We start from the raw sequence: 72089 nt of genomic DNA, 5'->3' as shown, positions 1-72089 counted from the left end.
AACTCCTCTTTCCCATTATTATAACTATCAAATTATTATTTAAAAAAGCTTGGGATGTAGAACCATTTTCCAATGCTTAAGTTTCGAATGTGACTAAAAACAAGTATTTTGTGATTGGAAAATATAGTAATCTTAAATTATAATTAATGCAAATTATTAAATTTTAACCAAAAAATAGAAGAGCCACTGAGCACGGGCGTGAGCGCATGCTCAAAGGCTAGTAGTTGCTTTAAAGAAGTGGATTAGTGGAAGAGTGATCCTATTATGCAGGAAATGTTTTAGGTGAGAGTTAGAGATATATTTTTACAGTATTATTCTCAAGTTTTGCCCCTACTTAAACGTAGGCTATAGGGGTATTTTAGAACAAAAAAAATCTAGTCCAAACAGGGGAAACTCCTTAAATAGTAGTATCTATACTACTATTTAAGGGGCTTCCCCTGTTTGAACCGAATTTTTTTGTTCCAAAATACCCCTACATTGTTATGTTTAAGTAGAGACAAAACTAAATGACAATTTGATAAAAATACAACTCTAACTTTCACTAAAACATTGCCTAAAAAATATGGTCACTCTCCTATTGATTTTCAAATTTATTATCCACTTATAAATTAGATTCACAAAATAAAAATTATATATATAATAAAAAATATAGAATTTTTTTTTTGCTACTACCACTAAAAAAAAAAAAAAAAGTCTCATCGCATGCACGAAGCGCGTGTGATGAGGCTAGTAGATTATTTAAGAGACTTCCTCCATTTGGACCGATTTTTTTTTTTTTCAAAATACCCCTAGGTATAAGTAGAGACAAAACTAAATGATAGTCTAGTAAAAATATATGTCTAATTTGCACTAAAACATTACCTACAAAATATAAATATTTTTTTACTAACCCACTTCTTCAAAGTAGCTACACGTTTATTTTTTTTAAATAGAAAAATAAGTTAAACAATCCACGTTGCTGCTTTTTTTTTTCTTAAAACAAAATACCCCATGTTTATCCACAACAAAAAAAAAAAAAACTAAATATAAAAAAAATATTAAAAAAAAAAAAACTAAACTAAATAGATATATACACTTTTTTTTTGATAAGTAGATACATTTTTAACTCCTACTAAAATATTACCTACAAAATAGGACTACTCTTCTGATGGTTTTGAAATTGCACTTCTATTTTTCTTTTTTTTCTTTTTTTTGTAAAGGTTAAAAATTTTCATCCATTATAATTTGCATCACACCCCCACGATTTTTTTGTGATTGAAAAATGTAATAATCTCAAATTATAATGAATTCAAATTATTAACTTTTACAAAAATAAAAATAAAAATAGAAGAGCCTCTAAGCACGCACATGAACGCATACTCAAGGACTAGTTTATTATTATTATTATTATTATTATTATTATTTAGAATAGCTAATTTATCTGTATATATTAAGCGGATTCAGAAAGTTAGTTATTTTCTTTTATCCTATCAAAAATACCCCTAAATTAATTAATCAACAATTTAAAAATGTGGTTAAAATAGTAAATTGGCAAAAGAAAGTTAGTCATTACTTTTTTTATTGTCAAAAATACCCCTACCTAAAACTTAAAAATGAGGTTAAAATAGTAAATTGACAAAAATAATAAATTCTTACATCTACGTTGAAATGCATTCCTGCTTCTAATAAACTCTTACTTTTACGTTGATTTAAATTTCCACATCTACTCACTAACTCCTTAAAAAATAGAATCACTCTTTTGTTAGTTTTAAAACTCCTTCATCCTACAAAACTCATCTCACGTATTCATCACACCCTTAGTTTTTTTTGTGATTGGAAAAAGTAGAAATTCCAAATTATAATAAATGCAAATTATTAATCTTTACCCAAAAAATAGAAGAGCCTTTGAGCATGCGCGTGAGTGCGTGCTCAAAGACTAATCTATTTTAATACATTACTTTACAATATATCATACATTACATGTTTTGCTTTAGTACATCACCCATTTAAATAACTTTAAAAAATTTCTACCTTCTATTAAGTAAAAAAAAAAAAGAGAAATGATATGTCCACAACATTTTTACAACAAATCTTAAGTGGCAGGTTGTTACTGGTTGTTATTGTTGGGGCAAAAAAGTAATCTTAGTGTTAAGTCCAAATTTGAACCAATAATAACTGACCACCTATGATTTGTTGTGAAAATGTTGTAAAAATGTTGTGGACGTAGCACCTCTCAAAAAAAAATCACACCCTTCATCCAAGCAGTAGCTAGCTAGCCACCACAGTCCACCCAAAACTAATTAGAACCCACCCAATCACCGCAACTCGCATCCAAAACCAACCAAACCACAGAGATTGGAACCCACCCAATCACCCACTGACGATGACCCAAGAACTACTGCCGCCAAACCAACCCAAACCACATAGATAGGCTATTGCCGATGATCCACTGCAACCCATCCCTACCCCTCCCATGGCAACCAAAAAAAAAAAAACCCACACATCCAAAACCAACCAAACCATAGAGAATGGAACCCGGCCAAGAAAAAAAAAACCACCCAAAAAAGAAAACCTCCACAACCAGAGAGAGTCAAGACTTTTTATATTGTAATCATAAGCCTCTCTCTCTCTCTCTCTCTCTCTCTCTTCCAATAAGGCTAGAGGTCCTAACAACATCCACAGTAGTAAAGTTATTTTTTTAGTTATTTGGCATCATAAAAAACTACTTTATCTATTTTACCTACATATTTTACAAAACACCCAACAACAATGGATCTATTTTAGCTTTCAACACAATAAAATAATATAAATATTATAATAAAATAATATATCTACTAAAATAAAATAATACATCCCACCACCGCCACCACCACTTCATACAGCCCACCACCACCACCACCCTGCCCATAATCTACTCCTACCACCACCACAACCACCAAAATTAGCCCACAACTATCCAAGAAAATCAACCCACAACCACAAAAATAAAACCCACAGAGCTTCATTCACAAACCCAACAATCTGAAACCAAAAAAATTCCATGAACCCAAAAAAATTCTTGCAGAAAGGAGTGAACGAAAACCTCAAAAAATCTCCTTTTCCTTCAATCTCAATGGCATCCTCAGAATCCATAGATGATAGCTTCTGAGCCCGAGTCGAAAAGGTGTTCGGATACCTCGCATCCTCGAAATCATCGCCGTGGTCCCTCACCGACGACAAGGTCAAGCAACGAGAGTGGAGGCATGTCGTGCTTATCGGCGTTCAACAAGTGCTTTAAGAAAGGCCAAAGAGCTTTGCGAAGAAAACTTTGTAGAGAGCTCCATGACCAAACCCATAACCAAACACCTAATCTGTGAGATAACAGAGAGGAGCTTTGGTCTGAGAGAGTAGAGAGGGAAGTAACGTGAGAGAGAGAGAGATGAGCTATGAAACGGGAAGAGAAAAGAAATATTATTTTAATGAGAAGTGTAATGAAATTTTTTTTTTTTAGCTTCTACATAGATGTGCACTGTAGTAAGAAGCTAAAAATATTTAGGTATGGCTCCACTGCTGCAACATTTATTTTAGTGTTTTGGTGAAGCTAAAATAGCTATATAGCTATTTAGCTTCACTACTGCAAATGCTTTAAGTCTGTTTGGTCTATCCTATGTATGACTAGACAGTTTAGCGACTACAACTAACGATTTCAATGGCGTGGCGACTAGAGAGATCGGTGGTACGATGAGGTTGGGGGATAAGAGTGAGAGAGGAAGAGAGGTGAGGTTGAGTTTGGCATCTAAGAGAGGAAGATAGACTGAGAGAAAAAGCATACGAAGAGAGAGAGATACTCAAATGCATATGTGAGAGGAGAGAGAAAAGTTGAATTAAAAAACAATTAAAATTTTTTACAATTCCTAAATGTACGGTTCTTTATTTATAATTGTACAATTTATTAATGCCAAACAACTATGCCAAAAGCTATTTAGCATTTAGAACATTTGATGTAGGAGGTTTTTTGGTGTTTGGTATGCCAAATGCTAAAAATTTAACATTTGGCACACTTGATGTGCTCTAAAGTTTTTATTTCTTTTTAAAAGCAGAGTGTATGAGGAGTCTTTTACTAAATATTGTAAAAATGATAGTTTATAGGTTTTATGTGTATTGTGCCAAGTTTTTTTTAGTTAAATCAGAAGGGATGTAAAATTCGGTGTTGGTTGGGCTGAAATACAAGAAAAGGAAGAGAGAGAGAATTTGACAAAATCTTATATCAATTTTGGTAATTTGGAATTGGCTTTGCTAAAATAGAAGAAAAATGAATAAAGAGAAACTGATAAGTTTAACAATTTCGTTAATGAGAGATGTTACGTCTACAACATTTTCACAACAAATCACAGGTGGTTAATTGTTATTGGTTCAAATTTGAACCTAATACGAAAATTACTTTTTTGCCTAACAATAATAACCAGTAATAACCTACCACTTAGTATTACACTATTAACAAAATTCTTTCTCCATGGCCCATAAAAATTGCTGCCCCTTAGAATTTTTTTTTAATTTCTTTTCAAAAAATTAAAAAAAACAAATGTGTTGCCATTAGAGATCAAACCCTTAGGGTCCATTTAGTTGAAAGGGTAGAAAAGTGGGAGGATAAAAAATAGGAAAGGAATAGAAAAGTGAGAGGATGGAAGAGTTTTGGTTTTCTCTTATAGATGTTTAGTTGGGAGGATGAAAAACTAATTTGTTTGGTTGAGGAAAAAAGTGAGAGAATGGAAAAATATAATTTGTATGAATTTACTCTTGTACCCCAATTACATAGTATATAAGAAATAATTGGACAAATTATGAAAGTGACACATATACTTATTTCTTTATTTTAACTTATTTGCTTCTATTTATTTTTATATATAAAAAATGTGATTAATTAAATTAGTTAAAATAAAATATTCAAAATAAAGAAAAAAAAACCCCAAATGAGTTGGTAGTTTGCTCGCAAAGTAGATTTTGGATAGAGATTAAAAAAAAAGATTAAAGTTAATTAAAATAGGATAAGAGCAAAGGCCGGAAAAAAAGGGAAAAAAAAAGAAAAAAAGAAAAATGAGATAAAGGTTGGCTGGAAGATTAATGTCAACTTGAAATGGGAGGCAAAATTGTCCTGAGGTTGATCTCCCTATTCAACTCCTGGTTCTAGCGTGTTAGTTCTGCCATAGCGGCAGCCATAGATTGTATGTGCTGAATAGAAGGCGGTTGCATTACAGGTGCTGATCGGCGATCGCGAAGGGGATTACTAGATGCATCCCTACTCTCCTGGTGGCCTGGGCTGGTAGCCCTTGATCTTGTTCGAACCATTCAGCCTTTTGTCTAGGACAGAGTAACCTTTGACAACAAAAACACGATCGAACCAAAAAGGACAGTGGATAGTGTTTGTGTGCTCTACTCTCGTTAGTCTTATTTTCCACAGACGGCGCCAACTGATGATACAAAGAAGATCAGTAGGTTGGATGCTTCGGACTTGAAAGTACCACTTGCTCTCTCAACGGCCTGAAGAAAGAAAGAAAAGCGAATCAAAGGTGACCGGGGCTGCTGGCCAAAAACCCTCCGATGGCAAAGTTAGTTTTTCTCTCTATATTTTTGAAGTTCCAACTTTTTTGGGAGTAAAATCACAACGTACCTTTGCTTTGTCTGAATCAGTCTTTATATAGTGTTCTCATAGACGGTTATCGAACTTGGAACCTCCCCTAGATTCAAGGAGGTGCAGGGATTAAATGTAACTTCCATAACCGTTTAGGAGTTATGCTTTTATTTCACAACGGATACCTAGCAGTTATGCGTGGGATAAGGAATTATCACATTATATTCGGAGATTTACCTAAGTATGATACCCTCGTCCTGGAATTCTTTAGTTGAGTGTACTTTGGCACATGCGCAGGGGTTGTCTCGTCTAACAGACAAATTCCTTCAAGACGAGGTTGTCAGCACTCTGGACGAGCATCTCATTCTTTGGTGGTGCTTATCTCGTCCAGAGCTCTTCTTCCTTGGACGAGGTAGTTATAGGTAGGTTTCCGAGGGTGTTTACAATTCCAGCCGGGTTACGGACGACCTGTATGGACGACTTGGAGATAGGCAAAATCAGTACCCTATTAGTTGCCCCCTGTCCAAGGGTCGTCCAAAGCTCTTTGGTTTTTGGACACATTTCAACATGTCATCCCACGTGTCTCAAGGTAGAGGGTGGGGCTCTAACGGCCCCAAATTGTGCCATGTGTCATCACTTATTTGGGTTAACCGTTGTGTCGATTTGAGTTTTTGAGGAAGTTGCCACGTGGTTCTTCCTGATTAAACATTTCGTTTCGGATTTCACTTTTCAACGCCTATAAATAGTGGATTTCCTCCAATACCCTCTCCATTTTTCAAATTTCCTCGTTTGACATCTCTCGTCCATCGCCTCGTCTAGGAGTATTCCAGTGTCCCTAATTTCCTTCGTCTAGAGCCAGGTATTTTCTTTAGCTCGTCTTTAGGCTTCCCTTACATTTCCACAATGTCCGAAGTTTTTTCTTCGTCTAGCAATAGTGTTGACAGGGAGATAGATGAATATCGCAACACAACTAGTTATAGTGGTTCTAGTAGTGATAGCAGTAGTAGCGGTGGTAATACCACAGACGAGTATGTTTCTGGGGTTCCTGGGGTTCCCTTAGAAGTCTTCCAGGAGGAATTTAGGACGAGAGTGACATCTTGGTCTAGGGCTGGTCCCTCTAGTGCGCCCTCGTCCACTCAAAAGGACGAGGTTGAGACTGTATACAGCTGTGCTGTAGGGGTTCCAGCCAAGACAGACGAGAGAAAATTAGCGTCCCTTAGAAGCTGGTACCAAATTCCAGATGAGCTAAATCCTAGATTGGCCGTTCGTGATGAGTGGTGTTGCCAACCTCACTTTGGCATTGGGGTTTATGAAGCCTATCTTCTAGGGGGTCTTAGGCTGCCTCTTAATGCTTTTGCTAGGGAGTTGCTTACTAGATTAGGTTTAGGTTTGTGTCAGCTAAATCCCAATGCATGGAGACTAGTTGTTTCTATGCAAATTTTGTGGAGAGAGGTTTTTGAAGGGGATTGTCCTCTTATCGTGGACGAATTCCTTTTTTGCTATAAAACCTCTAAAATTAGTCAATCTCGTGGCTTCTATCAGTTCACGGCCAGGAGAAAAGATTGTAGGATTATAAAATCTTTGGTTACCTCAGATAGGAGTTGGAAGACGGAGTTCTTCTTCGTCTCCGTTTTTTGGGCAGGACGCCCTGTTGAGTTGAGCAGGGATTCGTTTCCCCCATATACAGGAGAGTTAGGGAACCTTCGTCCTGAAGGTATGCTTACCACTACCGTAACATTACTTTTATTACATATCTTTCTATGCTAAGCTCCTCGTCCTTATTGCAGGTGTTAGAAGGCCATCGTTGAACAAGTTTTATCTGGGACGCGTTCAGAAGGCTCGTCTTCACCTAGAGAGGGACTTCCATTCTTTGGTCACCCTTCAACGTCTTTCGACTTAGGGACTTGGCCCAGAGCCCTCTCCAGAAGCCTTAGCCCACGAGATTATAGTTCGTCGACGTAAGTTCTCATCTTGCATTTCCCTTTTTTTTTTTTTTTTTTAAATCACATCATCTTAGACACATTTGTTGATTTATTCATCTATATTTATTTATTTTTATTTTTTATTTTAGGGATGGCTACCATGAAGGAGAACAAAGGCAAGGGAGTCGCGGATGAGCATGCTAGGCAAGACGCCGAGACTAGGGCTCGTCCTGCTGCTGGCGACAAGAGAAGCCTGTCAAAGGCCATCAATCTTGAAAACCTCCCTAGCCGGAGAGCGAAGCACAGGAGGTCGTCCAAGCCTAGGGTCGTCTCTCCCGCTGTCCCTGTTCCTCCTCAATCGCCGTCCGTCCAGATCCTCGACGTGGAGTCTTCTGAGCCTACTCACCCTCCTCCGTCCAAAACCAGTGTTCCTACCTCGTCCCAGCCTCCTGTTGACATTGCGCCTAACCTTCTTGAGAGTGAGGGCTTGGCCTGGGAGAGGTTTCAAAAAGTAATGTCTGACGAGGACGTGGCTGCATGCTATAACATGTCCTTGAAAGATTTTGAACACTCAGGTGTCCACGATCTTTTCAAGGTAATTGATATGAACTTATTCTCGTCATTTAGTTTTATTTTTTATTTTTTATTTTTTTTATTTTAACGCTTGTTTACTTTGTTTAATACGAAAATTCGTAATTGCTTGTGTAGGCCATGTCCAAGTTCATAGTTGCGTCCAGGCAAGCTACTGAGCTGGATAGGACGAGGCTGTTATTGGAGAGGAGGATCTAGGAAGTCAGGGACGACTGCAAAGGCTGGGCTGAGACGGCGGCTAAGGCTAAAGACGAGGCCAAGGGTTTGTTGAACCTCGTCGAGGAGCTAAAGGCTGACATAGTGGAAAAAGATTCTCGTCTTGACCACTTTCAGAGGAAGATCGACGAGCTAAGCAACTCCCTTGTGAAGGCTAAGGACGATGCTGTGGAGGAATTCAAGGCCTCGAAGCAATTAACTGACCTTCTGGACGTTAACTATGCGGCTGGATTTGAAGACTTTCGCACGGAGGCGAAAGAAAAGTTTCCAGAGGTTGATTTCAGCCCTATCGTCCTTCAATTAGGGGGTGCTGCTAGTTCTTTTCTTCAGACTAGCTCTGAAGATGTCAATATTGAAGACGATGCCTCGACCAAGCCTGCTCAAGACGACCCTGATGCCTGATGCCTGATGCCCTTGTTATCTGAAGATTTTATCATTTTCTTTGTTCAAGTGTTTCCTTCTCTTCTTTGTTTCTTTTCTTTCTTTTAAAATGTATAAGAGTACACTTACCTCGTCTGGAGTACTTTCGACGAGTTTATGAACAAATGCCTTTCAAGGCTTATTTCTTAAGGGTTTTTGGACGGTGGTCGTCCACCCTTTAATGCCTAATGAATGTTTATTTTCACTTATCATTGTTGTTCCATGGACGAGTTTACGCATTTTTATTTTTTATTCAACTGCATTTTAAGCAATGTTCCAAGTGTTGGATGATCGTTTACACGATTCCCTTATGGACGACTCGTTTAGGACGATGATGATCATTTTGCTTGCCCTTTAGGCAATTATTACTCGTATTTTCACAAGGAGTTCACAACGTCTTGACTATATGCTCGTCTTTGGAATGCCACGCCTTAATGCCTACTTTCTTTCTTAGACAAGTGGGCCTCGGCTTTTTTTTTTTTAAATTCATTTAAAGGAAATCTTGGACGAGCATGCCTTAGCATTTTTCTCTTTGCTTTATCCTCATTTAAAGGAAAGCTAGGACGAGCATGCCTTAGCATTTTTCTCTTTGCTTTATCCTCATTTAAAGGAAAGCCTTGGACGAGTTTTCCTGCGTCCAAAGATTTTACTTGTCTTAGGCTTTTGCCTCGTCTGTGGGTATTATTATGGAAACTGGATTTATGCTTCAAATACATAAGAAATTCAAACCATATTATTACATGAACATTGTTCACAAACGTGGCACATGCTTATAAGCTAGTGCCTTATTAAGATACTTTAAGTACATAGTCTCGTCTTTCATAAGCTGGTCTGTAAGTAGTGCAAAAGTTTAAGAACTAGTGCACTTTTATTCATAACACACCATAATAGTAGTAAAAACACAACAGTAAATATAAGAAAACACGCAAACCATAGCTGTAATTTTGCCACTGACTTCCCTCGTCTCTGTTCATCACTGATAGTACCTCCTCAGATGTTCCACGTTCCAGGGATGCTCTAACTTCCGCCCGTCTAGGGCTTCCAGGTAGTAGGACCCCTGTCTCTTGCAGTTGATTACCCTGTAGGGTCCTTCCCAATTGGGTCCCAGTTTTCCATGAGCTGGGTTCCTGGTCGCCAAGGAGACCCTTTTGAGGACAAGGTCCCCCACACCGAACCGTCTGGGTATTACCATGGCATTATGCTGTCTGGCCATAAGATTTTTGTACCTTGCCGTCCTTTGCTCCGCATCCATTCTTACCTCGTCAATAAGATCGAGGTCAAGGCGAAGTTGTTCCCCATTGTCTTTCTCCTGGTACTCCATCACTCGGTGACTTACCAAATAAACCTCCGCTGGTATGACAGCTTCACTCCCATAGGCTAGTTTAAAAGGGGTCTCTCCTGTCGGAGTTCGTGCAATCGTCCTATAGGCCCAAAGAAAACCTGGTAGTTCGTCTAGCCATATCCCTTTTGCCACCTTGAGCCGAGTCTTGATGATTTTCAGTAGGGATCGGTTTGCTACTTCTGCTTGTCCATTTGCCTGTGGATGGGAGGGTGAAGAATAGTGATTCTTGATCCCAAAATGATTGCAAAAGTCCCTGAAGGGTGCGTTGTCAAATTGACGTCCGTTGTCAGATACTAATACCCTGGGTACTCCGAACCTACATAGAATATTCTTCCATACAAAATTTTTCACGTTCTGCTGAGTGATTGCTGCAAGAGGTTCGGCTTTTACCCACTTGGTAAAGTAATCGATTCCTACCACCAAAAACTTCATTTGCCGGATTCCCATGGGGAAAGGGCCTAGGATATCTAGTCTCCACTGTGCGAAGGGCCATGGGGCCATCATTGGGGTTTGGTACTTTGACGGCTGTCTAGGCACATTGCTATAACGTTGGCATTGGTCACATACCTTGACATAGGCTTCAGCATCTGCCTGCATTGTAGGCCAATAGTAGCCGGCACGGACGATCTTATGGACTAGCGACCTTCCTCCTGAATGATTTCCACACGATCCTTCATGAACTTCCCTTAGAACATAGTTTGACTCGTCAGGAGCCAAGCACCTTAAGTAAGGTTGGGAAAAACCTCGCTTGTACAACACTTCATTTATGAGGACGTACTTGGTTGACCTGACCCTTAACTTTCTCGCTTCATCCTTGTCTTCTGGAAGCCTTCCATCTCTGAGATAAATTATTATCGGACTCATCCAATTTTCCCCTCCTCCTATCTGCTGTATGTCAAGGATATCTATGCTCGGCATATATTGGATGTTGTCGCACTCGTCTGTGACCCCTGCCGAAGCGGCTTTTGCCAAGGCGTCTGCTTCCGCATTTTCCTCCCTGGGAAGTTGAACAAAACTTATGACTGAAAATTTTCGTGCAAGGCGCTTCACTTTGCTGAGGTATTTTTTCATTCGTTCTTCCTTAGTATCACACATCCCATTTACTTGGTTAATGACCAGTTGAGAATCTCCTCTGATTGTTAATGATTCTGCCCCTAAGGACTTGGCTAATTCCAATCCTTTGAGTAGAGCCTGGTATTCGGCCTCGTTGTTGGTAGTTTGATACTGCAGACAGGCCGCATACTCCAGCCTGTCACCCTCAGGGGACTTCAGTACAATTCCAATTCCTCCTGCATACAGTGTGGATGATCCGTCTACATTAATCACCCACATTTCACTTCCTTCGTCCTTGTCTAGGTCGTCCTGGCTGGGGGTGAATTCTGCGATGAAATCTACCAACGCCTGCGCCTTTATCGTACTCCTTGGGAGGTATTTGACATCGAATTCGCTGTGCTTAACGGCCCACTGTACTAGCCGTCCAGCGGCTTCCAACTTGCTCATTGCCTTTTTTATGGGATGGTCTGTTAGGACGTTGATGACGTGTGCCTGGAAATAATGTCTCAACTCCTGGAAGCCGTGATCAATGCGAAGGCTAGTTTCTCCATCATCGGGTATCGTCCTTCTGCCCCCCTCATCGCGTGGCTTGTGTAATAGACCAGTTTCTGGACTCTCCCATCTTCTCTGACCAACGCTGAGCTTACTGCGTGCGGGGACACTGCCAAATACAAATAAAACTCTTTTCCAGGCACAGATGGACTCAACAGCGGTGCTGTCATGAGATGTGTCTTCAAATCTTGGAAGGCCCTTTGACACTCGTCCGTCCATTCAAATGCCTTCCTCAGAACTTTAAAGAAAGGCAAACACTTATCAGTAGCTTTAGAGACGAACCTGTTTAGGGCGGCGACCCGTCCAGTAAGAGACTGGACTTCCTTGATATTTTTCGGTGGCTCCATGTTCAGTATTGCCTGGATCTTATCTGGATTCGCCTCAATTCCCCTGTGCGACACCATAAACCCCAAGAATTTTCCCGATAAAACTCCGAAAGCACACTTGCTTGGATTTAATTTCATGTTGTACCGCCGCAACGTATCAAAAGTCTCTTGAAGGTAGTCGTCCAGATGTCTATCCTCGTCTTGGCTCTTCACCAGCATGTCGTCTACATAAACCTCCACATTTCGCCCGATTTGAGGATGGAACATATGGTTAACCAGCCTTTGGTAGGTCGCCCCCGCGTTCTTCAAACCAAAGGGCATTACCTTGTAGCAGTACAACCCTTGGCTCGTGATGAATGAGGTCTTCTCCTGATCCGCTTCATCCATCTGTATTTGGTTATAACCTGAGAAAGTGTCCATGAAGCTAAGTATCTTGTGACCTGCCGTCGAGTCCACTAACTGGTCAATGCGTGGCAATGGGTAGCTATCCTTGGGGCAAGCTTTGTTTAGATCAGTGAAGTCCACGCACATTCGCCACTTGCCATTAGCTTTCTTGACCATGACCACGTTCGCCAACCAATCTGGGTAATGAACTTCTCGGATGAATTTCGCGGCGACCAACTTCTGCACCTCTTCCTTAATGGCATTGTCTCGCTCGGGAGCGAAAACTCTTTTCTTCTGACGCACTGGTTTCGAATAGGAACACACGCTCAAGCTATGGGTAATGACACTTGGATCAATGCCAGGCATGTCCTCATGACTCCATGCAAAAACATCGAGGTTTTTCTTCAGAAACCGGACCAAAGCGCGCTTTGCCCCCTCTTCCATGCTCACCCCAACTCTAGTATACTTCTCAGGTTAGTTATCGTCCAAAGGGACGTCCTCTAGTACTTCAGTGGGTTCCGCCGCAATTCTTCGCCCGTCTATACTCATTGCTTGCATGTGCTCGTCCATTGATAGCATAGCTAAATAGCATTCTTTGGCAGCCAATTGATCTCCTTGTACTTGGCCTATCCCGTGCTCGGTTGGAAATTTGATGGATAAGTGGTAAGTAGAGGTTACCGCCTTCCAGCTATTCAAAGTTGGTCTTCCAATAATTGCATTATATGACGACGCACAATCAACAACAAGAAAATTTACCTCTTTGGTTATCTGCTGTGGATATGTTCCAACGACCACTGGTAATGTGATGGTGCCCACCGGTTGCACCTTCATTCCTCCGAACCCTACCAATGGCGAGTTCACTGGTCGAAGTTGATCTCGTCGTAGCCTCATTTGTTGGAATGCGGGGTAGTAGAGAATGTCCGCAGAGCTGCCATTGTCTATCAACACCCTCCTGGTCATGTAGTCAGAGATGAGTAGGGTGATGACTATCGCGTCATCGTGTGGGTGATGAAGTCATCCTGCTTCCTCGTTCGTGAACGTAACGGCCTGCTGGTCTACTTCCCTCGTCCTAGAAGGTCGTCCGGACAGCTGGATGTTCTGCACCACCTTCAGGTATGTCTTCTTTGACTTGGACGACTGCGCCGTCGAGTTTCCTCCTATAATTACCCTTATTTCTCCTAGTGGGGGACGTGATGATTCTTCCACCTTGGCTTTCATTTTCTCATCTCTTTGGTCTCGTCCAAGGAAATTCCTCAGTTTTTCTTGTCTAATGAGATTTTCTATCTACTGCTTCAAGTCAAAGCACTCGTCCGTGTCATGCCTGTGGTCTCTGTGAAAGCGGCAGTACTTGCTCCTATTACGTTTATTGGGGTCTCCCTTCATTTTATCCGGCCACTTCAAGGACGGATCGTCCTTGATCTGTATAAGAACCTGCTTTAGCGGCATAGTCAGGGGCGTATATTGCTGATTCCTCACGGAGGAACTCACCTTCTTACTGTCCTTATCTTTCCTCTCGTCTACCCGAGCTTTCTTTGGACAAGGTCCCTGATCCGGATAACGATGGTGACCCAATTCTGAGCGTTCTGCCCTTTTTCTTTTCTTGGCTATGATAGCGTCTTCAGCATTCATAAAATTCTGGGCCGAATGGACGAGCTCGGCCATAGTCTGTGGTTCCTGCTCGTAGAGCTTATGAATGAACAAGTCAAAATTGACCCCAATGTGGAAAGCGGCTAGCAATAACTTGTCATCCATCTCGTCCATCGTCAAGGCTTCTCTATTAAACCGGGTGATAAAGGATCGCAAACTCTCATTTTCCCCTTGCTCTATAGTCAGTAGACTAGAGGAGGAAAGTTTGTGATGCTGTCCTCCAATGAAATTGTTGACAAACAGCTTACTCAACTCTTCAAATGATCCCACCGAGTTTGGGGGAATCTTACTGAACCACACTCGCGCTGGTCCCTTGAGTGTGGTGGGAAAAGCTCTGCACATGATCTTGTCCGGGACCCCCTGCAGGTGCATGGTCGTCTTGAAAGTTGCAATGTGATCGCAAGGGTTGCGATTTCTATCGTACGAGTCTAAAGAAGGCATTTTGAATTTCGGGGGTAGAGGATGACTGTTGATGGAAGCTGTGAAAGGGGAGTCCGTTCGGTGGACCATATCGTCTATTGAGTTTACCCTCCTCATATTCTCCCTCATCTCATCCATGGCTTTCCTCATCTAGTCCATCTCTCTCTCCAAGTGCGGCATCCTTCTTGAAGTGGTACCCCTTGTCTGATTCTCGGACTCGACATTTTCCCCTCCTCCTTCCTGACTTGGGGCCCGTCCCTCCATGTGCCCTTCTTGGCGTTGCCTCCTAAGGTTGATCTCCCTATTCAACTCCTAGTTCTGGCGTGTCAGTTCTGCCATAGCGGCAGCCATAGATTGTATGTGCTGAATAGAAGGCGGTTGCATTACAGGTGCTGATCGGCGATCGCGAAGGGGATTACTAGATGCATCCCTACTCTCTTGGTGGCCTGGGTTGGTAGCCCTTGATCTTGTTCGAACCATTCAGCCTTTTGTCTAGGACAGAGTAACCTTTGACAACAAAAACACGATCGAACCAAAAAGGACAGTGGATAGTGTTTGTGTGCTCTACTCTCATTAGTCTTATTTCCCACAGACGGCGCCAACTGATGATGCAAAGAAGATCAGTAGGCTGGATGCTTCGGACTTGAAAGTACCACTTACTCTCTCAACGGCCTGAAGAAAGAAAGAAAAGCGAATCAAAGGTGACTGGGGCTGCCGGTCAAAAACCCTCCGATGGCAAAGTTAGTTTTTCTCTCTATATTTTTGAAGTTCCAACTTTTTTGGGAGTAAAATCACAACGTACCTTTGCTTTGTCTGAATCAGTCTTTATATAGTGTTCTCATAGACGGTTATCGAAATTGGAACCTCCCCTGGATTCAAGGAGCCGCAGGGATTAAACGTAACTTCCATAACCGTTTAGGAGTTATGTTTCTATTTCACAACGGATACCTAGCAACTATGCGTGGGATAAGGAATTATCACATTATATTCGAAGATTTACCTAAGTATGATACCCTCGTCCTGGAATTCTTTAGTTGAGTGTACTTTGGCACATGCGCAGGGGTTGTCTCGTCTAACAGACAAATTCCTTCAAGACGAGGTTGTCAGCACTCTGGACGAGCGTCTCATTCTCTGGTGGTGCTTATCTCGTCCAGAGCTCTTCTTCCTTGGACGAGGTAGTTACAGGTAGGTTTCCAAGGGTTTTTACAATTCCAGCCAGGTTACGGACGACCTGTATGGACGACTTGGAGAAAGACAAAATTAGTACCCTATCAGTTTTAAACAAACTTTTTTAAACCCAATTTTTCCTACCATAAAATCAAAAACATGCACCAAGAAGTGTATCTAAAAAAAAAAAAAAACTCAACAAAACTACAATTCAAAATAAATAAATAAAAAAGAAAGGGAAAAATAAAAGATTATAACTCTTTTTCCTTTTAAAAAAACCAAGGCTACAATTCCAAAGAGGAAAAAAGTAGAGAATTTTTTTTTTTTTGAAAAAGAAGAAGTATTGTGTTAATATTGTCATAATCTAATGTTACATCTAATCCAACATGTGAAAAATGAATAGATAAATAAATAATTTTAAGCACAAAATTGAATTTGTATTCTTAAAAATTTCAAAGAATAAACTAATAAAATAAGGAAGATGAAGAACGATATAAAATATTCGTAAACGCTTAAAGCAATTACTTAAACATCTGAGAACATCATATAACAAAGACATAACAATCCACTACTAATTTGTTAAACAAAATATTTACAAACAGTGAAAACAAACTTCACAAAGACAATTGTCTTCAACTGCACTAACTGTTTTTCATTAGCTTGTCCATACCATTTTGTTGTTTTTCAAATAGATAAAAACCTGAAAACAACACAAAATTTGGCATATTATAATATGATTTTCCTTAAATAAGATCAACAACAAACATCATTTATTAAAAGTATTTAGTGTTGTAACGAAACTGAACATATATGAATTAGTCAATAATATTCATCAATCTAAATGAAAAATATATATATATATATATATATATATATATATATATATATATATATAAAATGAAAAAAAAAATTTGAGAGAAAGAGAGAGAAATGACCTTTTTTGTACGAGAAAAATATGCAAAAAATGAGAGAGTATTAAATTTATAGTACGAGATTGGAAATAAAAAGAGTCAAAATAAAGGAAGATAAATGAGAAAAATAATATTTAAAGTTAAAACTGCCCAAGAGGAATATATATAGACAACATTTTTGTTTTGATTTTCCATTGATTTATTCTTTTGTTATAACATTTTTTTTATACAAGATAAATTTTTTACTCTAGCCTTATTTAAGTGTATATGTGTGTGAAGCTTCCTTTTAGAGACTTGAACCCCCGACCCTTAACCCCTACACCCCACAAACACTTATATTTGTAGAATGACCAACGCACCAAGGCTGTAGAGTGGTTTTAGTTATAACATCAAAATTAAAGTAGGTAAATATGTAAAGTTAAAACCCTCTAAAATGAATTTGTAAAGATAATATTATTTTATATTTAATATTGTAAAAAAAATTTAGAGGTGGAAATAAATATGAAAAAGACTATTGGTGTGGTCAATGGCATGGTGAATGAGGTGACTTAATAGGGACATAACAACGACAAATGTTACAATTTAGTTTTTAGATATATATATATATATATATATATATATATATATATGTATATGTATATATATATATATATATGTATATGTACGTACGTATAAGATGATTAGTATTCTTTTTCTTTTTTCTCTTTGTTTGCTACAATAAACAAAGAGTTACTTGTGATGACAAAAATTAGTATTAAAAAGTCAGTAGCCTTAATTTTTTTTTAAAAGAAGATAATATAGTTAATCTTTTATTTACATGGCATGACTACATAAACAATGGATTTAGTTTCTATTAACTTTCGACATTTCATTTAGCAATCTAATGGTTAAGCTGAATAGCCCTTCTAACAGGAAGGGTTGGTCCGTTTGGACCACAGTTTTTGTGGGCAGGGGAAAAGGATTTTGGCAATATTATAGCCGAAATTCAGTTTTTCTCTCTTCCTTTTTATTTCACTTCCTCTTTCTTCCATTTTCTTGTATTTCCGCAACACCTTGTGCTTCTGGGCCCCATAGTGACGACAAAGAGTGTGTTAAACTATTAGCAGGAGTAGAAACTGCCGTGGTTAAGAAGTTGCAGCCGGAAATTGATGTCACTTGTCAATTTCTCTCTCTTCTTTTTTTTTTTTTATAAATTTTATTTTGGTAACACCAATGTTAAATTATACATCTCTTTTCATTTAACTAAAAAAAACTTTGCACAGTATACATAAAGCCTATAAACTCTAATTTTAACAATATTTAACCAAAAGACCTGTGTGAGAGTATTTTGGTGGTGTAGAAAGACATGACAACCCTGAGAATTTTGGTAACAAAGTCTTTCTCACAGGGGCATTTTTGTAACACAAACCATATTCTGGTTGGAAAGAGCAAAAAAAAAAAAGCTTGGTTGGTTTTGGCTGTGTGCATATCAAAAAAGAAAAAGAAAAGAAAAAGAAAAACGATATGTTATGTTTTATTTTTAGAATAACTCTGTTAACACTCAATCAATTAAGTTGAGTGGCTTTCAATTAACCTCTTAAGAAACAAATATTGGCATTTAGGGCCCGTTTGGATGGAGGGGGGAAGGAGGGGGAGTGGAGGGGAGTAGAGTAGAGTTGGCTAAAAATAGGCTAATTTTGGGCCAAATCTACTCTACTCTACTCTACTCCCCCTCCTTCTCCCTCAATCCAAACGGACCATTAATATGAGTGAGGGACTGAGAAATGCCAGCTATTGAATTTGAACCCACTGCACCAAAGGAATATCTTTTTTTTTTTTTTTTTTCTATGTATAATTTTTTTAGGAAGGATATTTATATATATTTTAAAATTCTGAGAGGTCAGGTCATAGGATAACCGTACAACTGAAATAGATATGAAAAAAGCTGCTCATAAGGAGCAAGGTATTTTAATGTAGCTTCTGTGATTCAAAGCATCATTTCCTATTTGATGCTTTGAATTTCTATTTGATGCTTTGAATTCCATAAGAGTATGAGAGGAAGACAAAGAGTGGTTGCCCTATCTTTTTGATATTTTGATATAATAAGTACAAGAATTGCCATAACAACAAGAATTTAAGGTACCAATCACCAATAAGATATCATTAAGAGTTGATATAAACTATCAAGAATCTTTTGGTTTAACTAGCACTTTCTAGTGTCTTCAATAAAGAAGTTCAAGGTTCGAGTCCCCTTCTGTTCTATTTATTGAAATATCAAAACAACTCAATTTAAAACCATTTCAAAAAAAAAGAAAAAAAGATCAATATAAACCTAATTCTATACCATGATCAAGGTGACAGATTAATAAATTAATGCACTGTCCTTATGGCCAACACCAAATCAGTGTGACAGTTTCTTTCCAACAGTGACAGAAGTTTGGCAATGGTTCATTTGATTTCCAGGATTTTGCTAGAGAATATCTTAAAATTTTAAAGATAACCAGACTGATCCCAACTCCTTATTACTAAATTAAATGTTAAGAATGCACTTCTCATAGTGCATATGGTGCAAGAGGAAGTTAAAAAAAAAAAAAAAGTATGAAAGGGGAAAAGAACTAGTCACCAAATATTCATTACTAGTTGAGGAAGAACTGTATGAAGTAAATTAAAGAATGAAAGGCAAGCATTAACTAGCATACACAAAAACCTTAAAAGTTGTTTGCGCTCTGTTCTTGTAAGATTGAGGTGCACCACCCTTCAGTTATTTATTGTTAGGCACTATGACAAGCATGGAACCAATATTTAGGCCATTTCTTGGCATTAGTGAGAAAATCTCATGGTGCTAATCAGGACTTTAATCAGGATTGAATTACTCAAATAGACTAGACGAACCATAATTCTCCTCAAAAGGAGTCAAATAATATATGGAACTTAGTAGTTATTACTGCAGGGATACTTATGGAGGTAGAGGCCTTTCAATACTTGCAAACTATTTATTTGAAAACAATGAATAATTTAGAAGTTAAAGCAATCAAATTTTTGAGTGACAAAACAGATCTAAGACGAGTAAAATAACAGTAAATTAGTTAACCATTTTCACCAAGGTTGTTCCAACTTTCAGCCAGAATTAGGCACCACTATGAGCCTGCATGCATTCATGGAACAACAAGAAAGCAAAACCAAATAGGTTATTCAAAATTTAAATGCTTAAATGGTGACCATTGCAACATATAACAAATTAACAATACCACAGCAAGACATAACAACAATGGGAATGAGTCAATCATTTTTACAGAAAATGAAAAATCTAAATTTCAATTTTTAATTACTCTGCACACCCAAAGACTTTAGGTTTCAGCATATTTAGAAGGAATATCTATCAACCAGAGAAAAATTATTCCTATCTTAGTCTTTATACCTGCAAATTCTATGTTGCTTCCGAGATAGGAAACGGTACCAAAGTGTCATCAATGGATGCAACCTTATAAATCTCATGTGCTTATGATTCACAATCACAGATTCAGTTCTATAATAGCAGAAGAAAAGAAACCCACACTTACAAAGTAGAAATCAGAATAGAAGTAGATAAATGCTATAAAATTTCAAATATAAATGCAAATTACTAATCGCCAATCACAATAAAACTTAAAACTAGATATTTTGAACACAATCTCTCAATTTAACTATGAATTTTATAGCTACTGCTAGCTTGTAGCAGAGAAGGTCCAACACTAGTGTCTCAGATATATGTTCTAAGCAGAGCTGCACAGTTCATGTAACATTGCTAGAATGACCACACCATCATTGTCTCACAGTATTGAACATGAATTTTCGTAGCGCAAATACATAGAAAAAAAGAGCTTGATGAAATCATGCCTAACAGATCTTAGTAAATGTCAATTAACCTAAGACCATCTCCATAATGAAGGCATGAAAATTAGCTAGAAGCAATTGGTAAACAATTGTAAGCAATACATGGAATGTGTGTTATAGCATCATTGAGATTAGTTGAAACCAATTGGCTGCAGCCTGCTACTATGGGACAGGTGAAGATTGCACCTTGAGTCGTTTTCCAAGCCGGTTGTTATATTCTTCTTTCAGCTCTGCGAGCTCTTTCTCCAGTTTGCTAATCCTAACTTCAAGATCTTGTTTTGACATAGAAGTGATAGAATGGCTTCTTGGTTCTTCATCATGAACCTTAATGGTCACAACACTCTTGACTGAAAACTTTGTTCCTCTATCATTTGCAACTTCAGTGGCTCTTTGTGATCCTCCCACCACCTTGCTTAAAACCGGTAGCTTCTCCTCTCTCACTATTCGACCTCTAGCATTTAAAGATGCTAGATACTGAGATTGAGCGCCTGAAGAAGGCCTTCCTTCACTGACCCTTATGAACCTTGTGCTTTTCTTCTCAAACTTTTCCAGGTGTTTAAAGTTTCTTTCCTTAACAACATCACCAGCTTCGTTGTGTCTCTTTGAGTTCTCTGGCAATGTTGTTTCAGTTCCTGAAGGAGGCTTTCCATCACTGACCCTTCTGAACCTTGCACTTCTATTCTTGTCAAACATTTCCGGGTGTTTAAAGTTTCTTTCCTTAACAACATCACCAGCTTCCTTGTGTCGTTTTGAGCTGTCTGGCAATGTTGTTTCAGTTCCTGAAGAAGGCTTTCCATCACTGACCCTTCTGAACCTTGCACTTCTATACTTATCAAACATATCCGGGTGTTTAAAGTTTCTTTCCTTAACAACATCACCTGCGTCCTTGCGTCGTTTTGAGCTCTCTGGCATTGTTGTTTGAAGTCTTGGCTGCTTCGTAGAACCCTTAACTGCATAAGTTTGAGGCAACATTGATTTCTTCCACCAATTCATGTATCGTGTGGTAACATCTGACTCGAAGAGTCTATGTGGTATGTATACCTTTTGATCTGAAATTGGCCTGCAGTAGTTTCTCCAAGCAGTTTGGTGACTCAAATTGAATCGAGGAACACAAATTGGAATGTCTTGATCCATTCCAAATTGCATGGCCACTCGATGTGGGAGGTATTGCTCTATGCACTCTAGTCCAACCAGCTCACATGCCCTCATGCATAGAGCAAATGACTCTATTTCTTTATCCATATTAGGACCGACTAATACCCACTCTTCTTTATTTCTATAAAACTTTGGAGACAACCAATTCGTCAAGACTGCAGCATAAGGCCGCCATTGAAAACTATCTCTAGCAGAGTCCATGACTAATCTCGCCTTCTCAATGTTCCCCCTTTTCACTTTGTGCCACCTAGCCACTCTTGGCTCACCGCGTTTGATTATATTTTGTATTGGACGCAATCTTGGGAATCTCTCCCAAATCCAAAGCTGCACTAACTGAAATGGTGCCCAGAGATCAAGTTCGAAACTGTCACCTTTATACTTAATTGTCCTTACTCTTATTGCATCAATTTTTTCTTTCAATAAACGTAAATCCCGGTAAATGGTAGCAAGGACAGCAGGCGCTAACGCCATCCTAGTCCCTCGTGCTAGGCATATTGCAATCGGAAAAAGATGTTTCCCAACGTTATCATACAAAGATGTAGGGAAAACATACCTTGATAGCCAAAGCGAGAGAAAGGCTTCATGCTCAAGTTTATGGCCTGACCCCATGAAAAACTCCATCCATACGTAATGCCTTGCTGGTGAAAGTCGTCTATGAATTCTAATCAGACTATCTTCGATTTCCAACATATCCTTGGTCTTAATTGGCTTTTTAACAGAGCTCCCCAATACAGAAAACCCCCCCAAAACCATCATATCCTCTAAGGTGATCGTTGCTTCAGCCCAAGGAAAGATAAAGCTATTAGTCTCAGAACACCACCTGTCAGCAATTCCAAGAACTAACTCATTGTGCCTTAGGACTTGGTATGTGGAACTCCATATAGCATCATATATACCAGCTTTCTTCCATGTAGATTGATGCTTGGATTGCATGCTATACACCCATTCTTTCCAGTTCCTTTGTGGGTTTCTCCGACCTCTGTACAGGACATTCAACGGCAAGTTCTTGACATCACGAATGGTGGGTTTGGTTGGAGTGGGAGTGGGAGTGGGAAGTGGAGGAAGTAAAAGGTCTGGGTCTTGAGTAAGGGTTAAAGAGGGTTTAAGAAAGTGGGCTATCCTGAAAGTTGGTTTACTATCACTTCTTATTGAAATCATGCTCTCTTTTCTTTCCTCAATGATGGTGTGTGATAGTTCGCACATTGGAAACATCTCAAACAGCTTTCAAAAGGGTCTCTGTTTGATTCCCAAGAAAATGAGGGGAAGAAGAGGATTCTGCTACGTACGGAATCAAAAGCTACATGCAAGACAATGGTACATTGGTATCTGGTGCTCTATAGAGAGAATTGTATTTTCATTTTTCTTTTCTTTTCTTTTTGATGAATATAGAGAGAATTTTTGAGGTTTGAGAGGAAGATGACAACATATTTCAACAATTTTTGAGGTAGCATGTGATTATTTCATACACCAATCACAACCTACCATTTGTAAAATAAATTGTGAAATTTATTCTATCATTAGACCTTTTATTCAAAGTCTATCATCTGTTTCAGGAAAATGAGGAGAGATTATAAGGAAAAGGTCAAGACAATGGTTTAATTCTGGGAAAGAAACGGTTTTTTTTACAATGTCTATCATTAGAATTCTATTTTATAGAACAGCTTAAAGTTTTAGTTTTAGTTTTTTTTTTTTTTTTTGAAAAAGAAAATTGGTTTTGGAATTTCCCTTCAGCTAATAGTTCCACACTATAGATCCCTTTGCTTAACTGAATTTAGACAGGATTCCTACTTTTCAAAATGGTATAATGGTATCATCAGCGTGATTCTCCTTACTTTGTTTATATATTACACAAACCAAGAATATGTATAATTGTTGTATAGTTGTGATATCGTAAATTAACTTTTATATCATGTATCATATTGTATGATATATTGTAAAATATATTAACACTTTATAAAATTTATATAAAAAATATTATAAATATATATATTTAAAAGGTAAATTTATTATAAAATTGAAGCGTATCCAACTAAATTATATTATAATATTTAAATAAACTAATTGAATAAATCAGAAATAAAAGTATATTTATAAATTTCAAGTTCAAATTGGTCAAACTCAATGTTAGCTTATACTTTGAAAGAAAATAGAGTTTTGTTAGAGGACTCTTCGTCTCACATCCAAAAAAAGTTTAGGGGCATAAAAAAATCTCATTACATTTCCATAGCTATCTTGTTTTGACTTGTGATGGACTTGGGTGTAATCTTTTTTATTTTATTTATTCTATTTTGACTTACAGTGAAGTGACACCTCATCTTATTATAAAAATGTTGCAAGATTGTGCTGTGGATATAAAATTTCTTTTTTTTTTCCCCCCAAAAATGGTCAAACTCAAAAGTGATAATGCATTGATCCATGTTATATAAGTCAAACATACGTTTTTTCATCATATTTATTATCTTGCCTAATCAGCTTTATCTTGATTTAATCTTGCCTAATCAGCTTTATCTTTATCTCCATAGTCCAAGAAAATATTACCTTCATCATCATCTTTCAAAATCTTCTAATCATTGAAATATTTTTCCTATCCATTTTCTTCATCAGCATCTCCAACATATACTACCTATTCTTGTTATTCTATTTCAGTAACTTTTTTATTTTTATTTTTTTTTAATAATATTTCTTTTAGAATTTAAGTTTCTTACACTTATAACATAAATATTAAATATTTGTATTTTCATTTAGTACTTCATTATATTATAGAAAAGAAATTTACTCTTTCATATAAACTATATTACTCTTTCATATAAACTATACCTCTTTTTCTTTTGTAGAGAGAGTAAGACAAAGAGAGATTAAAAACAAAAAACAAAAACTCATGGACATTTTATTTTATTGAGCTTAACTCCAACAATTTTGTGTTAAAAAATAAGGCTAACAACTGATTGAGCTCAAAGTCAAAGCATACATTTTAGAAAATAAACACAATTTAAACTCACATATCTATATATTATTTGATAAATATGATTCATATGCTACGATAACATTCATACGATATGCATCTATGTATCTTACAATTCATGAGCATAACCAATACACACTTACGCTCTGTTTGTTTCAATAATGATGTTTTCTAGAAAATGAGTTATTTTCTAAATAGCATTTTCTATAAAACTATCTCATTTTCCAATGTTTGGTAGCAACTTTAAATGAGTTGAAAAACAACCTCCTAACTTCCCTTATTTAGCTTATTGTGAGATAAAGTTGTTTTCCAAAAAAATTTAATGGAAAACAATTTCCAAAAATAAGTCATATTTTTTATGTTGACCAAAGATAATTTTCCTTTGACTCATCTTTTTTTATGCTACCAAACACTGAAAAATAAGGAAAACTATCTTTACACAATGTTTTCCATTGAAACAAACGGAGCGTTATAATATGGTACTTTTTAAAGTTCAATTCAATACGTATCATATCATATGTCATACAATACTAACAACTTTGTTTGACTAGAAGTCTAGAATAATAAGATTCCCACTAAGTGAGAATGTGTATGTGGGTTTAGGGATGGCCAATAATGGGTAATGTGTACCTGATATGTAATGGGCAATACTCGTACCCGATCCATTTATTAAAAAAAAAAAAAAACATTTTCAACTCTTTTCAAGAACACATATGCACTTGGGTACAACTTAAACAATATACAATTCTTTCCGGTTAGAAAGTTCCCTAAACCAGTCTAACTAAATCACACTCACCAAATACGTTTAGCACAGAGTTTGAAACATACGAGAGAAAATTGGATTTTATAATGAAGTTCTCTTAATGCTTAGAGCAAACGCAGAATGTAGAATGTAATTAATAAACTTTTAGTCAGGGACGGCTCTATGTGTTGGTGAGGGTGGTCACATGACCACCCTCACTTGAAAAATAAATAAATTATGGGTACGGTTAATGTGTGCCCTTATGGCACATATTAAGCCTTCTACTTTTGAAAACATTTTCTCGATAATTGAAAAAGCTGTCAATACTTTTTCAATTCCCGAAAAAATATTTTCAAAAGTGATTTATTATTGTGTGCTCTTAGGACACACATTAGTAAAATCCATAAATTATATACCTTAAAAATAATAAATCTTAAATTAATATTGATTGTTGACCACACTAAAAAAAACTTTGAACACCCAAAATAAAAATTTGAGCTCATTAAAAATAAAAATTTGACCTCTCCAAAATCTTGGTCTATTGAAGGCTAATTTTAGTAATTTGCAATTTTGCATTGAAACAACAATTTTAGATCAATAGCTCAATTGTCAAGCTGCAATTTTATCAAATGTTTAATTGTGATTACTAAATTGTGTTTTCAAAATGCATATTTTAAATCTCTATTTTTTAAAGAAAAAGAACACACCTTTTCAAATGGCTAGTCCAATAGTATTTGTTTTAGTCTTTAGCTAAATTTGTTAGATTTGTGTGATACTTTTGTATATACGCATGTGCACTAAAATAATGTTTGAATTCTTTATTGAATAAGATTAATGTAATGGTTGAATGCGTAAGTTGAGTATGTTAAATGACCTTATAGTTTATCATTTATTCTTTTGCTAGCATTATGGCCGAAATTCTTATAAGGAAATTACTTGTATTGTAAGATTCATTTTCTAAGCAAATTTGTATTAACTTGAACAATTTTCTTTAGAATCTTAGGATATGAATAAAGATCTCATATTTCCATCCTAATGATTAAGATGAAATAAGAAGAGCATAATTACAAAGAGGTTATTGTCAATCTCTTAACCATGATTTCCCTAAAAAAAAATATTGAAACGTTGTATCGATTTAATCTTGATTGGTTTAAAGAATACAAAAATTATTTAGAACATATCATAAAAAAATGATTCATTTTGTTTATATTGTTTCTTATTTAGGAAATTTTTTAAAATTTTATGTATTTGCATGTTTTCTTTTTCTTTTGTGATGTCAATATATTCAAGTTTTATTTTCATTCATTTTAAAAAAAAATTAAGTTCTTTAATTAACCACCTTAAAGAATTTTTATTTTTTTATTTTTTATGAAACCTTAAAGAAAATTTCTAGAGCTGCCACTACTTATAGTTCTTATCTAAAACGGGAAACAAATTTTGAAACTATCTAAATATGGAACATTAAGGGTCTGTTTGGATAGAGCTTATTGCTGAAAACTGAAAACTGAAAACACTGTAGCAAAAAATTTTTTAAATGTGTGAATAGTACAGTGGGACCCATTTTTAATTAAAAAAATTCTGTAAAGTGAAGTTTGTGGGTCCCATAAACAGTACACGGGACCCACAAATGTGCTGAAAGTCAACAAAATGCGGCTACTGTTCACATGAACAGTAGCCTTGTCCCCCTGACCCGTGCTGCAGCAGTAGAAGAAGAAGAAAAAAAAACAGAAAACTCAGACACAACACTCACGCAGACAAAGACGCTGTATCCAAACTCAGCCTAAGTGTGAATAACATTCATGGGAAAAAAAACACAGGTAATGAATAAGAAGGTAAATATTGAATGACAAAAAGGAGAAAAAATAATAGAGATTTAGTTATATTCTTCTATAAGAGTTGTGTGTTGTAATTTAGCTTAGATTCTGAATGTACCTCATGTGGGTGTAGCCTGTGCCTTCAATAGGTAATGGATACCTGACCCAACCTAACTTGACTCAACTCAAAACTTTTGGGTATTTACCCAATATGTCATGGGTAAAGAGAATCAGGTACTGATTTGGGTAATACATGTATCTGATCCATAAAATAAAATAAAATAAAAAATCTAAAACTTTTTTTTTTTTTCAATTAGCATTTCTCTACCTTACCCACTTTTAATAATTCTCATTATGGCATAGACTCTGAAACCATAAATTTGCACGTGTATTTGTTTTTGTTTTGTTTTAATGGGGTTTGGAACATGAATCTTCGTTAGAACCCCAACAAAGATTTCAACTTTGAAGCTAGGGGCTTGAAGAATTTGGTCTTTATTGTGTTATGGTTTTTGCATATTATTATTTTTTTTAAAGCCCAAAAATTATTATTAAAAAAAATAGAGGCTTGAGTTAGGTATGGATATCCATGAGTAAAAAATGGGTACATAATGGGTATTGGATTCCAGGTATCCATGGGTAAAAGTTTTGGGTCGAGTTTGAGTATACCTAACCCAAATTTGTTCCATGGCCATGCCGTGGGTTTTTGTGAAATGGTAAAAATACCCCTTAAATGTATGTTTTTATAGAGTTTTAATGACACATTTAGTCAATTTTTCCCCAAATTTCAAATTGGTCCTCATCTTCATTTCAATTTAATAATTAAATTTTAAATTTTTGTTAAAAGGGTCCCTAACGTTAACTCTTGCTTTGATTTTGAGTTGAGATTGTTTAGGGAAATCTCAAGAATTTTGGTAATGGTAAAAAAGGGAAATGATGGGTTATTCAAATACTTTATTTGCTTCTTTTATGTATATTTAGGGATTGAGAAAATCAAAGCAAGAGTAATGGCAGATACTCTTTGATACAAACTTATAAGGATAAGGACTAAAATAAAGTATATTAAATGATGAATACAATTTTGAAACAAGTGGCAAAAGTTGGTTACTAAAGGTGTAAGTAATCATTTTATATGATATTTTTGCACGGGTATTATTGAAAACCCAGCCTGTTATATCATAATAATTTTTAAAATAGTTGAGTTGACAGATTGTTGATTTTTATCTGAGCAAAACACTTGACATTACTTTATCATTTATCATTAACAATTTGCAAGCTTAACATTGGTAAACTTCAACTAATTCCGACTAGACAAACTTTTCCATCACCAAAGCTTCAAATGATGGCAGGGCCAGTGGGCCAACACTCACCACCAAAAAAAAAAAAATCCTTTAAAATTGACTGAATTTAGCACCTAAAAACTCTAGCAATAAATTAGGAGTAAATTTAGATTAGTTTTCTCTAACCGAAACTTTAGCTATAAAATTGGGATACATTTAGGTTATTTTGCATTTAAGGGAACTTTTAGATGAGTTTGCCTCCAAAAGATAAGTGTTATCTACCTTCCTATCAAAAGATAAATATAACCTTATAGGGACTACTAATAGAATCTCACCATACCTAATAGAGTATTAAGTATAGGTTTTACAACTTATCTTTAACGTATAAGTTACTTTTTGAGATAAGTATATCATGATAACATAAAAATTAATTGACTAATGGAGTTTGTAATTTTTTTCAATAATTGAAATTCAATATATCATATCACAACATTTTAAAGTTCAAATAAAATTCCTCTGTCATTACACATTTAAACTTCAAATCAAAGAAGTGGATCACATATTTTAAACTTAAAAAATAATTATTAAAAACAAAACACAACACTAATCCATAATTCTTTAGTCCTTCTACTAATCTTTTTCCTCCTCAATCTCTCAATCCTTGCAAAATTTCAAACTCTACGTTTTTCTCCCCATAAACTCAACTTTTAAATAATTAGTAAAAATATATGGAAAAAGTTGAATTTTATATTATTTCAAAAGCAATCAATGTAGTGAGGTGATATATAGAACTTTCAAGAGAAAAAAACCACATGACAGAATTTTAAGAGAGAAACTTAAGAAACAATACCTAAGTATTGTACCTAAGTCTTACTATTTGTTTTTAAACTTGATATAAGTGATATTTTTAGTCATTTTTATACATAAACACATTAAATTCTATATTTGAATAAATTTATGAACAATAAGAATTTATTAATGGATTGTTTTTAAACTTGATATTTCTTTAAATGAATTATTAATCATTACCCTAAGGGCATCCGTTAGCTTTTCCTGTTATTAATTTCAATCTTTGCTGGTTTTTTAAAGGGATGGTAACCTTTAGCGATGAGTTTTTTTGGATATTGCAAGTTGCAACAATCTAGTATTCTAGTTTGCTACCAAATCCGAATAATATGGCTGGCTAAACTAGTTTTGAGGAGCCTTTTTAGGAGAAACAATCCCTAAACTAGTTTTGAGGAGCCTTTTTAGGAGAAAAACAATCCCTAGAGAATCTGCTAAATTTGAGGAACCTCATCGGTTGGCATTAAAAGCCTTTTTTGGACATATGGCAGATTATTCAGGTGGCGTTTAGCTTTTTTTTTTTTTACTGTTTGTAACCTACACATGAACTTCCTCACGAGTCATGAGCTCAAAAATTTTGCAAGTATTTCAAACCCACTTGGCAAAATCTACTTCTGGGGCCCATGACTAAGCTCGAATAGGCCCTACTTTTTACCCTTTATACCACATTCTTTCGTTGAACAACCATTGAAAATACATGGGCTTGGATCATGCAGAAAAGTAAGAAAATAAAAAGAAATAAAGGGGCCTTTTGCTTTGTTTGGAGAAAAATGGGTATTAACAAATACAAAACCCATTAACATATATATATATATATATATATATATATAGAGAGAGAGAGAGAGAGAGAGAGAGAGAGAGAGAGGAAGAAGAGGAAAAAGAAGAAGAAAACCTTGCATATTACCTTAGTGGTAATTTGCCTGCTTATTTTGAAGTGAGCCTATAGAACAAACTCAAATATACATCACATAAAATATATATTCCAGCACTACAGCAGAATTGCTCACCACAAGCTACACAACCATCACTTTAGTATCATGTATCATCAAGTTTAAGCTTGCCCAATGCAGTAAATGAGTTTCTATTTTGCTCTACATACATTTAGGCAGTTAGGAAAACACTCATTAGCCAAAATTATAAAATTGCATCTACCTTGTTTGATCTGTCTTTAGAGACTAAGTAACTGTATAGTGCAACTATGGCTTAGCTAGTCCTCCATTTATTGGATTTTTCTCAAACTTATTTCCACCCCTTGCCTCTTTTAGCTTAGAAACCACTTTCTCAAGCTTGCTAATCCGAGCTTCCAGGTTTGATCCTGGTAACTCAAAAGTACAAGATCCACTGCTTTCTCCTTCATTACCATAGAAACCTTCTACATTATATTCCGGGCTCCCTTCTTTACTCTCACTCCATTCTTCCATAGCTCGTTTTGATTCTCCTACCAATGGTTCACTTTGCATATTTTTATCAAATTTGGTCAATGGCTCCGTCTTTATTACTTTTCCATCATATGCAGTTGACTGTGATGGAACATGAGATTTAGCAACTAACAAAGGCTTGCCATCCCCGACCATTCTGCTTTCATCTCTTTTACAAGATCTCAATTGTTCCTTCACTTTTCCTCTTGATTAGGGTTCATTGATTCAAACTGTCTACAATTCGGAGGAGAATGAGGAGGAATAGAATCATTGTCATCTATGATCCTCTTTGTTGAACACGATCTTTTTGAATTGTTAATGTGTACTAGGTTGTGTGGGCTTTACGCCCACCTTAGTTACTTGTATAGCACACATATTTGTACTACACATTTTGCCTCTTATATAAAGGCACTCATGTATATTCTATTACTTATGAAATACAATATACTCATTCAGTATTTCTAACATGAATCATTTGAACTTATTTAATGTTGTGCAACATCCTTAATTGCATCTTGCTCACCCAATTTTGATTGCTTCCACCACTCCAAGTATATTTGTACTACACATTTTGCCTCTTATATAAAGGCACTCATGTATATTCTATTACTTATGAAATACAATATACTCATTTAGTATTTCTAACATGAATCATTTGAACTTATTTAATGTTGTGCAACATCCTTAATTGCATCTTGCTCACCCAATTTTGATTGCTTCCACCACTCCAAGTATCGCAATGTAACACCTACCTTGAAGTGTCTGGATGGAATATGTAACATTTTGTCATTCATTGGCTTATTGTAACTTCTCCAGGCAATTTCAAGACTCTCATTGTTTTGAATAACAAAGCTTGGCACATCCTCAGGGCCGGCCCTAGGCTTAGGCCAATTAGGCCATTGCTTAGGGCCCCCTTACTAGAGAAGACCCCAAATTTGAGGGCAATTTTTTTTATTTTTTATATATGAATATTTTTGGGAGATATTAAAACATTTTAGTTTACATTTTTTTTTTTCATTATTAAGAAAGCTCAAAGAACTAAGGATTGTAAGAAATAGAGATAAGACAAAATTAAATAAATAGGTCTTACAAATAGACGTGTTACTAATCACAAGTAATTCAAATAGGAAAATGTTAAAAATGCTATAAATTTTACTTCATAAATTTTATTTATTTAATTATTTTTATACAAGATAAAAATTCTACTCTAACCTAATCTAAGTATATATATATATATGCGAAACTTTCTTCTAGAGACTTAAATCTCGACCATTGCCTACACCCCACAAGAACTTATACTTGTAGAGTGATCACTGCACCAAGAGTGCATGATAGTCTCTATAACTTTTGTAATTTGATGTGACAATGAAAAAAAAATCATATTAAAAAGTAAAAAGAATGATTTTAAAAAAAATTATTATATAAAATGTTAGTCAAATATTATTTAAGTGATAACCTAAATGCTTCATTTGAAGATTTCGCCTTAGGCGTCCAAAATGTTTGACCAGGCTCTGCACATCTTGATCCATGCCAAATTGCATTGCTACACGATGCGGTAGGTATTGTTTTATACAGTCTATTTAAACTAACTCACATGGCCTCAAGCATCGGGCAAATGACTCCAATTCTTCATCCAAGTTGTGATCAATAGGAATTTACTCTTCTTTTTCACCATAAAGCTTAGGAAATGACCCATTAAACTTTGCATAGGGTCGCCATTGAAAACTCTCTCTGGCAGAGTCTAAAGCTAACCTCACAAGTTCAAGTTTGGACAATTGTGATGTGTTCATCTGGGAACTAGGCTTCTGCCACAATGTTTCAAATCTCGCCCAAGCCCAATTTTGGACTAATTAAAATGGTGCAGAAAGAGTAATTGCTAGACCATTATCTTTTTCATTATAAGACTCCAATTCATTTAAGGCAACAATTTTTGCTTTTAACCTATGATGCATCGACGTGGCAAAATGGCCGTTGAACCCACGTTCGACGCGGGATGTGGCAGGCGACGTTGTTGCCTGCGTGTCGGTGTCGTGTCCTTTTTTTCCCGATATGTGTCGATTTGCGTTGACTTGGCGCTGAATTGGGCCGATTCACGCCAATTCGGTCTGCATCGGCCGAAACCGTAGAAACAAACCGAAGCGGCCGATTTAGGCCAAAATTCAAAAAAAAAAAAAAGCACCGTTTGGGCAAAAAAAAAGTGCAAAATGCACCCACACCGGCATTTGAGTTTTAAAAGACACTCAAATCCCTATATATGTTAGCAAGAACAGCAGGTGCCAATGTAAGTCTAGTCCCTCTAGCTAGATGAATTGCAATGGGAAGAACAAGTTTCGTAATTGTACCTTTTGAAATCCCAGGAAATACAAATCTTGACAACCATAGTGAAAGAAAAGCCTCATGCTCCAACTCACTTTCACTCTCCATGAAATGCGTCAACCATGGGTATTGACGAGTGATAGGCCAAGAATGTATTGACCCATTGTGATGAATTAATTGATTAATTAGGCAAATTTATTAATTAATCAAGTTATCATGCAATATACATGACAGAACAAACAAATCACCAACTAAAATAAAAATGCAGCGAAAAATAAAGTTAACAAGGTGATTTGTTTTCGAATGGGAAAAACCTCCAAGGCAAAAATCTCATCGGGGTGATTTTAAGGTCACCACTCCCAAGAATTCACTATTATCACAACAAACGGTTACAAATAAAGGAATCCCAGTACCTTATACCAACCTACAGTTAAACTCTTACCCTAATACCCAATTGGACTTATTCTATAGTGACAATCTCTACTTTTAATGCACGGTTCTCAGTACGTGACTAACCAATAGATGCGCGGATCCCAGTACGCGACTTAGTCACCAACTTGAGAAGGATGTTGGTTGCAAAGTTCTTCAGTTCATCACACGATGAAGATCACGAAACTTCTTAGTCACAAAATCCAACGGTGTACAAACACAACAGCTCTTTCAAGAGAAATAAAAACTATGGCAAATTAAGTTTCCGATCACAATTTGCATAAACAACACTTTGCTTCACACTTGTGCAACTGTTCTCTCTGTGACGGCCCTTAAAATAATCCTTATATATGTTTAGGGTTGTGAGAAAAGAAACCCTAAACACATACTCACGGATTGAAATGAAATTAGAGCTGAAAATCTGATTTTCATAAATCACAATAGATACCCTATCTATCGAGCAGCTGTTGAGCTTCGAGCTTAACCAGCTTTTTAAACTTTGATAGATACTAGCTATCGAGTTTTAAAAACTAGCACTTCATCACTTAATTCTTGGACAGACTTGCATGGTTTTAACACTTGAACTTGAAACTTTGTTCCTTGAAGCATTAACATATCCTAGATCTACCCAATTACAAGTAAAATACATTTTGTCAAAAAATTAGCTAATACATGGTGACATATATTCCTAACATGAATCACATATGTCCTAACAACGTATATCCTACAACGAGCACTCCTAGCTGTACTACATACAAAATCTTTTCTAGCTTGGATTAGTCTTTCTTCAATTTCCTTCAACTCCAGGGTTTCAAGAGGACTGAAAATAGTGGACCCAAGAACAGAGACACCTAGAAAGAGAAACCATTATGTCTTCTTGTTAACGTATAGTATTGTGGGCTTGGCCCAACTAGGTTACTTACTTGTATAGCACACATTGTACTACTTGTACTGCACTCATATTTACTTGTACAACACTCATATGCCTCCTATATAAAGGCACTCATGTATATTATTTCAGTAAGAAATACAATACTATTGAATTCAGTATTTCTAACATGGTATCAGAGCCACTGCTCTGACATTTTCTTAGCAGTCTTATCTTTATTGGTGTAACTCCATTCTTGATATTGCTTTCGCTGTCATAACAACTGCCACAGCCTTTCGCCGTTGAACCTTCGAGTCTTCCAGACATCGTCCTCAAGTTTCGGACCTGTAGTAGCCGCCGTTGAGGAGTTCGAACACTGCAAAGACCACTGCCTTTTTCGGCACCGCCGTGAATATTGCTCCGAAAAATTTTCCGAAGGTACCACGAAGATCGTCTTGCTCCAATCTACCTTTTCATGAAAACCTCACAGTCATCGGAGGCTCTACGCGCCCTCACGCACCGCCCAAAGCTTCTGCACTGAAGATCACGCTCCCACGCGCCGCCACACGCCGAATCCCTGCCGCCACGCGCCGCCACGAGCCGCCACGCACCAGACCAGCTCCTGCTGACGTCAGCCCTAGGTGACGTCATCATGCCACGTCATCGCTGACGTCATCCTCCAGATTCGATGCTGACGTCATCACGCCACATCATCACTGACGTCATCCTCCAGCTTCGACGTTACCGCCACCTCACTGTTGACCGTTGACCGTTGACTTTTGACCGTCGACTTTTTTCGGAGTGGACTTTTTGCAGTCCAGGTTCTCCTTACTCAGTTTTTCGCGTAGATTTTATTTTTGCAATCTTTTTTTGCATATTGTGTCTCTAAATGGATAAAAATGATGTTTTTCTTCCTCACCCCATCAATACTGTATTGGAGGGGACTAGGAATTACTTATCTTGGTCTTAAGCTATGCGCAGTTTTCTTAAGGGTCACATGCTCTGGCATTATTGCACTGGTGCAATCACTATTCCTGTAAAGGGGGCAAGTGAAGAAGATGCTGCCTTTCTTAGTCGCATGATTGAATGGGATAGTCACAATCACATGGTCCTCACATGGATTCGAAACACTTCCATTCTCTCCATCTCCAATTTGCTGGGCAACTTTGATGATGCGAAATCAGCATGGGATATGTTGGCCAAAAGATACTCTACCACTCACGGATCCATGAAATATCAGTTAGTGGTTGAATTGCATCAACTCAGGCAAGAACCGGGGCAGTCCATCAATGACTACTATGATTAGCTTCGCTTCATTTGGGACCAAATTGACCTTTCTGATCCAACTTGGGCATGCTCAAAAGATGCTCAATAATATGTTGCTATTAGAGATGGATTTCATCTCTATGAGTTCCTGATGTCACTCCATAAGGACTATGAGCCCATTCGAGGTCAGCTTCTTAATTGTAGTCCTCCTCCCTCTCTTGATACTGCTGTGAACGAGTTAGTAAGAGAAGAAGCTCGCCCCGCAACTCTTCGAGCCCAGGATAAGTTTAATGTTCTGGCACTTACTCCTTCTGCTCCATCCATAGAGCAACCTCAGCACTCAGGTGATCCTTCTGGCTCCAACAATCATCACAGACAGACCAATAAAAAGTTCTGCAACTATTGCAAGCGCCTTGGCCACACTATTGAGACTTGTTACCGTCGAAACAAATCTACTGCTGCAGTTGCTAACACTGAGTCTACTCCGCCAATGCCTCCCATTTCAGCTGAGTCCTAGTCTTCTGGATCCACTATCAACCTCTCACCCACTAAACTACAGGAGATCATAGCTCAAGCTGTTCGTATGGCTGGTAATGCATCTCTTTCCACTGCTCTCTCAGTTTTACCCGGTAAGTCTCAAACTTGGCTTTTTGATTCTGCCTATTGCAATCACATGACACCTCACTCGTCCTTATTCTCCAAACTTAACCCTGCTCCACATCTCCTAAATATTCACATAGCTGATGGTTCCTCCATGCATGGGAATAGTCTTGGTTTTGTTTCAACCTCTAACCTTTCTGTTCTTGGAGTCTACCATGTTCCTGACCTATCCTATAATTTGTGTTCTGTGGGACAATTAGCTGAACTAGGTTATCGCCTTATTTTTTACTATTCTGGGTGTATTGTGCAGGATCCGAGGACGGGGCAAGAGCTTGGGACCAGCCCTAGAGTTGGACATATGTTTCCAGTGGACAATCTTAATCTTCCACTTGTTGCTCCAGTGTCTGTTGCCGCTGCTACCGCTACGGTGTCTTCCTTACCCTTTCTCTCACTTTGGCACTCTCGTCTTGGTCATGCACCCTCTTCTCGGGTACAACAGTTAGCCTTAAAAGGTTTGTTAGGTTCTGTGTCCAAAGACAATTTTTTTGTACTTCATGCCAGTTAGGAAAACAGCCAGCTTTACCTTTTAATAATAGTGATTCTATTTCTAATAGCATTTTTGAGTTAATTCATTATGATGTTTAGGGACCTTCTCCTGTTGCTAGTATTGGTGGATCTCGATATTTTGTTGTTTTTATCGATGATTATTCTCGTTACAGTTGGATATTCCCTATGAAATCTCGTTCTAAAATTTTGCCAATATACAGTACCTTTGCAAAAATGATTGAAACCCAATTCTCCAAAAGAATCAAAATTTTTCGTTCTGATAATGCTCTTGAATACACTCAATATGCTTTTCAAGCTCTGTTACACTCCTATGGCACTATACATCATCTAACTTGTCCAGGTACCTCTTAGCAAAATGGTCGAGCTGAACGAAAATTTCGTCATATTCTTGACACTGTTCGTACTCTTCTTCTTTCTGCCAAGGTTCCTCCTTCATTCTGGGGTGAAGCTGCTCTTCATGCTGTTCACACCATCAACCACATTCCAAGCACTATCATCCATAATCAAACTCCGTATGAGCGCCTCTTTGGGTCACCTCCTGACTATCATCACCTTCGCTCTTTTAGATCTGCTTGTTTCGTTCTTCTTCAGCCTCATGAGTACAACAAACTTGAGCCTCAATCTAGACTTTGCTGTTTCCTTGGTTATGGCGAAACACAAAAAGGGTATCGATGATATGATCCTGTCTCTCATCGCCTTCGTGTTTCTTGTAATGTTGTCTTCTGGGAACACCGCTTGTTTGTTGAACTCTCTCATTTTCGTTCTTCCTTCACTACCTCATCTGTACTTGAAGTCTTTCCAGAGGAGTCTCATGTTCCTTCTCCAAATCCTCTTGATCCTTCTTTGGACTTCTCTATTCAAACACTAGATCCTTTTAATGTCTCTTCTCGACAGGTTGAAGATAAGCAGATTGATGACGAGCTACCCCATCTTGCGCTTGGGTCCCCCGCTCCTGCTCTGCCTGAAGATCCTCCACAAGATCTTCCACCTCCACAAGACATTCCACCTTGTCACTCAACCCAGGTAAGATCTATTCCTACACATTTACTTGATTATCAGTGTTACACTGCACTTGCTACACTCTATGAGCCTCAAACCTATTGTGAGGCCTCCACTGACCCTTTATGGCAGATTGCAATGAAAGAGGAACTTGATGCATTAACCAAAAACCATACTTGGGACTTAGTTACTCTCCCTCCTAGACAGTCTGTGGTTGGTTGCAAGTGGATCTACAAGATTAAGACTTGCTCAGATGGGTCCATTAAGCGCTATAAGGCTCGTCTTGTTGCAAAAGGTTTTACACAGGAGTATGGGATTGATTATGAAGAGACCTTTGCTCCAGTTGCTCGCATCTCATCTGTTCGTGCCCTCCTGGCCGTTGCAACTGCTAGAAAATGGGATCTTTTTCAGATGGATGTTAAAAATGCATTCCTTAATGGGGACTTAAGTGAAGAAGTTTACATGCAACCTCCTCCAGGTCTCTCCATTGACTCCAACAAGGTTTGCCGCCTTCGACGAGCATTATATGGTCTTAAACAAGCTCCTCAAGCCTGGTTTGCAAAATTTAGCTCTACTATCTTTCACTTGAGTTACACTGCCAATCCTTATGATGCTGCCTTATTTCTTCGTCGTACTGATAAAGGCACCATTATACTTCTCCTCTATGTGGATGATATGATCATAACTGGTGATGACCTTAGTGGCATACAAGAACTCAAGGATTTTCTCAGTCAGCAGTTTGAGATGAAAGATCTTGGCCACCTTAGCTATTTCTTGGGTCTTGAAATCACTCGTTCCTCAGGTAGTCTTTATATTACTCAAGCCAAGTATGCTTATGATCTTTTGTCTCGTGCTGGACTTACTGACAGCAAGACTGTTGACACCCCAGTTGAGTTTAATGCGCATTTGACTCCCTCGGGGGGGAAACCATTGTCTAATCCTTCTCTTTACAGACGATTGGTTGGCAGCCTAGTCTATCTCACAGTTACTCGTCCAGACATTTCCTATGTTGTTCATCAGGTCAGCCAGTATTTGTCTGCTCCACGGTCGACCCACTATGCTGCTGTTCTGTGCATTCTTCGATACTTGAAGGGCACTCTCTTCCATGGCCTTTTCTACTCAGCTCAGTCTCCTCTTGTACTCTGTGCATTCTCTGATGCTGATTGGGCAAGAGATCCCACTGATCGTAGGTCTACCATTGGCTATTGTTTTCTCCTTGGCTTTTCTTTGATTTCTTGGCGAAGTAAGAAACAAACCTTTGTGGCTCGCTCCAGTACTGAAGCAAAATATCGTGCTCTTGCTGATACCACATCTGAGCTTCTTTGGTTATGATGGCTTCTTACAGACTTAGGTATGTCTACATCCTCTGCTACTCCTCTTTATTGTGATAATCATAGTGCCATTCACATTGCTCACAACGATGTCTTCCATGAACGGACTAAACATATCGAGATTGATTGTCATTTTATCCGTTATCATCTTGTTCATGGTGTTCTTAAGCTCTTCTCCATCTCCTCCAAAGATCAACTTGCAGACATCTTCACCGAGTCTCATCCTAAGGGACGCCTTTGTGATTTGGTTGACAATCTCAAGCTGGTCTCACATCCACCTTGAGTTTGAGGGGGGCTGTTAACGTATAGTATTGTGGGCTTGGCCTAACTAGGTTACTTACTTGTATAGCACACATTGTACTACTTGTACTGCACTCATATTTACTTGTACAACACTCATATGCCTCCTATATAAAGGCACTCATGTATATTATTTAAGTAAGAAATACAATACTATTGAATTCAGTATTTCTAACACTTTTAATGTAATGGTTGCTTCTCCCCAAGAAAAACGAATGTATTAGTCTCACGACACCACTTCTCTGCAAGCACAAGAATCAAGTCTTTGTTTCTTTGGTTTTCAAAAGTGGAACCCATTATTGCTTGGTAAATTCTAGATCTTTTCCATGTGGACTCGTGCTTTGAATGTATGTGGTCAACCCAGGTATACCAGTTTTTGAGAGGGTTCAGACACCTGGTGAATTTCACATTAACTAGAGACTTTCCAGGCGCGGAACTGGTGGTGGTAGAGAAGAAGGAAGGTGAAGGAAGTTGAATGGAGGAGGAGGTTATCGAAGGTCTTAGAAAATGGCCATTTCTGAGGGTTGGGTTTCCACCAGATGGGGAAACAATGAGCTCTTTTCTGACTTCAATGATGGTCTCAGTTGGTTTCTCCATTGTTGTAGAAGTTCAAGAATGATAGCAAGTTGCATGTAGACACGTTTTTCGATAGGTAGCTAGGTAATTTACTTCTTGTGAATCTCTGCGTGTGTATTGAGAGGGATAGAATAGAAGATAAAGAAAAGTGCACTGTATTTGGGTGGGTGTGTCTACTTGGGAAGTGGGAGTTTAGAACTGTAAACTCTGGTTGTGTAATCATGGTATCATGGAGGCTGAAGACTTTTCAGAATCCATTGCATACTCTCGGGGCATGGTCCAAGAAATGACTTTTTGAGGCAAATAGACAAAACTTATAAATGGCCAATCATATTGCTTTAATGTTAGATTTTTTTACCAATTTTATAGAATATAGGAAAAATTATATCTTGTTATAACTGCATGTAGGTCCGAAACAGTTGTAGGACTTACCAGTTGTGAAAGAGATGATATTACATACCCGAAATATGGTATACTGTCTTAGAACATAGAACCAATAAAAGTAATTTTTAAAGTTTTACTTATCACTTCAGGACAGTCGTAGGACTTACATGCTGTGAGAGAGATGATATATAGACCTGAAACATGATATACTATTTCAGAATATAGAACCAATAAAACTAATTTTTAGTGGGTTCCAATTTGCTCAACTGGTAAAGTCTCTGATGGTTGTATAAGAGATCTAAGGTTCAATCCCTGCCTATACTAAAAATTGATTGGTGTCTTAGTCTAATGATAAACAGTTATCATTAAGTACAGACGTCATAGGTTGAAACTCTCTAAAAAAAAAAACTAATTTTTAAAGTTTTACTTGTCACTTCAATAATATTTTCAGTCATTTTATTAATTTATACCATTTTTTATTTAGTAAACCCATAGTAAATCATTCTTAACGAGTATCTTATCGTGCCTGTTAACATTTCCCATAATAATAAATATATATGAGTGAAGAAATCTTACTCTCACAACGTTTTGTGCTATGATTTTGTCACATTAATGTGAAGTTAATAAACAATTACTCACATCATGTTACATAAAAAAATGACAAAGTTCTAGTTAGAATTATTCCATATGAATTGTTTTGGAAAAAGTTTTTATTTTTAATCTTTTTTTTTCTTTTTCCAAGAAATTTATAATATTCATTTTACTTAAAAAATACATTTTTAACTTTTGCCCAACAAGAATACTCTTATCGTGCCTCGCAAAAAAAATAACACTAATTAATTTCCATCTACATTTTACTAAAAAAACCTATAGCGTATAATAACATTAGAATTGGGGATGTAAAACCCACCAAATTGTTATTTTAGTTGCACTATACCCAAAACCAAAAACATTCAGGTCAGTATATCTTCTTCTTCTTCTTCTTTTTTTTTTTTTTTATTTATTTATTTTTTTTTATTTTTTTTTTAACAAATAGCTATAGTAAATGGGTATCAATAGCAACAACTGTAGCCGGTTGCTAAAAAGTAAAAATAAATTTGTTTTCTCCTATAGTAATTTTCTCTCTCTCTTTAATAAAAAAAAAAAAAAATCACTCCTTTGTTTTTTCTGTCTCTCACCCAACACCTCTCTCCTCTCTCCCCTTTCTCATTACTCTTCTTTCTCTCCCATCTCAGCTCAGTCTCTCTAGGCAGCATTGGCGATGGTAGAGGATTGAAGACTAAAGGTGGCAATAGTTTTGGCTTAAAGATGGGTTGTTTTTGGGTTTTGCTTGTCGTTTTTAATGGGCCGTTTCAGTGGTTTTGTGGTGGTCATGAGTTTGCCACTGTGGGTTATGGGTTTTTTTTGGGTTGTCGGTCTTGGGTTGGTTTCAAAGTTTTGGTGGTGCTATTTCGGTGGTTGCATTGGGTTTGAATCGGAGGTTGAAGCTTGGCTTTGAATTGTTGCAATTTGTGATTTGGGTGGCTGGTTTGGTGGTTCAATGGTGGTGGTGATTCTGTAATTTATATTATTTGATTATGTAATTTATATTATTTTTGTGGGGGGTAAAAAGATCCTGATGGGAACGTGGGCCTTTTGGGCCGTGTTAAGGAAGGCCGACTTGACCCTGGGTTTGGAAGTTGTTAATACTATGGGTCGGCCCATGCGCCGAGGATCCGAGGACTCAGCCGAGGGTGAACTTATCCTCGAACTGACACCAGAGAACCCGGGACTTCATGGTACAGGTTAGGGAATGACACGGTCAAGACCAATGGTTAAAAGGGGTGAACCCTTGAATGCCCCAGAAGCACCAGTGTTGAAGAAATGACAAAGACAAAGGCTGCCACCTCCACATTAAAGACCCTGCACCTACCACCCTGGCCGCATTAATGGGGAGGTGACACTTGAACAGTGGAAGGGAAACTTCTAGTTACTGTTCAAAGGCACTAAGAAAAGAAATATCTATACTACGTGAGTAGTTGGGGTCAACACGTGTATAAAGTATTAAGAAGAAGAGTATTTAAGGGAGGACCTAGAACAGAAAGAGGGACGGAACTGTTTGTAACCTAAAAAGAAAAAAGACAAAGAGAGAGAGATAATATAAGAACAGCTCTCGGCTTACGTCCGAGGAGACCTATTTACATTACTCTTTGCTGTTTCCTAATACTGGCAATCTTTAGTTTGTCATTTAATCTTCACTCACTTCTAATCTGGGTTTCAAGCCCACTCTCTACAAATTTTCATTGTTTAAGGCTCATTGGGCCTGAGCCCACAACTGTTCTTGGGTCCAGGTGCAATTGTGCACTTACAATTTTATTGGGTTGTATGTAAGAATAAAAATGAGATGTTGAGTATATTGTTAAACAAGTTAGTAAAATAGATAAAATAACTTTTTGTATAAAATATGTATTTTTTTAGAAATTCGGATGTGAATGCTCTAAATGTGTAACTATATAAGCCTTACTTTTGCAATCAAAAATGGAAAATCACACCAAAACATACATACATACATACATACATATATATAAATATATATATATATATATATATATATATATATATATATATATATATATATCACAGTAAAGGAGGTTTATTATTTTTATTACTAAATTTTTTTAATGTTTTTTTAATCTCTATGTTAATGAAATTTCTTGCTAGAGGCAAGAAAGAGTATATGTATTATGTATTTGTTTGCCCTCTTTTTTTACCCAAAAAAAAAAAAAAAACTCCTCTTAAGGTTGGCCACGTGTAAGGCATTTAGATTATTTTTCCGTTCAATTAAGTAATTAGGGGGGGATCACCGCACACCTTTGGTGCGATGGTCACTTCACAAGTATATATAAGTACTTGTGGAGTGTGGGGAGGTAAGAGCCGGGTTCAAGTCTCTAGGAGGGAGCTTTACACACATATACACTTAGATTAGGCTAGAGTAGAATTCTATCTTATATCAAAAAATAAGAAAATGTAATTACCGGGGGGGGGGGGGGGGAAGCTCTATCTAAAAAACAAGTCTTCAATAACACTCTCATAAAGTAAATGAAAGACGGGGCCTCCAATATTGTGTAATGTAGAAGACAATATATTAACTAACAATTCATATATACAATATTGTTCAATGTTTTAATTAAACCAATTTTTCTTTAACCGTTTAATATTGAAGGCTATTTGGTCACAATTCAACATTTTAAGGTGTGTACAAGAGTATTCATCATATTCAGTGGCGAAGTCAAGATTTGAGTGGGGGGGGGGGGAATTTGTATATGATTTATGCACTTTCACAAAAGAAAAAAAAAAGTCAAATATTATAATAGCTAAGCATAGAGGAGTTTTATTAGGGTTCATGATGGATTGTGATTTTTCAAGTGGTGCACTTTGCTTTCCATGTTGGTATGCAAGACTGCATTTTTGAAAGGATTGATCAGGGTCTTTTTGCTAAAATACTGTAGGGAAAGATTAAAACTTATGTGTAAGGCATGCTAGTAAAGGACTTGTGGTTACTTATTTGTTCACTTAGAAGGTATAGTTATGCTCTATTTCAAGACTAAAGGAACATAGCGGAGTTTTAGTTGGCTAAATTATCATTAGGCGTGATTGATTAGAGCTTTTGGTTAAATGAAATTCCTCACACGATAAGGACGATCTTTGATCTAGATTGCGATTTCTATCAAAAGAAAATATAAGTTGGACTTTTTAATAAGTATTAGCTATGAAACTAAGGGTTTGTTTTTTTTTTTGGGCAGGCCAGGGGGAGCAGCTGCCCCCCTCAACCCCCTGAACATATATATATATATATATATATATATATATATATATATATATATGTGTGTGTGTGTGTGTGCGCGCGCGCGCGCGCGCACGCTTCTTATCTTCTAATTATCCTTAAGAGTGATCCCAAGATATTCAATAGGAATTTTGAACCTAATCTCATGAATCTTTCTACCCTCCCCCCCTCCCACCCCAAAAAAAAAAAAAAAAGTCATGGATCTATAATCACTATAGTTTTCGGCAATCAGAGGAAGCATGCACTGTAATTAAGCCAAAATAACTTCAAATCAAATGCATCAATGATAGTCAAACGAAGATTTGCTTGTCTTATTTAATTTTATAGAAAAGTTTCACCAGATTCAACACAACAAAGGGAAATGGACATTAATTCTCATGCAAAACTGCACTTAGAATATGATTCCGAGTATCAGGAACACGAGCAAGACACTAATGGCTACAGGCCACAGAGATGCACTGCCTCCATAACCACAGCTAGAAGGATGACCATCTTTCCTTAGTTGTGTAAGCAACATAATGTCAAGCAAATCGACAGGCTTCGCAGCAATACGCAGTACGTTTTTTTACCACAGCTTCTCCTGGAGTACTAGTACTGCTACTGGGGCCTGGAAATGTTGCTCCAAACACTTGTGTTTGTCCTTGGCAAGTTTTTGCATTCAGGTCCAATTCTTTGTCACTGAGGATAGGAAATTAAAATAGATAATGAGTATTACATTAATTGATTATTGAAAATCCGTAATGTTAGAGATACATTATTTTTCATAACTTAATGAAATGACAAGTTATTACATTTGCTCGCCTAATTTCTAAATAATTTTATTTTAAAATATCATAATTTTATTTTATTTTTTTCTTTCCCATTATGGACATATGCATCCAGGGGCGGAGGGAGGGGGTCCCGTGGGAAGTGCCCTGAACTTCCAAAAATTTCTCTAATAATAGTATAATATTACTATATAGTGTGAAAATGTCTTATTTGCCCCTACACCACAAAAGGACAAATAATTTTTTTTTTTTTTCAATTCCGATGGCAACTTCTATTAGAGCATCAGCATTGGTGCTGTAAAAAATTTCACAATTTGGCACTACAAAAAACTGTGTTATCTATTTTACCATCTCATTTTATAAAATACTTAATATCAGTAATTTTATTTTAGTTTTCAACACAATAAAATAATATTTACTTCAATAAACAACAACAACCACCACTAACACAATAAAATAATATAACTTTTAATAAAAAAATTTTTTTTTAACCATCTTAGCTACGGTGCACAGACATCTTTGGTTATGCACTGTAGCTCAACAGCCAAATTTTTTGGCTTTGCCTCCGCCAATGCAGCAGGCTTTTTAGTATTGATGGCGCTAAAAATAGTAATATGACTTTTTAGCACTACCAATGCTAATGCTCTCACATAAATAGGCCTACACTCCAACAACTTTTATATTAAAATAATGGTAGAAATGAAAAATGATGTTTTATATCCATTGTTTTACATGTTAGAAACCTCAACATTAATCTTACAAGTTGTAGTAGCTACTGTTGAAAGAAAGTTTTCAGCAATGAACATAATTAAAAATTGATTACACAATCAAATGGGAGATCAATGAATAAATGATTGCTCAGTCACATATATTGATAAAGATATATTCAAGACTATTGGGTGTGAAAAAATCATATAACGGTTTCAAAATATGAAAAATCGTCAAGAGCAATTGAGTAAATTAAACTAGGTGTGGAAAAATAAATTAAAGTTTACATTTATGTTAGATTGTGTATGAGAATTTCATTAGCATATAGTTGGTTATTTACTTTGTTATTAATATTGATTAATAATTTTCAGATTAATTTTTTACTTTTAATTTTGTCTTTTAATCTTAGCCCCCAACCCAAATTCTTGGCTCCGCTACTATATGCATCTCAAGAATTTTGATCCGTGTAGAATAGGATTTACAACTCGAACTAAGAGGTTTGATGATTTATAGAATTCATGTATGTATATAATTGAAGTCTTTGACTTTGTGTTAACTTTTTCTAATGTTTAATTAACACATTATAAGCTTTGACAAAATCACATTTTAACACTATTATTCTTTTGAGTTTAAATTATGTCCGGATGTGGCGTAAACCAAGGGGTTTACGCCACCAATAATATAACGCCATGTCAACACCTAATTAAAAATCTCATTAAATTTAAAAAAAAAAAAAAAACGAACAAGACAATGAACTTTTTGTGTTGATGTTAGCAACGGTGATGTTATTAGAGGCACAAAGAGGCTGAAGAAGTCACCACCAACGGTGATTTTTTTTTTTTTTTTTGGGAAAATGAATATTCATTCGTAAAAGGAAGAAACGTTACAGCCAAAAACTACCGTTTCTTCTTAGTGCGGTGGCCACTCTACAAGTATAAATGTTTGTGGAGTGTGAGGTAAGAGTTGAAATTTAAGCATCTAGGAGGGAGCTGCTCACACATATACATTTAGATTAAACTAGAATAGAAATTCTATCCGGTATAAAAGCAAGAGGAAAGAACAGAGGAAGAGCAGGACACAAGCACCAAAAGAGACCATGAACAAAGACACTAGCCAAGAGGACCGGAGATTTGAGAAGCTGGGTTGGAACAGCTCCAGAGGTAGTTAATGGCCTGCTATGTACAAAGACACCATGACCAGGTCAATGATTTGGTCATCTCTCTTCCTCCTTCTAAATTTCATTTTACCAAACCTTAAAAACAAAAACAAACCCCACAACCACAATAGACCAAGAACCCAGGTTCCAAAACACACATGCAAAAGCAAAAGCTTCAAAATTTAATCACCTACAAACAGCGAAGACACCAAATCCTTGTCTTGCCCCACCAAAATCCACACCTTTATCCCATATGCAAATCTTGAGCCAAACCCACAAACTTGCACATAACCCAGATGGGATATATATCTTAAAAAGATTGTACCTTGGATAATGAAAATTGAGAAAAAGAAAAAAGAAATCGAGAAAAAGGAAACTTAGGTTAGTAGCGACTTCTCCAGAGGCTTTTGGGCAGCATCTCCGGCGGCAGGGCTGTGTCTTAGTTGGCTTGGAGGTTTGGTTGGTTCTGACTTTTGAGGAAGATACAATTTTGGTATATGAATTTTTAGAGGCAAGATTATGTGTGATAAGTTTTATTCTTTAGTTTGCAAACAGCTGATGTGGCGGAATGTGATTGATGGGCGTAAAACTGGGGTTTTATGCCCCATCCGGACAGAATTGGCACTCACTCTCTCTCTCTCTCTCTCTCTCTCTCTCTCTCTCTCTCTCTCTCTCTCTCTCTCTCTATATATATATATATATATATATATATATATATATATATTCTCTCTAATTGATTTTAAATTTATTATGAAAATCTATAAAGCCGCATATATTTACACCGCACCATTATTAAATAGTAGAATATGTAGTTTCATGTAAAATTAATATGTGGCCCCTCCAAAAAAAATGAAATTAGTATGTAAATAACTATTAATAATTTCTCTAAAAAAAACTATTAATAATTAATTACCATAATTATCAAATTATATATTTTAAAAAATATAGAAAATTACATTTTGTCAATTATTCCGTACATTACATGAGTTATTGGTTACTTTTTTGTTTATAAATGTGGTATCTAATATGAAAAGAACTTACTAATAATGAACAGCAGAAACTCCTTGGTAGAAAACTTGTGTGTTCAAAGGATTAATGTTGGCGTAGATCCATTTAGCCCAAGTACTTAACCCGATCTTGTAAGCTTGCGTTCGATTCATCTCTTTGAAAATTTTTTGACCAACTTGGAAGTAATCCCATCTGAAATATGTAAGATTAACAAATTAGCTCAGGTCTTGTATCTGAGTGATCCATATAAGTTGCAAATTTTCTATGTTAGTCCAAGAATTCATACGTTTGAGCGTGTCCAGTGTGAGTCCACCAGTGATTGGTGTTGAAGTTCAACACGTCTGCTATTTTCCATAGGTTGCCAGTACTGAGGGAATCAAGCTTTAGAACCCTACCTATTTCTGTATCAACGAGGTCTACTAGGAATTCATTTCTCAAGAACATAACTGATACTCCATATTCCTATAAAACAAAGCAACGTCCAGGAGAGAGAATATATCATATCAAAATAATTGTGACCAAAAAAAAAAAAATAACATCAAAAAATACATGAGACTAAAAATTAACAAATCCTTAAACTCAAACGGTGCTACTGCTATTATAAAAAAAAAAAAAAAAAAAATGGTGCTACTGCTACCACATCAATGAATCAAGCCATCAACCACTTCTAGGAGTGTTATAAACTAGTCCACGTACCTTAAGATCCGCAATGTCACCCTCGACATTTTTTACTCTCTCTCTCTCCGATTTAGTTTGAAAATAAAATGAATTTTTTTATTAATTTTATTAATTATTTTGTTTTCTTAACTACACGTAAATTAAACTTTGGGATTGACATATATATCTTTTCAAAAAAAAAAAAAGTCCAATTGATTCACTACTTTTAGTTATAGCATAAAATTTAATAAAATGGAATTTAATTTTGAGTGTGCATTTGAATTAGGGGTGTCCAAGCCACTCGGTAACTTGACCCTCCAGCCACACCCGACCGGATTTGAACCACCCACCACCCTAACTGATTACTTCAGCGCTTGGTGGCGGGTTACCACCCTCAAAACTTGAGCTACAAGTAAAAACCAACAAATCCAACAAATTTTAAGCATTTTTTAGCTAGAGAATAGTGGAGATCTAGCATATATGACAAGATCTTCACTGGGTCTAGTGAGATCTCCGCCAAATCTAGTGGAAATCTCACCGGATTTGGGCTGATTTTTTCATTGCTTCACCGTTGTCGGGTTTGACCAAATCGACCAACACTCAACATGTGATCTGACCAGTTTGATTTGACTCCCTCACCAGTTGGTGGGTTGGGTCTGAAAATTTTCCACCTAATTTGGTGGGGTAGGTTGTGAGTTTGGCACAAATCCGACCCTAATTGACTTGTGGAAACCCCAAATTTGAATGATAATATAAATAAGAGAATGCGGAACAAATTTTGTTTTTGAAATAATTATGTATTTATTTATTTGGGTATTGTTTTGGTGAGTAGAACTTAATGCTAAGTAATTTTGATAAAGTATTGATATAATTATGTCTTTTTTTTTTTTTTCTTTTTTTTGTTTACGTGTTTGGATATACTTGAACTATGATTTTTATCCCTTTTTGTTTGGCAACACTAATTGGTTTTCTAAATTAAAAGTAACTTGGATATATCATTGGGTAATAAATATGACTTTTATATGATTTGTAGAATATGAAAAATTCAACTGCAATATTTCAATCTATGACTTTTTACATTGAAACAGATATTGCAGAGTATTTAGTACATAATTAGTCATAAATGATTTTAGGGTTTAAAAGAATGTCAAGTTCTTTTTAATTGATTATAAAAATTGAAATGTATTAAGAAATAATGTCAAGTTCTTTCTTTCTTTTTTGTATTTTTAATATAAATTTTGTGTTAGCATTGAATAGATGTTACTATGTTAATTAGTTTTACTTTCTTATGTATTAATTTAATTTTGAAGTTTTACTATATTTCTCATTCTTGACTAATGAAATCTTGATTTTGTCTCTGCTGGATTTAGTGTTCTTTAATTTGCTTTACCAAATTGGAGCATATTGAAAATGAAATACCCTTTACAAAATTTTGCAAAAGCTTACCATGCAGAAAGGATATTGTGTAATCTTGATTCTGTCTCTGCTGGATTTAGTGTTCTTTAATTTTGTTTTACCAAATTGGAGCATATTGAAAATAAAATACCATTTAGAAAATTTTGCAAAAGCCTACCAGAAAGGACACTGTGTAGAGTTGACTCTCAGTATTTTAGGAGTAATTAGAGTTTGGTGCTGCAGTATAAAGCTTGCACGTCAAAGACTGCCACATATTGTAACTTAAGGAGTCCCCCACAAACATGATCTTTTTGCCTCTTTGCCTCATCAAGAATTCACGAGCATCAAAACTATACCACAATAACATGAAAACAATGTTTAGCTAGTCCATGTGCACACTTGCAAAGCTGTAATAATAAGTATAGAGTATGACATTTTTACTCTAAACGTACAAATAGCACAGGTTGATTAAGTAAACTGAACAAAATAGAAGAATATCTATAGAATCGTTTACCTTGGGATGAGACAACTATTGGGCTTCCATATGTATTTCAGATATTCCATATCTGCAGGTCTACCATTCTTCTGGCGATTAATATCTTTTTTTGTGAATGGACAACTAGCTGCATCATAGAGCGGGTAATGATTATCAACAACCCAACTCCCTTGAAAATAATTGCAGCTAGAACATATTTTTTTTCCATGCTGGCCTGTGTTTCCTAAATGATCACTCTGCACTTTGTAGGACATGGTTACCACTAGGAAGATTAGAGCAATAATCTGAAAAGAACCAAACCCCAAAGTCATTTGAGAATATTGGAATTGTGAGTAGATCAGTAGATCAATACCGTATTTATAGGGATTGTGAGGGAGGGACTTCCCCGGGGGGGAAGGGGGGAGGGGGGGGGGGGGGGGCGGGGGCGGGAGGGTGTGTTCATTTTTACTTCAAGCCAATTAGTCAAGGACTTAAATTTCATTTGCAAATCACATCTCAAAAAAGAGAAAAAATATTCATAAAATGTGATATGGTGTGTTTGATTACTTGAGTACTATGAATAATGATATGCATTTTGGCCAAGGTGGACAATTCAATCAATGCGGTCAAAAGCACCAAGGTTGCGCTTGGATATTTAAATTTAAATTTAGGTTTACATTTTAAATCAATAATTTTGATTTAAAATTTCATAGAATTAGAAGTTTAGAATCTTTGAAAAATTTGGTCAAATCCAAATCTTTAACCTTTTTACACCATCCAAATAAAGTATTTAGATTTTATTCACCCAAATTCAAATTCACATGTTAAAAATCGTGCTAGCCAAACGCTCCACTGTTTATTGCGCAGATTTTAATTAAATTGAGCCATTAAAATCTTGTAAGTTGTGGCTTAAAGAAGTTGCCATAGCGGACAATATTCATATTTGATACATATCAAGATTTGTTTTTGGGGGGTTTTATGTCTTTTTGATTTGGTCAAAAATATTTTTGTTGTGAGCATTGTTAGTAATGTACAAGACGGAATATGTACGGTATATTATGTATGTGTTTCATTTAGTTCAGAGTTTTTTTTTAAACAAATTTGTAAAAATAAAACATAAAAAACGGAAATATTAGCGATTAAAAATGATATACGTACGGCAGTACGGGTATATTATGAATTTGAACAAAATATTAGTGATTAAAAATGATTATATATGTTAAATTATTACTTTTATTAAATTTAAATTTAGTAGCATACTTATATCATCTTAATATAATTTCATAAGAGAATTTACTAAATTTAGTATATATTCATCAACTTTTAGTTGTGATTTAAGAAAAATACATAACAAGTGAATGAAAGAAATAATATTTAATATATTATTTCACACATTTAATTACTTAGAAAAAAATAATATTTATTGTCTCGTGTTATTACGATTTCAAATTGTTTTATATTTGTTTAGTTAAAAAAATATCTTAATATATGAAAAAAATTGCAAGATTATAATAAAAACATGAAAATGATATCTAAATAATAAAACATGAAACAAAAAAAATATTAATTTTGATAATTTAATTGTTATATATAATTGTAAGCGCACAATTGCACCTGGCCCCAAGAACAGTTACGGGCTCAGGCCCAATGAGCCTTAAACAATATGAATTTGTAGAGTGTGGGCTTGAAACCCAGGTTAGAAGTGACTAAGGATTAAATGACAAGTCAAAGATTGCTAACATTTGAAAACAACAAGGAATATTGTAAATCAACCTCCTCGGACGTAAGCCGAGAGTTGTTCTTATATTATCTCTTCCTCTTTTTTCTTTTCCTTTTTGGATTACAAAAAAGTCCGTCCCTCTTCCTGTTCTAGGTTGCTCCTTAAATACTCCTCTTTTTGATACTTTGTACACGTGTTGCCCCAACTCCCCCTTAGCCTAGATATTTCTTTTCTCAGTGCCTTTGAACAGTAACCAGAAGTTTCCCTTCCACTGTTCAGGTGTCACTTCCCCATTAATGCGGCTAGGGTGGTAGGTGCAGGGTCTTTGATGTGGAGGTGGCAGCATTTATCTTTGGTATTTCTCTGACATCGGTGCTTCTAGGACATTCAAGGGTTCCCCCTCTTTAACCATTGGTCTTGACCGTGTCATTCCCTAACCTTTACCATGAAGTCCCGGGTTCTCCGGTGTCCGTCCGAAGGGAAATTCACCCTCGGCTAGATCCTCGGATCCTCGGCGTATGGGCCGACCCGTAGTACTAACAAATTCCAAACCCAAAAGCAGGTCGGCCTTCCTTAGCATGGCCCAAAGGCCCACATTCCCATCAGGGTCTTTTTACTCCCCACAATAATGACGTCTTAACAAATAAATAATTAAATTCTCGATAAAAGTATTGAAATTCAATTAAGTTAATGTATTTTTGTACAAGTATAATTCGAGAAACGTTGAGTATATGTTTAATTATTAAAAAAACGTTAAAAAAAATTTATGGTAAATGGAAGTTTTATTAAAAAAAAAAAAACGTATATATGTGTAATATACGGTGTAGTACACATACTTTACTAACCATGCTTGTGAGTGTAGGCTAGGGAGTTGAGATTAGATTCCATTACTCAACTTAAATATATACAATAAAATTTTTTATAAGAATATATACAATAAACTTCTAAAAAAAGAAGAATATATACACAAAAAATATAGTGACACAACAAAAATTCATAACAATTTTACAAATTAGTCTATCACCTCATACATGAACCCACCATAATCTGCAAATTATATTATTTTAATGATCTATACATGAGATTATAGGGGCTAATTTGAGAATGTTGTTAAATAATTTTTATTGTGTTCCTAAAGGTGGAGAGACTCTTTTTTTTTTTTTTTCTTTTTTTTGAGAAAAAAAGGTAGAGAGATCTTAAATATACAAGTAGCTACATTGGCTTCCCTAGTATATGTATGAGTGTGTGTGTGTGTATATATATATATATAGGATTCAGATCTTCTAGAGTTCCTAGGGAACTCTACCAAGTAGATTTCATTAAATCCTAACCACTCTTAAATGATTTAATGGTCTAGATTCTGCCATGTCAGCATTTCATTAATAATAATCTTAATTGTTTTGTTTTCAACATTATTTTATTATTTCAAGAATATTATTAATGAAATGCTGACATGGCAGAATTTAAACCATTAAATCATTAAAGAACGGTTAGGATTTAATGAAATCTACAGGTAGAGTACCCTAGGAACTCTAGAAGATCTGAATCCATATATATATATAATTAAATATTTTTTTATTGCTGAGTATTTTTTTCACTGGAGACAGATATATATGATTCTGCAAATTCCATTCACGCTCATTCCAACCTAGTATAGAATGATATGAGGCTATGACAAGGAATGGTGAGTGATCGACAAAGTTCACAGTAAAGAGTGCTTATATTTTGAAGTATAACAAACAATAGGAGACCAAGGTTGAACAAAGTTCTCACTCAATGTAACGAAGGGCTTATTGGAAATAATAAAATAATGTTGAAAACAAAACAATTAAGATTATTATTAATGAAATGCTGACATGGCAGAATCTAGACCATTAAATCATTTAAGAGTGGTTAGGATTTAATGAAATCTACTTGGTAGAGTTCCCTAGGAACTCTAGAAGATCTGAATCCATATATATATATAATTAAATATTTTTTTATTGCTGAGTATTTTTTTCACTGGAGACAGATATATATGATTCTGCAAATTCCATTCACGCTCATTCCATCCTAGTATAGAATGATATGAGACTGCAGCAACGAATGGTGAGTGATCGACAAAGTTCACAGTAAAGAGTGCTTATATTTTGAAGTATAACAAACAATAGGAGACCAAGGTTGAACAAAGTTCTCACTCAATGTAACGAAGGGCTTATTGGAAAATATTATGGAGAGCTACTTCTTTTGAATGGAGAGCTAGTTTGAATTATCGTTCCCAGTTCCCACAAATGAGCTGATCTCAGTCACAAACAGTTCTTGCACAATATGTCACCAAGAAAATTTGTCATTCATGCATGCTATTTGGACGAGTGTGCCGCATACTGTGTGAGGACTGAGGATACAGCTGGTACAGAGAAGGTATAAAAATGAGTCTAGAACCTAATGACCACTCTACAGCAAGAAATGGAGAAGATTAATAGACATGGGGAACTGCATATTTCATATGGCTCCAATGGAATCGGCTGATCTTTGTTGATGTTAATATGGACAATCCATACTTTGTGGCAAAATGAGCATTGAAGTTCTTTCATGATTACCAGATAGCTTAGTTTCCCCAAATAGCCCTAGTGCTTCAGTCACCACACCAGACAAGCGAGGAACGACGTGGAAGCTACCGCCAAAAACTGTCTATCAGATTAACTGGGAAGTGGACAAGTGGTGCAGGGAAAGGACAGATTCAATGCTGGACTGGGATAATAATTTGAAACCGTATGGGACAAGTAGAACTGTAGAAGTAGCCATGGGCAAAAAGAGTGTATCTAATCTAAAAGATACAAAACTGTGTGGTGACAAGGCGGCAAGGCGGCAAGGGCTCTATTTTTGAAATTTTTTTACTTAAGAAATCCAATACCCTCTATTACAAGGTGAGTTCCACCTCATGACAGAAAGTGATTTCTTGTAATCGGCATTATCAATTTGCATATCTTTCTTGGCAATCAAAGCTAAAATAACAATTACCTTAAGACTGTTCAAGTCATTTCTTGGGTTTTGGAAAATTTTCTATCGACACTTCCATCAAAGTTGGAAATTCTCAAACACAGAGCTAGATAGAAAATGGCATAAGAAGTGGTAATTACAGAAATTAGTTGCTCAACTTACCAAATTACAATACGGAAGAATGATAAAAATTAGGGGTGTTTGTGGTGCGATTTTGGGCCATTTTTAATACCGTACTTTGCATTGCGATTTAATTAAAACTATAACTGCACCGTACCTTATTTTTGCAGTTACATGTGCAGTGCGGTGTGATGCTGTGCTGTTTAAAGTTTAGCCAAAACCATAACCGCACCGCACCTTATTTTTGCGCTCACATGTGCGGTGCGGTGTATAAGATGCGATTAAAATAATATGAAGTTGATATATTTTTTAAATTTTGGGCTTTTTTTACCCAATCCAAAACTAATTTTTCCTTTTGTTTTGGTCCAAGTTTTAAACTATTGAGCTAGTTTTTCTTTATTTTGGGCTGGCTTTCCTAATCAACACTTACTAGGGTTATCAAACTTTTTTTTTATTTTAAAACTAGGGTTATTAAATTATTAATAATATATTTAATATTAAAAATAATTAAATATATTAATATATAGAGAAGGTGCGGTGCGGTTTGTACGGTTTTCTTATTATAAAACCGCAAACCGCACTGCATTATGCGGTGTGGTGCGGTGCGATGCATTATTACTTGTGGTGCGGTGCGGTTATGCCATTTTGCAAGTGGTTTTGGTGCAGTTTTTACGGTTTGTGCGGTTTATGCAATTTCGTGAACACCCCTAATAAAAACAGGCAAAAAAAAAAAAAAAAAAGAAAAAAGAAAAAGAGATGCATAAAACAAAACAGGCAGCTAAGAAATTTCTACAGACTCTCAATTTAAACAATGAGACACGTCATTTAGGTAGAAACATAGCATAAAATATACATGCTCAAATTAATTACAGAACATAAGCAGTTAAATAATTTATAGTCGTAACTTCTTTACAAACAACGACTTTGGCACCAAATGAAGCACAAATGCATTCCATTCTTGAAGAAATGTTGTACCAGCGGCCGCAGTCTCTATTCTCCATTCATATATGTTTCCTTTCCCTCTTTGCAAGTCAAATACAGGAAAGATATATTCTTTTTTTTCCTCCCTAAATTCAAAATCATCTATCGAAAATCAGTTTGTTTTCTCTTTGCTTACCATTTTTTTTTTTTTGCCCTTATTCTTTCTCTTTCCTCCCCAAGGCAAAACCAAACAGAGTGTGTGTGAAATTCATGAATATGACCATATAAAACCACTACCCCTTAAGGCCTTATCCACTATAGTGGGTTCTGTAGGCCTCAAATCACAACCTTCAGTTCAAATTTAGCATAGTTAAACATAAGAACATAACCTCCCTACAGTCAAAAAAAGTAACAGCTTTAGTTGTAGTTAGGGGTGGCAATTCGTGTTCGCGTGTCGGGTTCGTGTCGTGTCAAGTTATGAGTATTCGACTACATAGGTTAACACTAACCCGACATGTTTCTTAAACAGGTCAAGATTCCTCAATCCTAACATGACTCATTTATTAAACGGGTCAGTCGTGTCAACCTGTTTATCAGATTTTATCAAAATGAAAAATAAAAATTAATGAAAAAATAAACAAATAAATATTTTTAATATAAAATTTAGAACTAACAAGTAATTGCATCACAAATAATCATTCAAAATTAAAGCATATCTCAATATCACAAATAATCAATCACAATATGTTAAAGAAAATAAATCACAACAACTAATAAGTTTATATACCTAGAGTTTGAAGGGTATATTGGTAAAATATCTTTTAATTAAACGGGTCAGATGGGTCAAACATGTATTATGTGTTCAACACTAACTCAACCCATTTATTAAACGGGTTGACCGTGTCAACCTGAATATAACACGAACCCGTTAAGCCTCAACTCATAACCTACTAATTTCGTGTCGTGTCGTGTCGGGTTCGCGAGTCGTGTCAAATTTTGCCAACCCTAGTTGTAGTACTTAACCAATGAGTTTCATACAATTTAGAGGGTCTATTCAAACAACATTATGAAAATTTTGGAAACAATAGACAGTTGCGAATGCACTAGCTTGTCACATAGTTTCATTGATGTCATAGAGGACTTGCTCACAATTAGCATTTTAATAGACACGTCACTTGTACTTTTACGGTTTCATGGGCTATTAACATTCTGGTCTGCCTATTAAAATAAAAAATAAAAACGTTTTGGTCTGCAACCTGGGATAGCCTTTAAAGTTTCACAAGCTTTTGAAGCATCACTCCAGATTCTACTCCTTGTTTCCAAGATAACTTCGTGTAGCAAGAGCAATAACTTTTTTCTCTCCCTCCAACTTACAAATGTCAAAAGGAGCAGGATACGGTACTCCTTTAAAATTGAACCTGCTAAATAGTAGCTTTTGTTAAGTCATTGGGACTCATAACAAAACAAATGATGACGGGATCAAGTAATTCAAAGAAGGAAACTAATCATAGCATGAATAATTTATCTACCCTATGCAAATCTTGAAGTCAAAGGAGACTTAAATTTTGATGACATCAAGTTTTGCTCTTGAACTACAAGCTTCCATAGTAATTTATTAACTTATTCTCAACTTATTCCTGAGAGAAATAGAATCTAATATTTCCTTTATAATATCAATAAGCTCCCATAGTAGCTTCTAAAATAGCTGCATCCACAGATATTATAGGGCAAGAGAAGATAAAATTTTTTCAAGTCATTAAATATACAAGTCAAATATTTCTGTATTGTAATATAATTCTCATCTTATACATAGGGGCTACATTCAATGAAATCTGACTAGTTCACCAGACTACCACTAATGTTATAGACAAAGCACCATCAATTCATATTTTGAGTTTTGTCAAATTTAAGCTCGCCAAAGCTGTAGATCAGTTCAAAAGTTGTTCAAACTATTGTTAGGCTGTTAATTTAACAAAATAACATATTAGCAACAAAAAAAAAAAACAGAATTCATCTACCTCGCCTGATATGTTTAAGTCTGTGCTGAGACCAAACTGTAACCAGATGCTGCACTATAGGCCAGAGAGTCCTTCTTAGGTTGGATTTTTCTCAAACTTGTAGCCAAACTTTGTTGCTTTTAACTCGTTCAGCAGTCACTTTCTCAAGCTTGCGTATCCGTGCTTCAATTCCCAACCCTGGTATCTCAAATGTACAAGAGCTACTAGAGAGTGCTTCACGCTCTTCCTTCCTTTCGGTTGCATCTTCCATAGATCCTTCTGCATTCCCTATCACAACTTCACCATGCATAATTTTCCCAACAGCTTCCATTAGAGGCTCGATCATTCTATCTTTTCCATTATCTGTAGTTAATGATGATAAGGCATGAGATTTAGCATCTGATAGAGGTTTTCCATCACCCGAAATTCTGTTCAAAACTCCATTATTAATGTTACAAGATCTCAATAGTTCCTTCACTGTTAATTTATCTTCCTCATCAGAGTCCTCTATAACTCTATTACATTTGGGAGGGAAACCAGGAGGAACAGAAGCATTGTTGCCAATCAAACTCCTTTTTGGACTCTTTGATGATTGTTTTGAACTATTTGAATCTCTTTGACAATCTGCAACACCCTTTGCTACATCGTTCTTCCCCAATTTTCTAACAGGGTCATTATCAGAAGTAGAAGATGAAAGATATTCAAAATGTCTGAACGAATTCCCAGCTTCACCATGCTGTTTTCCCTGGCTATTCGTAAATTTCTTATGCTTGTGAGTAAATTTCACCCTTTCTGCAATGGTTAGCCCACCTTCATCATTACAATTCTCCACTTCCACCCTATTAAACTTGGGAGAAAAACCAGGAGTAATGTGAAGATCCGATAGAGGTTTTCCATTACCCAAAATTCCATTCCTAACTCCACTATTAATGTCACAAGATCTCAATAGTTCCTTCACTGTTAATTTATCTTCCTCATCAGAGTCTTCTATATGAATCCTAATACATTTGGGAGGAAAACCAGGAGGAACAGAGGCATCGTTGCCACTCACACTCCCTTTTGAATTCTTTGATGATTGTTTTGAACAATTTGAATCTCTCTGACAATCTGTAACACCCTTTGCTACATCTTTCTTCCACAATTTTATAACAGGCCCATAATCAGAAGTAGAAGATGAAAGACATTTAAAATGACTGAATGAATTCCCAGCTTCACCATGCTGTTTTCCCTGGCTATTTGCAAATTTTTTATGCTTGTCAGTAAATTTCATCCTTTCTGAAATGGTTAGCCCATCTTCATCATTACAATTCTCCACTCCCACCATACTAAACTTGGGAGAAAAGCCAGGAGTAACGTGAAGATCGTTAAATTTCCTCTTTCCTTTCGACTTCTTAGGTGGTTTTTTTGAACTCCTTGAAGGAATATAGGCATGGTTGCCCTTCTTTCCTTTTGAAACCTTTTGTAATGGTCTTTCTAAACCCTTTGGTTCTCTATGTTGTTGCACAGCTCCGTTACTTGCATCATGCTGACCAAGAATTGATTGCTTCCACCACTCCAAGTACCTGACAGTAACATCTGCCTCAAAAAGCCGGGGTGGAACATATAATTTCATATTACATGCCGGCTTACTATAGTGATTCCAAGCAATCTCTGGAGTCTCATCTAATTGAGGAACAGAAACCGGAAGGTCTTGATCCATTCCAAATTGCATTGCTACTCTATGTGGAAGGTATTGTTCTATACAACCAAGCCCAACTAGCTCAGCCACCCTTAAGCATCTAGCAAATGACTGCGATTCCTCATCCAAACCTGGACCAACTGATATGTACTTTTCCTTTTCTGCATAAAACTTAGGAAATTTGCAGTTATTAACAGTCAAGGTATAAGGACGCCATTGGAAACTCTCTCCAGCCGAGTCTAAAGCCAACCTCACATTCTCAACTTCGTGGCTAATTACTTTGTTCCATCTAGCTATTCTCGGCTCACCATAATTGATAACATTTGGGTTTGGCCGCAACTCTAAAAATCTCTCCCAAGCCCAAATCTGAACTAAATGAAACGGTGAAAAAATGGAAAGTTGCAAAACACCGTCTTCACCATCCTTACATGGCACTAATTTGGATGAAGCAATCATTTTTTCTTTGAACGAACTCAAGTCTCTATAAATGCTGGCAAGAACTGCGGGCGCTAGTGCAATTCTTGTCCCTCTAGCTAGTTGAATTGCAATAGGAAAAAGATGCTTACTAATTGAGTCCCTAGTGGTTATGAATACATACCTTGACAACCAACAGGCGAGAAATGCTTCGTGCTCGACTTCACTCCCACTATCCATGAATTTCTTCATCCATAAGGCTTTGTCAGCCTTCTTTCTTATAGTTCTTGCAATCTCTCTCCTTGCTTCTTCCAATTTCTCTTCTGTCTTCTTTAGTTCTTCAGAGTCAATAGTGCATAAAACAGAGTCGCCCAAAACAGAATAACCTCCCAAAACTATTGTATCTTCCAATGTGATTGTTATTTCACCCCAGGGAAATAGGAAGGTATTGGTCTCAGAACACCATTTCTCTGCAACCCCAAATACTAAATCATTGCCTCTGACTATTTCGTACGTGGAATTCAAGACTGCTTCGTATATACCAGCTTTCTTCCATGTAGTTTGGTGCAAAGCAGCCATCTTTTCCACCCATGTTTTCCAATTATCTCGAGGGTATCGCCAGCCGCAGAATGAGACTCTCAGAGGTAGTTTTTTGTGTGGCTCAATATACGGTGGAATGGAAGAGGGATGAAATGGTGGGAGGTTAAAGACTGGGCCTTTGATAGTGGGTGTGAGAAAATGGGCAATTCTGAGAGTTGGGTTTCCACCAGTTGATGAAACCATGAGCTCTTCTCTGATTTCAACAATGGTGTCTGATGGGTCGTCCATCTTTGTAGAACAAGAAAGAGAGAGCTGAGAATGGACTGTAGGGGAAGGTAGCAACTCCTAGTTATTTTCGTCGAACACAAAAAGAAAGAGGAGGTGAAGGGACTGTGTAATGTGTTCAGTGTTCACCGCTCACGGGTGCAGCAAAGAAAAAGTGTGATCATATCGTGTAGTCTTCCAGTTGGGCTTTTCGCTTACCAATAAAAGAAAGGAAAAAAAAGTGTTTTTATATACATAAGGCTGTATAGTAATAAATGTGATATTGATTCGATATTAATTTGTGCATGAGTAAAATAAAATCCGCCCCCCTTAGCCAAGATCTCTATAGATTTATTTTTGTTAGAAATAAAGTCTACTTGGTCCCCGTAAAGTTAAAAGGGTGATGTATATCCAAAATTCAATCCATTTGAACTATCAAGATAACTCAATTGGACCATTACGATCGTCAAAGTTCATTTCAATCCCGCTTTCTTTTACTTTTTTTTATGAAGGTTTGGTTTAAATTTACCAAATGTTTAGGTGTATGATACGTAGGTGACCAAATGATCTTCCATACAACACCTATAACAATTATTTTCATGGTTTTTTGTTGGTTTATTCGGAAATCCTTATCATTTTCTTGTCTTATTTCATTTTTGATTTTCTGATGGTAAAGTGTCTTGTTCCCTTTTGAAGAATTATGAGTATGACTTTGTCTATATTGATTGTTCCTACCATATCCACATCCACATCCACGACCATTCTTTCCTCCATGATTATCAAATACATTTCATTCGCTTTTGGTAATAGGGTAAAACCGGTTGGGTGAGATTGGTGGTTTTTCAATGAAAGTTCATTATTTTGTTCAACAACTATAAGAAAATATATTAGTTCAAGATACTTTATGAATTTATACTCTTGATATTGTTGTTATAGCCCATAGGAGCACAATCGAAGCATGAAATATGGTACATGTTTTCTCCAACGTATGAGACATGAAATATAATATATGTTTTTTCCATCGCGTCTTCATTAGTGATCTTTTTCCCACATAATTTTAATTGTAAGCTGATTTTAAAAAGTACTGAATTATACTCATCCACACTTTTAAATCTTGCAGCTTCAAGTGGAACCAATCATAACCAGTTTTTGGGAGGACTACAATCTTTTGATTCTCATATCTCTTCTTTAATTTTTTCCACAAGTGGATAAGGTCTTTTTACTATAAGGAATTTAGTTTTTAATTCTTCATTACTTTTGTGTGATCCTGCTAGAATGCTTGGTTGGTGTATCTCCAAGATTCATTACTTCTAGATGAATCTCAGCATCAAGGATCCATGATAAGTAATTCTTGCCTGAGATTTCAAGGGCAACAAATTCAAGTTTTGTAAGGTTCAGCATGTATATCAATGTGATGACAAATAAATAGGATAATAAAATTACTAATTACTAGGAAGAAAACTTACTGTGAATTAGGAGCACCATACAAATAAACTTTAATGTTTGAAGAAAAAAATAATTGGTTTAGCAATTTTTTTTTTTTAATTTTATGAGAAAAGAAAAAAGAACTAACTTTTTTTTTTTTACAAATTTTTATATTTTCAATGAAAATGGTATTAAAACTTTCATAAGAATACCAGTTAAGTGAACTCTAAATTTAATTTCTAAACTATTTTTATATTATTGGTGACACGTCATTAAGAAAGATTAAAGATATGTAGTAAAATTTATATCAGGATCCATGCATCACTCAAAAAATAAATAAATTAAAAGTAACTAAAAACCAAGTCATATGGTTTTCATGTCTCATGAAAATGAAAAGAAAATCGCCTTTCTATGTTCTTCTATAAAATAAAAAAAATAAAAAATAAAAACTATTCACTTAGTTCTTCCTAAAGAACCATGTCATATTAAAGCTTTGCTTTTGCGTTTTCAATAAGAAAATTCACATAAGAAAAATAAAGGGTTTAATAACATATCTAATTCTCAACTTTTGCACCATATTTCAAAATGATATCTTATTTTTTAAATGTTTCAATTTAGTCATCTATATTCTTAATAATATGATTTTTTGTTTGGGTTTCATCTTTTTGAGTACTAAACTATCCTTACACAAATTCTTGAACTTTCTAAAGTATCCATATCTTTTAGTTAAATAATTTTAAATTAAAAAACACAAAATGATTAAAAGAGTAATTTACTATTTCTAAGTTTCAGGCTTTTCCCTTACTCTTCTTTATCTAATTTACCACTTTTTATTTTAAATTCAAATTTTCAAATTTTAAACTCCCGTACGAAATAACTTCTTTTTTTTTAATCACATAAAAAAAATTTTATAAAAATTAAGACACTATCTTTATCTCACTTTTAAACATTAGTACTTTAATGATTGTGTCAAAAATATCTACCCTTAATGGGTGGATGGAAATCGGGATAATTTTACATTTAAAAATAAAAATAATTTTTATATATAGAGTATTTACTTTTTACTGTTCATGTACTCCTGTTAAGCTATATCAACAATTACATTAGCTTTTTCGTCCTATTTTTTTTTTTTGAAAATATAGAATATTCAATAGATAGTAAGAGTCTCACATCATGATAATGAAAACAATATGGCTTTACATATTCATTTTAAGTAATTTTAATTTTACATATATTTTACCGTTGGTTTGTTACACATTAATTTATTTTAATCCAAATGATTAAATGATTATAACTGAAAATATATTTAAAAAAAAACTTGAAAAAATAGTAAAAACTATTCGGTTAGTTACTTTTTTTTTTTTTTTTTTTGTTGAGAAGGAAATACTTTCAAACTTTTATTCAAGGGGCTTTAAATCAGCCAAAATAGCAGAATCTAAATCTGGTAGAACAGACTCTTCGGTTAGTTACTTAATATGTCAAAGTGCTTTCCAATTTATTTTTTTCTTCTAATTTTTTTTTTTATACAAGATAGAATTTCCACTCTAGCCTAATCTAAATGTATATGTGTGTGAAACTCCCTCTAGGAGACTTGAATTCCGGCCCTTGCCCCCCACACCATACAGGCATTTATACTTATGGAGTGACCACCATCATGATAATAATAGGGTCCGTTTGGATAGAACTTATTGCTGAAAACTGAAAACTGAAAACTGAAAACACTGTAGCAAAATAATTTTAAAATGTGTGAATAGTACCGCGGGACCCATTTTTAATGAAAAAGTGGCTGAAAAGTAAAATTTGTGGGTCCGTGAACAGTGCACGAATGCACTGTTCACGGAAGACTGGTCAACATCTGCGGCTTGGGAAAAAAAAAAAAAAAAAAAAAAAAAGCTTGAAACGCAAAACGCAAAACGCAGCCTTGAATCCAAACACATTCATAATCTCACATCATGATAATGAGATTGACTTTACATATTTATCTCAGGTAGTTTAACTTTACATATACTTTATTGTTAAATATTCATTTACTTTAATTCAAATTTTTATAATTGATTTTTTTGAAAAAAATAGTAATACAATCACCTCTCCCCCATTGTTTTTTTTTTTTTTTTTTTTTTTTTTTTTTTTTTTATAGAAAACTTCTCCCCAAGGTAACTATTGAATTTATAACCCAAAAAAAAAAAAAAATAGTGACCTTGGCTTAATAGTAGTAGTAGAATTGTTGTCTTAGTTAAAAATGAATTTTATGAAGTGTCATATTGTCCAAATTACATAAAAATATTTTAAACAATTCAAACAATTCCCCAAAGGACAAAGTTTAGCTACAAAATTAGTTATAGCCTTAAAAATAAACATTACTTCATATTTTTAAAATTTAATCGTTGAATTGCATGTTCTATTTATTCTTAATATACATGTCAAATTTTACACATTATTTACTATATGATCTATTAACTTATATTTTAAGTATAATTTTAAACTAGAAAAACTTTCAATTTAAACATTTTGTTGATAACATTGTTATTAATTTTTAATTTTCTAGAAATTTTGCAAACATTGAGGATATAAAAAAAAGATATAATCTAATGGTAGATTTGTCAAAGTCCAGTGGTGGATTGGTTGTAACCTTAGATTACAACTAATTTTGTAACTAAACTTTATTATTTTCCAAATCTTTTTTCTTTTTGATAAGAATTTTTTTATTAATTAAAAAAGAATTCGTTTTTCTATCCATTATAAGAAATCTTGCGAGAAGTGCATAAGTATAGAAGCACCATTTCGTTTCAGTGTGTGTGTATATATATATATATTTGTCAGCTTATTAGGAAACAAATAGAGCTCAACGAGTGTACGTATTCTTTTCAGTCAAATTGACCATTTTTTTTTCTCAACAGCCTGTGAGAACCACGTCTCAAGCCGGCAGCAGGGGGAGGGGTAGTTTGAGTCCTCGAATGGTTACTCGACCGACAATGCTTTATCCTTAGTTTAGGGTTTCATACAATACTCACCACTTAATTTAGTTAAAGAAGGAAATTAATTAAGAAAACCTCAAAATATATCTCTATTGATTGAATATCTGAAATTTCATCATTGTAGTTCAAGAATGAACCTAAACTGAAAAGTCCATGATTTATAATCTAAAAAGAGGGGGGCGGGGGGCTGGTACATTGACTGATCATTTTCCTAACTATAATCTAGAAAATAAAATTACATGGATAAGACTTAATCTAGAATCCACAAATTAAGTTTAGAGGTTAGGTAATGAAATGAAAAGATGTTAGCATACATTCCATCCCAACTCAAAAGTTGTGGGTTCTAGTTAGCTCAACTGGTAAAGTCTCTGATAGTTGTATAAAAGATCTGGAATTCAATTCCCGCCTACACCAAAAACTAATTGGTATCTTGGTCTTGGTCTGATGATAATGAGCTACCATCAGAAGCGAATGCTATAGGTTGAAACTCAATCAATAAAAAAAAAAAAAAAAAAAATCAAAAGCCAGTTTTTTATGATTTATTAGGCATATCATCTTATGCACAAATAATCAAATATACATCCATTTATGTCATCATCATTTAAGCATAACATCAAAGAAAAAAAAAATAACATTCAAGAATAAAGATAATGCGCATCATGCAATCATAATCATATTGCAATCGTTATCATCATAACATGATCTACTATTCATGTTCTTAAAAATCATTTCATCATGTTAGGCATATATTCAGAAAAGTATGTGATTACTTAGCCCATATCATCAAAATGAAGCATTCACAATGTATTATACAACAAGTGAGGATAGAATATATCAAGAACAAAAAAAAATTAAGTCACATATCTCTGTATATTGTGATATAATCTAGTCCGCCACACTAGTGCAGATATTATGGACAAATCAACTTCAGTTCAAATGTTAGGTTTCGTCAAATTTTGCTAGAGTTGTACATCAGTTCAAAAGTTTTTCCAAATATTGTGAGGCAGAGGCAGTTAATTTAACAAAATAAATGATTAGCCATAAAAAATAGAATACATCTACCTCGTCTGATATATTAAAATCTGAGTTCAGACCAAAAGTTTACCAGATGCTGCCACTATGGGCGAGAGAGGCCTTCTTTGGTTGATTTTTTCTCAAACTTGTAGCCAAACCTTGCTGCTTTTAGCTCAGCAACCAGTTTCTCAAGCTTGCTTATCCGTACTTCAAGTTCCAACCCCGGTTTATGATCAAATGTACAAGAGCTACTTCTTTCACCATCAATAACATTGATGCTTTCCATAGAGAATTCTTCACTGCCTTCCTTACTCTTGTTTGTAATTTCGATAGAATCTCTTGCATTCCCCATCACAGCTTCACCATGCATAATTTTCACAACAGGATCCATCAGAGATTTAATCTTTCCAACTTTTCCCTTATCTGCTGTTGATGATGACAAGACATGAGATTTAGCACTAGATAGAGGCTTGCCATTACCTGACATTTGGTTTCCAACTCCATTATTAGTATTACAAGATCTCAATAGTTGCTTCAGTGTTAATTCATCTTCCTCATCAGAGTCCCCTGCATCAACTCTATTACATTTGGGAGGGAAACCAGGTGCCACAGAGGCATCGTTTCCCTTTTGAGCTATTTGAATCTCTTTGACACTCCACAACGCCCTTTGCTACATCTTTCTTACCCAATTTTCTAACAGGCCCACTATCTGAAGAAGAAGATGAAAGACATTCAAAATGACTAAATGAATTCCCAGCTTCACCATCCTGTTGTCCCTGGATATTTGAAAAATTCTTATGCTTGCCAGTAAATTTCATCCTTTCTGCAATGGTTAACCCATCTTCGTCATTACAATTCCCCACTCCAAACCTACTAGAAAATCCAGGAGTAACATGAAGATCATCACTTTTCTTCTTTCCTTTCACCTTCTTATGTGGATTTTTTGAGCTCTTTGAAGGAATATAGGCATTGTCGGTCCCCTTCTTTCCTTCTCCTGCTTGTTGCACAGCTCCAATAATTGCATCCTTCTGACTAATAATAGATTGCTTCCACCACTCCAAGTACCTGACAGTAACATATCCCTTGAAATGCCGGGATGGAACGTATAATTCCATCTTATGTATTGGCGTACTATAATGATTCCAAGCAATCTTTGGAGTCTCATTTATTCGAGCAACACAATCTGGAAGATCTTGATCCATTCCAAATTGCATTGCTACTCTATGTGGAAGGTACTGTTCTATACAACCAAGCCCAACTAGCTCAGAAACCCTTAGGCATCTAGCAAATGACTGCAATTCCTCATCCAAACCAGGACCAACTGATATGTACTTTTCCTTTTCTGCTGCATAAAATTTAGGAAAATTGCAGTCATTGACAGCCCTGGCGTAAGGACGCCACAGAAAACTCTCTCCACATGAGTCTAATGCCGACCTCACGCTCGCAATTTTTGAACCATTTACTTTGTCCCATTTAGCCATTATCGAGTCACCATTATAGATCACATTCGGGTTTGGCCGCAACTCTAAAAATCTTTCCCAAACCCAAATCTGAACTAAATGAAATGGCGAGACAATGCTAAGTTCTAAAACACCATCTTCATCATCTCTAAACGGAACTGATTTGGCTGAAGCAATAATTTTTTCTTTGAACAAACTCAAGTCTCTATAAATGCTGGCAAGAACCGTGGGCGCAAGTGCAATTTTTCTACCTCTAGCTAGATGAATTGCAATTGAAAAGGCACACTCACGAATTGTTTGAGAAGAATTTTGTAAAACGTACCTAGACAACCAACATGAAAGAAATGCTTCATGTTCAAATTCGCTACCACTGTCCATGAATTTCTTCAACCATTTGAATTGGCATGCCTTTTTAGCTTTAGTCCTCCCTATTTCTCTTCGGGCTTCTTTCAGACTATTTTCTATCTCATTTTGTTCTTCCGACTCAACAGGGCAAAAAACAGAGTCTCCAAGAACAGAGTAGCCCCCCAAAACCATTATGTCTTCCAATGTGATTGTCGCTTCACCCCAACGAAATATGAAGGTATTGGTCTCAGAACACCATCTCTCTCCAAATCCAAATACTAAATCATTGTCTCTTCGGATTTGGTATGTGGAATTCAAGACAGCTTCGTATATACCAGCTTTCTTCCATGTATCTTGGTGCAAAGAAGCCATCTTTTCCACCCATGTATTCCAAATATTCTGAGGGTATCGCCAGCCCCAGAAGGAGACCCTCAGAGGTAGTTTTTGTGGCTCAAAATATGGTGGGAGGGAAGAGGAAGAGACTGGTGGGAGGTTAAAGTCTGGACCTTTGATAGTGGGTGTGAGAAAATGGGCAATTCTGAGAGTTGGGTTTCCACCAGTTGATGAAACCATGAGCTCTTCTCTGATTTCAACAATGGAGTCTGATGGGTCATCCATATCTGTAGAACAAGAAAGAGAGAGCTGAGGAGGGACTGTAGGGGAAAGGTAGCAACTTAGTGAATAATCTAAATTCTAGTTTAGTTTCTTTGCAGAGAGAGAGAGAGAGAGAGTGTGTGTGTGTGTGTGTGACTGTTCAGCTATGTTCACTACGTTTGGAAGTTGGAAGTGTTCATGGCTTCATGCGAGGTAAAGAGTTAGGGAAGTGTGCTCGTAAAGAATATTCTTCTTGGGCTTTTCACTTATCGGTAAAAGAAATTATTACATACAGTAAAAGAAATTACTATTACATTTAGCTGACAAACTACACATTAATAAATGCAATTTATATAACGGCTCATTATTGAGTATTTAATTTCCCTTATCCAATGTCACTTTATAAATAAAACCAAACCGTGAAAGCTGTTAATAATCGTAATATTGTGTCAAGTAAATTTCGTGATTACATATTTTTTAATATTAATTTTCACACATCATATTATTTTTAGATAGTAGAAAAATATATGAACAAAGCTTAGTTTTAATGTACTAGACAGGGCCGGCTGAAGCTATAGGCAGTTTAGGCCCCCGCCTAAGGCCCCCACTTGTAACAGGGGCCCCAAAATAATAATATATTATATAGTATTAGTTTTTCATCTGAAAAAAAAAAAAAAAAAAAAAAAAAAAAAAAAAAATGTTTCTCACAAACCCAAAAAGACTGAAGTGACGTGCAGATCACCACACCATCACCAAATCTCTAGCTTGCAGTTCTTATCTGAAGAAAAAAAAAAGTCCCGTTGCTCTGAAGTGACATGAAAGGCAAGCTAATCCTATCACAAAATCTCTAGCTTGCAGGAGAAAAGATTACAAAAGATAGCTTGCATAAGAAAAAATTACAAAAGGCAAAAAATTGAAAGAAGATACAAATAAGAAAAGGCAGAAAAAAAATACTCTTCACTTTCTGAGTTCTGACTCTCCATCTTCCATCATTCTTTAAAAAAAAAACCCTTGACTTACTCATCAATTGGTGTTCACAGATCTTCATTTCAGGTTCGTTTATTATTTTCTCTTCCTTTGCCTCTTTGTCTTCTTCATGGTTTGCAGTTTGTTGTTGGGTGTCTGGTTTTTTTTTTTTTTTTTTTTTTTTGAAGAGGAGTTTGCTGCTGCTGCCGCTGCCTGCTGGGTTTTTTTTTAAGAGGAGTTTGCTGCTTCTATTGTTTTTTTGGTTTGTTCTCTTAAGTTATTTCTCTAGAATGCTATAGATTTCAGAATAGTCATTGGTCAGTGGGTCCACTTAAGAGTCAAAGGCTTTAGTCTTTAGATTTCTCTAGAACTCCTCTTACACGTTTTGTTTTCTTTTCTTTTTTTCTTTTTTTTTTTTTTTAAGAAATCAGATTTAGTGGGCTGGTCTTAGCTTTGTGGTTCAAGTTGACTCCTTGCTTAAAAAAAAAAAAAGGGTTTACTGCTACTTAGAATAAATTACTTATTTACTTTGTATTAATATTAATTTTAATTTTTTGTGCAGGTTTAAAGTGTAAAGTGATCATATTAAGTAAAGCTACAATTGTGCTTTTGATAAACCAGGTTCTATTGTTTTATACATTAAATTTATATTATTCTAATTAAATTGTAATTTTTTTAATTATAAATTGTGCTTCATTTATTCATAAATAGTTTTTAATTACAAATGTCTACTAGAAAATATCTATCTGGATATGAAAAACTAAAAAAAAAAAAAGGCAAAGAGAAGAACTAATTGAATCTCAAAAAGGAGCTATGGACAAATTTATTACTAATAAAAAACAAAATCTTGCAGAAAATTTGAGTGAAGGTTTTATAAATGAACAAGAAATTCATCAAAAAGAGTTAGAAGATAATGAAAATATACAACAAAATGATAATAACGAAGGTGGTCATGATAATGTTCAAACATGTAATGTCACCATTCTTGATAATGAAGCTCAAAATAATTTAGAGGAGAGAGAAAATATTAATGATCAACCTAACTATATTCCTACAAATATTTTTGATCCAAGTCAATGGAAAACTATTGATATAAAATTAAGAGATTTGTTAGTAGAAAATGGTCCAATAAGAGTTGATGATCTAAACTTTCCTATAGATAAGAACTCTAGACATTTTTCTACTACGCATTATATTCGAAAATTGCCAAATGGGGAGAAACATGATAGAAAATGGTTAGTGTATTCAAAAGACCTAGATAAAGTATTTTGTTTTTGTTGCAAGTTGTTTAATTCAAAATCTAATACAAATCAACTAGCTAATGGAGGAACTAAGGATTGGAAAAATATTAGTTCTATTCTTAAAAATCACGAAACAACCAATGAGCACATTACTAATATGAATACTTGGATTGATTTAGAACTAAGATTATTGAAGAATAAAACAATTGATAGAAATGTCCAAGAACAAATTAAGAAAGAGAAAGATCATTGGAAAAAAGTGTTATTAAGAATAATAGCGGTGGTAAAAAATCTTGGTAAAAATAATTTGGCATTCCGAGGAAAAAACGAAAAGATCTATCAAGAAAATAACGGAAATCTTTTAAGTATAATTGAAATGATTGCAGAATTTGATCTAGTAATGCAAGAACATGTTCAACGTATTCAACATGGTGCAATCCATAATCATTATCTTGGACATAATATACAAAATGAAGTGATACAATTATTAGCAAATGAAATTAAAAGTAAAATTATAAAAAAGATTAAAGAAGCAAAATACTTTTCAATTATACTTGATTGTACCCCCGATGTAAGTCATCAAGAACAAATGACTCTCATACTAAGATGTGTGGATATTTCAATAAGTCTGATAAAAATAGATGAACATTTTGTGGAATTTTTAAAGGTAGATAATACTTCTGGAAAAGGTCTTTTCAATGATATTATAAATGCAATAAAAAATCTTGAACTTGATGTTAATGATGTACGTGGACAAGGATATGATAATGGGTCTAATATGAAAGGGAAAAAACAAGGGGTACGAAAAAGAATTCTTGATATAAATTCTAAAGCATTTTACACACCATGTGGTTGTCATAATCTCAACCTTGTCCTATGTGATATGGCTAATTCTTGTCCTAAAGCTATATCTTTTTTTGGCGTAGTACAACGTATATACACACTATTTTCTTCTTCCACAAAGCGATGGAAAATTTTACAAGATAATGTGACAGGTTTAACTCTTAAGCCATTGTCACAAACACGTTGGGAAAGTCGAATTGAAAGTGTGAAAGCAATAAAATTTCAAATTCTAGAAATAAGAGATGCTTTGTTACAACTGGCAAAAACAAGTGAAGATCCCAAAACAAAAAGTGAAGCTGATTGTTTAGCAACATATGAGATTGAAAGTTTTGAGTTTTTGCTAGCTATGACTATTTGGTATGACATA

The 72089-nt window shown here is 35.6% G+C and overlaps 1 protein-coding gene and 2 pseudogenes across 1 annotated transcript; all 3 read right to left on the bottom strand.

Annotated features, from left to right (window-relative positions):
* Nucleotides 1–31266: 31266 nt before the first annotated feature.
* On the bottom strand, nt 31267–39874 carry LOC142639452 (uncharacterized; annotated as a pseudogene).
* A 4554-nt stretch (nt 39875–44428) lies between these two features.
* LOC142639451 (protein trichome birefringence-like 42) lies at nt 44429–50501 on the bottom strand (annotated as a pseudogene).
* Nucleotides 50502–66376: 15875 nt separating this feature from the next.
* LOC142639450 (uncharacterized) lies at nt 66377–68270 on the bottom strand. Its single transcript, XM_075813625.1, has 2 exons — nt 66959–68270; nt 66377–66840 (listed from the first exon to the last, which is right to left on the bottom strand). Exons 1-2 carry the CDS (start codon nt 68268–68270, stop codon nt 66377–66379), a joined length of 1776 nt encoding a protein of 591 aa, XP_075669740.1.
* Between the last annotated feature and the right edge of the window lie 3819 nt (nt 68271–72089).

The sequence above is a fragment of the Castanea sativa genome, chromosome 6 (genome assembly GCF_040712315.1).
Source record: "Castanea sativa cultivar Marrone di Chiusa Pesio chromosome 6, ASM4071231v1".
NCBI classification, from domain to species: Eukaryota; Viridiplantae; Streptophyta; class Magnoliopsida; order Fagales; family Fagaceae; genus Castanea; species Castanea sativa.
Note: the sequence above shows the minus strand (reverse complement) of the source record. Positions and strands in the feature narration are given on the sequence as shown.

Excerpts from the sequence above, each read along its gene's own strand:
- LOC142639450 (XM_075813625.1), bottom strand. The coding sequence starts at position 68,270 with ATGGTTTTGGGGGGCTACTCTGTTCTTGGAGACTCTGTTTTTTGCCCT. Across the intron at positions 66,841-66,958 it reads TGGGCCTGTTAGAAAATTGG|GGGACTCTGATGAGGAAGAT; the intron begins GTAAGAAAGATG and ends GAGTTGATGCAG.